Raw genomic sequence first — 72,089 nt, forward strand, 5'->3', positions numbered from 1 at the left:
ATAATGGAATTGTAATACGGCAGAATGGATCTCCTTAATGTTTGTGATGGATTAACCACTTCCTCTATGTCACTCCCTTAGTGTTTGCTCCCTTTTGGCAGGAGATTGAAAATGCTTTTACTTGACAGGAGCAAACATGTGTTTACCTGCCCACAGTAATGTAGACAGGGAGCTACCTTGTCCCTTGTGTGGGTTACCCGGGACACAGTAAGTTAGCCGGGAGATGGGGTGCATGAGCTCATTCTAGGCTCAAGGAGGGGTTGTGTGGCCCCCCTTACTTTTAATTAAAGTGATGGCTCTGGGGCTGGGGATCAAGGAGAAAGGGCCCCCTCACATTAATAAATACATTGGACTCAAGGGATGGGGCCACATGAGCCAAAAACAGCTCAAGGAGGGGTCCGGTGTGCCCCTTCTCCTTAATGAATACTTTATGCCCTCAGTGATGTGCTCACCAGGGCTGAAAATGGCTTGGGATTTGGGGCTACCTGCCCCCCTCTTTAAATATACCTGGCCACAGGAGGGTGGGTTCCCTGGGGCACTAAATGGACTGGGATGAGGGTCCTACTAACACCCCCTCCCTGTATAAATATTATAAAATGGTGGTCACCATATACGTTTTTTTTTCTGCAATCCTGTAGAATTGCAGCCAAATATGACAATGGTCCCAGTGGGCTAGCCTGTAATTGCTACCAGCAGCATTTTCTCTTGTTGCTAGCAGCCAATCAGAGTACTTGCCCAGCTGGAGTCTGACTTTCATGAGAGCGAGTTGGCGCAAAGGGAAAAAGGTTCCCTGGGCCAATACTAATGCTCTGTTTTTAAGTTGGTGCTCCATTGAGACTCTCGCAAGTCTCTTCCTGAGCCAGCCATCCATATATACTAATATTTGTGAACTTTAATTTCTCAAAAACTACTGATCAGGTTTACACCAAGTCACAAGAAGCACAATCTGTAGCCCAAGATCTAGCTTCCTGACAAATTTGGTGTAATACTGGTCAGCAGTTTTTGAGGTACTGCTTCTTAAAGAATAATATGGAAAATGCATGGAGATTTTGCATTTTAGGACCCCCACTTGATTGAACATCCTGAAACTTTCCATGCACAAACTAGGCAGAAAATCACACTTTTGGGGGTGTTTTGTGAAGATTCATCAAATGGTGTCAAAGTTATTACTAACATAAAAAATGCATTTCCTGTAGAAGGTTGTTTCACCATGTGCAGCCCCTGCTCCTGATCCTCATTGGTGCCCAACCCCTCTGATGCACACAAGTCATTCACAGAGTGGCATGATGTGCAGGGCCTGGCACCCAAAACTTTGTAGACAAGCATAGCAGAATATAAGCTGTGTCATTTTTAGTAAGGCAGAGCTACTTGCAACATTAAAATATAAAAGTGAGCCTATTTGCTTTATTAGGGGCCATGATATCAGCATTTATAAAGCACACCTACTTGTATAGTCAAAAACTCACCAATTATTATAATCAGATGAAATATGTACTGTATGTGAAAGAGTACTACAGGGGCCATATTACACATACTGCACATATTCTCTGTTTGTGCCACAGGACACCTCTAAATAGGGCAGTGCATGCAAGTGAAATTCAAAGCAGCTGCTTCAAAGCCGCTACATGTCTCACTGTAGAGGCGGCAACCTGTCTGCATTTTAAAGAGGGGAGAGAAATCCTCTTGCAGGCTGGTGTTGGGAGTGACTGTTCCCACTTGCAAGGGGATGTCTGGGGGTCCATGGGACCCCCTTTCTCTCCTCCAGAGGGGTGCCAGTGCCAATTTGCCTCCTAAAGGCATATTTGCCTCTGTGCCCGCCTCAATAAAACAGTCAGGTGTGGCTCCTCCTCTAGAGCAGAGAAGCGTCACCCGCCCCCCAACCAGCAGCTGCAAACCTTTTAACACAAAATTATAATAAACTATGTTTATTATCATTTGGTATCAAAAGGGGTGAAGCCACGGACTGTGACAAGCACTGAGGGGGCGTGCACAGCACTCCCCCTCATTGCCCATGTATATATTTGGCTGTCCGTTTCAAGCCGGCCAAACACATATGCACAGTAGGCTCTCTCCAGTCCGGCACTGTGTTGCTGGGCTGAAGAGGGCAGGCACAGGCTCCCATTCGGCCTGGGAGCAACCTGGCTGGGCGCTGCCAGCCAATCCTAATGCTGCTCTGAGTGGCATCAGGATTGGCTGCAGGGCAGGCTGGGAGCCTGTTCCTGCAGTAGATGACAGAGGAGCAGAGCAGCACGGCGCAGAATTAAGGTATGTTATAAAAAAATATATTTTATTTTGTTCCCCTCTCCCCTGCCACAAGCCGCTCCGCTCTGTCCCTTTTCCCTCCGACAAGCCGCCACTGAATATGACACAGATGAAGAGGCAAAGTGATTGCCTCATTGACTTTGGGGCACAACCTCATGCAAATGAGGGAATGCCCTCTAAAGATTGCTCTGGTGCAAAAAGTTGGTGCACATGCCCTTTGCGCCCCAGGGCACTCTTTGAATTAAGGTCCCAGGAGTACTTCTGTGTCTCTGTAAGGAGGCCCATTATTATCCAATTTTCCTCGCTAATCAGTTTCTACAACAGTGAACCACCAAGTCTCGTCCGTCATACCACAGATGTACGAAATTCCCTTTTTCCTTCCTACTCCCACCAACAACTCCCTATCGATCGTCCTCGCATGCATGCACTTTGCCTTGCTATTGTGAAGTGCTCTGATACCCACCTGGTCTGATTCATACTTTATGAAACCATAATAAACAAATAAATGTTTTGTAACTTGAAATTCAACATTACTATATTTTGTTAAATACCTCTGGCGAAAACAAATAATACAGGATATAGTGCAATTTGGTGGCAACATCAAGGACTACAAACTATCACCAAACAAATTAAAATAGAACTCATGAAAAGGCGATCTATAGATATTAACTGATTTATATCCCAAACTATGAGGCCAGGTTTGTGCCATACTGTTGTTAGTAATAATGTACACTACTTTTATGGCAACAGGGTTTCTATCTTGTAGCATATAGCCTTTGGACAATTGACCAACAAGTAAGTTGGTTTCTGATGACAATTGCTAAAAGCCTGGTAATACAAAATTGTAGACTGTAGAAAGTGTTTCAGTATAATCAAAATGGAAGTATACTGTCAGATCCTATTTCTAGTCTTGAAGCTTGATCAACAAGCAAGCCTTATAACACTCTCACTGGCAAATCATATGGCAGACGTATTCCAAAAATAATTTTATATTTTTGGCAATCGAATGGGAAACATTAGGCCTGCATACCTTTTGTGTAGCTCTTGGGAAATCGATTGCTATTGTAGTAAGCAAATTATAAGCATTTTTTGTACAAACACCATAAAGGCCATATGTTCTCCAACAATTAACTGCAAACTTATGCTGTAAAAATGTATTAGAAGCATTTATTTAAAAAGATAAAACAGTATAATTTCTTGACTCCTGGGAAATATACTTTTAGGAAAATATGCGTTTAAACTATTGCCTTTTGCTCTATTAATATTTTTAAAGGCTTGTAAGATGGTTCAGCCTAGGGCTGTCCGTGAGCAAATGTTATGTTCACGTGTCCTGTTATCAATTTCCTTCTAAAAAGCTATAACAGTAATGCAGAAATTGCACAATTCTATGCGGTAAACCTGTTGAAAAATAATATGTATCTCTAATCAATTCATCTATAATGATTTTTTTCGATCACTTTATAATTTATTGGAAAAACTATAAGAACAAGTCCAACCGTTTCAATGTTGAAACTCATTTTATTGGGTTATATGTAAAGTAATATAACATAATAGAAATCTTGGACTTTCCATGGAGTTCACTTTTTAAATACTTCCACTGTCTGTTGTAGAACTAGATTTTCCAGTTGAGTTGTATAGAAAAACAGTACACTCTGGGCTAACTAATGCTTCGTATAGAGAGTAGAGTTCTGAAGCAGGGAGAACCAATTACTGTTTTGTGCTTCTGAGCTCTGCTGTCTACACCCCATGTACTAAATCAAAGATTGTTTTAGTTAAAATGTGTTGAAGACGTTAGAAAAAGAGCACAGACACCTTCGCTGCAGCGCAGAAAACAGGACCATAATACGACCCTTATACTTTATTGGTTCAGGTGCTCACTCTATGGGAGAAATCATGAACCCCTGCTGGATACAAGCCTCAGTTCCTTATATGGTCTTGTGCCAATAACATATCTTCAGGACTTCGGAGAATATACAAATTGTCTTCTCCGTGTTGCACAATGGGGAAAACACAATGCAGAGCCAATATCTACTGAGATTTGAGCTAGCACTATAATTAAGCTATCCTGTGCAATGCACAGATTTGCAGAATGATGCACAGGTGAGTATGCAGTATCTAACATAGGATTTGTACTGAAAGCATACCCTTCCAGCACATAATTATTCCTGGGCACATTTTCAGAAGGATTACACACACTGGATGAGTGTTGCACACTGTAGCATACATTCAGTGCATGTTTTTTTAAGATATGAAAACCTTTTCCTATATTAATGCCTTGCTTTTATTTTTTTAAAACAAAGCCTTTGCTGGCTACCCGTGTGTCAAAGCCTACTAGTGTTTGTGGTGATCCATTCATGTAATACCCCAGTAATGACCTCTTGACACAAAGGGGCTGATTTCGATTTTAGAGGTCTGACTGCAAGACTGCTGCAGTGGCGGCCGCCAAAGACCGCCATTTTGGCGGTCATACAGACTGCCGTATTACGAGTTACCCAACCAAGCCCCCCAAAAGACAGCCAAAATCCTGACTCTGGACAGGAAAGAGGCGGTCCAATCCTCAGGACCACTGGCCTGACAACCAACCACCAAATCTATTACAACTCAAAAATCACCATGGCAGTCTTGTTATGGCGGTCTTTTAATGGCAGTGAGAACCGCAGTGCTTGGCGTTCCCCACAGTAATACAAATCACCACATTGGATAGATTTTCAAACTACACAGCTGACACACATACACACACTAGACACACCCGCCAAGCACACTATAAAACACATCCCTTCACACACCACAATTCTTTGCCTTCACAACGCAGAACACAACAACTGTGGTGCAAGCAAAAGGATAGGCACCTCTCCACCGCACATAAGCCACACGTCCCACACCTGCACTGCACCCACCTAAACACATATTTGCACACTATCACATGCTCCAGTGCACGCCATCCACTCATCACACAGCATGTCACCACAAAAACACCCACGATTCACCGATGAGGAGTTAAGGGTCATGCTGGATGAAATCATCAGAGTAGAGCCACGTATACATGGAGCCAAAGTCCAGCAGACCACTATGGAAATGTGGCAAAGAATAGTCGTCATAGTGAATTTTGTAGGCATCTAGATGCTCACAAGGGACGACATCAGGAAGAGGTGGAATGACCTCAAGGATAAGGTCCGTTCCATGTTGTCCACGCACCAGCTTACAGTACACAAGATGGCGGTGGTCCCCCATCTCCTCAGCCACAGTTCACATCATGGAAGAAGGTCTTGACCATTCTGCATCCTGAAGGCTTGACAGGAATACCTGGGGAAGTCAAGTAGGGTAAGTCACAACTACAAAATGTGTCCACCAAATTTATTGTGATGCATGTCCAGTGCTCACCTTTACCCACCTACAATGTCACTCCACTTAAAAACTCAGTGTCTACCTGGCCATAGACCCCTGTCTGACCGCCAATATTTTATTAAGACCCACCTGGGGGGATAACATACCAGTAAACTGGGTGTACCTCAGGGATTGACAACACCACAACTTCCAGCAGGCACAGTGCTATTCTTATCAATACCAGAACACAGGATCCTTCAAAAAAATTCACACATTTAACAACTCCACATTGGAGCGTACCAAACAGAGGGGCATTTAAATGGATATTGAGTGGGTAGGACAGGCTACGACAGCAATGCTTAGGCCAGAAGGCACTCGGAATGTCACTCCACTCATCCGAAACTGTGTACTTACCTACTATGACCCTTCTACCTCTACCCAGCTACTGAACTGTACTCACCTGAGGAGATCCCATCTGTTTAATGTGTGGGGAGGGCAGGTAAAGATAGCAATGCTAAGACCAGAAGGCACTGGGATTGTTACTCCACTCAGTCACAACTGTGTACTCACCTACTATGACCCTTCTCCCTCTACTCAGCTACTGAACTGTACTCACTTGAGGGGATCCCATCTGTATACTGTGAGGGGGGGACAGGCAAAGAAGGTAATACTAAGGCCAGAAGGTACTGGAAATTACACTTCATTCAGCCACAACTGTGTACTCACCTACTATGACCCTTCTTCCTCTAGTCAGCTACTGAATTGTACTCACATGAGGGGATCCCATCTGTATACTGTGTGGAGAGGACAGGCAAAGACAGCAATCCTAAGGCCAGAAGGCACTGTCTACCCAAAGTAAAATACCTGCCCAATGTGCATCTGTACATTCTCCGATATTCACCCACAATAACAATTAACACACCTGAGAAGATGATTTATGTATGCTGTTTATAGTAGTTGGTGTAACATAAATTGAAAGCCCAGGAGGGCCAGTAGCTGAAATTCCATACACCAGGCCATTTTCCACTATGACATTGTGTTGCTGTCTGTCAATTCACTAATGACGTTTACCTGTCTGGGAGGGACCAACTTACAGATCATGGTACACTCTGTGTTGTGGCAAATCAAGTAGATATATCTTGATAGGTAGGCCAAGATAAAAACAGTGTGGACAATAAGGACAGCCCAACCTGCGTGCAAAATCACTGACAAACAAAGGTACCAAGATGCCTCACCGAAATGCATGTCATAGTATACAAATACTCAATGCACTGACCACTTGTTGACAAGTAACATGTTCAACTACATGGTCATAGGTCTGCAAGCATGACAGTCTACTTGGCCACAAGATGAACTAACCCACATCATGCCCAGCCACTGAGTTCACTGCACTGCTAGAATAATTGGAGTCCATGGGCAGTTATCCAAGTAATAAAATACTCACACAACCTGTAGCAAGGTGACTTGAAATAGAATTTATCATCACCTCAAATGTCAGGTCCATACAGTTGATAGTAGGTGTTCCTCTCACATAAAGGGAGAAATGCAAAGTTAATGTGTATTTGTCATGTAAAAAATGTGACTGTAAACTGTTGAAGGTACATGTCACAATACAACCTGCAACATACTGTCTATTACTTCAACAGGTCTATCTGCAAATGGGAACATGGAGATCTCACCAGAGACTGGTGCTCCTCCCATGGAAGAAGCCCTCAGTGAAGATACAACTCCGGAACAAGTGGATGTGGAGGATGGTGCTGGCCCATCTGGGGAACCTGGTAAGACAACATCTGTCAGCCTCACCCTGACTACAAAGACTCCTCCCAACCCTGTTGCATCAACATCTCAGGCACCCATTTGCCTCCAAGCCTGTGTCCCAAGGACAGAGTCCACCATTGCGTGCCCCCCAGTCCAGGTACGTTAGTCTCATTTGGAAACCTTGGACAATAATGGACCTGGACCCAGTGGTAGGGTGCAAACTGTGCCAAGGAAGCAGGCACATGGGGGTAGGGTTTGTGGGAGGGATGGTGTGGGCCAGTGGCATGAGGCTGCTGGGGAAGGGTCCAGTCAGGACACCATCACCCAAGTCTTGGGAGCATACCAATAGTCCCAAGGCATGATGGGCCAGTTACTTGTCAAACTCAGGGAGATCAAGCAGCTGCAAAAGGATTACCACCATCAATCCTTACAACAGTGGGAGACCCACAATGCCACCTTGGCCTCCCTAACAGGGGTGCTGAGGAACATCAACATCACCCTGAGCAGGGATAGGGGACAGCAACATACCCCTTCCACTGCCCCCCTAAAATCAACCCATTCTTCAAATGGGCCCTAACATCAGCCTCTTCAAAAAATGGGGCAGCCAGTGGAAGGGAGGCCCTGCCAGGGGGAGAACCCACCTTGACACCCCTGACTCTGTAGCTGAAGAGTCCCCCCACCCAAGCATCCAGGAGGTGCAGGTGCCAAGACCTCAACCATTGCCAGGAAGTTACATTTTCTAATGGAACTCCTTTGTGTGCCACAGAATTACTTTGTTGACTGTTCTACATACACTTTCCAATTTCCAGGATAGTAGAACACTGGACTTTGGACTTCAGACATTGTGGGAGCTACTCTAATGTCTACTTCCACCATGACTGATCCTTTCACTGTTTGTGTTTGTTATTTCCCATTACTTTGCACCTTTTACTCCAGAACACCTGTAAATAAACACAATGAGCACTCTATCTGTGTCCAATAGGGATCATTTTCTGAAGGCTTTGGGATGTGCAATGTGAGAAGCATGTGATAATAATGAGGTACATGTGAGAATGTCAATGTAAGAAGGGACAGATCACAGGCTTGGTCAGTGTAACTACCAACACAAAAACACAAGTAGCCTGTCACCCAAAAACTATATATTTGCAATGTACCGCGTATAGGCTGCAAATATGTCTGGACTATATTAGCCAATAATGACTGAACATAGATTCACTTATAGATATCCCATAGTACTGTCCGCCTGACCATAGGAAAATGGGCTATGTCAGACCCTGTACCATGTGCAAGGCAAACAGATAGGTAGATATTGTCCCCAGCTTAACTATTACCAAAACCATGGCTATCCAAATTGACATACCCCATGACACAGACAGAGGACAGTACAATGGTCCCTTGTCTGAGGCCCATCCTACTACAATGGTTAGCCATCTACTGCTATGTCACACACCTATGTCAGATTAATGACACAGCCATTGTGGCCTGCAGTGCTGGAAACACATCAACAGCTACATACAGGGCATATAGTAACATTGTCAACACAATGTGAAGGGAAAATGCAAGGATTAGCCACAATGACATGTCACAAGGGCACATGACCACACATATGAGACCATTGGATAAACATACCAGGCCAAATAGGTCCATTTACAAGCTCTGGAAACTCCCCTCCCACTGTCCAGGCAGCTTGGGCATGGGATCCACACAAACCAAAGTTGTAATAAACTGTACCTGGATCAATTTCATGGCCCATTCACAATATCAGACTAGCCACTCCCATCTGCCAATGACACAACTCAGAAATGTCCACTTGAGGATGGCATGGGATGAGACCTGGAAGGAAAAAGTCAGATACAAGGAGTTTGGCAGGCAAAGGCATTCATTAAACACAAAAGTCAGTTAAAGCAACTGACAGTGCAATATGACTGCACATATCAAAGGAGATGCTCAAGAGATGGTCATCTTCAAGGCTGATGTAGCCAGCAAACCTTTGCTCTATGATGTATTGCATAAAATATCCCGTCTCACGGTAAGACACATACCTGTCAGAACATATCATGACCTGTACAGTACCCATGCAGTCTGATTAATAACAGAACATCAGGTACTTACACTCAGGTGTAGTAATGATTGATGAGTTCTTCCTGCATGTCTCCACCTTCATCCTCATCCCTGTCATCCTCACTTGGCATTTACGGATTTTCACTCCATGGTACTGCCAGCTCTCCCTCATCAGGAATGTATGGGATGTTCCTCCTCAGGGCAAGTTGTGGAGCATGCAGCAGGCCACAATGATCTTTCAAACTTTTGCGGGTGAGTAGAGTAGGGCTCCACCTGTTTTGTCAGTGCTACGGAATCTCACCTTCAGAAGCCCAAAAGCCCGCTCCATGACATAGTGTGTTTTGCCATGTGGCTTGTTGAAGCCGACTTCTCCTGGCGTAGTTGGGTTTCTCACTGGTGTCAATATCCAGGGATGATTTGGGTATGCAGAATCCTCTGTAAGGCAAGGTAGCATGTGTGCAATCATCTATACAGAGCAAAGCGTCACTAACAGCAGACATGATACATACATACACACATGACATATGTGATTTACCAACCAGCCAGGTCCTCTCTGGGTACAGTTGTGTCATCAGCTGTGGAATAGCCCTGTTCTGCATGATGAAGGCATTATGGACTGAACCTGGGTACCGAGCACAGACTTGGGAAATGTAGAGGTCCTCCAAAGCCACTATTTGGACTTTCATAGAATGGAAGCTTTTCCTGTTCTGAAAGACCTGTTCAGTGCCAAGTAGTGAACCAAGGCTACATGGTACCATCAATCGCTCCAACAACATGTGGGATGTGTGCCAAACCATGGAATTTTGCTTTCACATGTGCAAATTCCTCATGTTGAGGAAACCAGATGTAGCTGTCCAGGTGTTTTAACAGTGCTGAAAGGACATCTGGTACACAGGAGGTTGTCTGATCCGTCTCCTCCCAGAGTTACTATGTGGGTCATAAAACAAGACATTCACTCAATATGTCCCTTGCATTTGACATTTAGCATGTGTGATACGTGACATCACATGTTATGTGTGTCACTGTAAACGTTATGTGCAAACACACCAGAGCTGAGTCTTCCACTTCCTGGCATGTTAATGCCCTCATGATGAACATATATGCAGCAATCATCTTTATGGACAGGAAGCTCATGGTCAGATGACTACCTGAACTGCCTGTGATTGAATGCACAACCTCCTAGGTCACACGTATGGGAGAGGGTGGTGACTGTACCTTCAAGCATGTTGTCACTTCAGCATGGCTACATATCAATATGGTTGGCACTAGGATTGAGTTACATAATCTCACTAGGACTGTACTCAGTATCCCCCAGAACATCAGTTATTTTATTAGTGATGCATCAAAATATATTCTGTAATTGCTTCAACTCAGTCAAAAATGGCAGATGCCTGGCACACTCCACTGATCATTAGGAATCGCCCACGACCGCCGGCGAAAATCATCATGGCAGTAGGCAGATATTACTGCGGCGGACACTGCCATAGGATAACATTGCTGCCCGTGACGCTCTTGGGCCAATGGCAGTACCTGCAGGCGGTGACGGTTGTCTATGTGGTGGGCATCATTGGCATTTTCTGCAGAATCCCTCACTTGACTCCTGACACTGCAGCCAGCAAGACCTCACGACCTGAGCTGCTGTGTACCACCTCTGGGAGCAATCATGCCATTTCCAACAGGTGATAGGGCCCCTGTCTTCTTTCTAGAAGAGCTGGAAAAGCTTGTGGTTTAGGTTCTACCCCTGTACGGATAGTTCTATGGTGCACAAGAGAAGCACACTTACCATCTACCTCTACCTATTTCAGCTTTGTTAGCCTGTGTTTAAGGCCAGTTAGTCAGCTGGTGTCTGCAAAGACTTATTTTGTGCTGTAAGTCTGTATGTATGGTTGATTGATTGGGCAGGTGTCCATGTCAGGTAAAAGGTTTGAAGTTGAGAGAAAATGTGGTGAGTTTGAAACGAGGGATCCCTGAGCCAAGTTGCGTTGGATGCACATGGATAGATGAGTTGCCATGACAGCCATCCCCATTGAAATTATTCCAGAAAAGGTCTTTAATGTGTAGTCACATGTGGTTACATGGAAGTAGGTGGGTTGATGGCATGTCATGTGTTTGGGTTGACTCCCATTTGTGTTTATACACTGCTTACACATAGGTCTGGGGCCACATTTGGCCTTGTTGGAAAGTTGTACTGAAGCCAGGTATTGACTCACTATGCCCCTTAGATCTGGACATAGGCACAATTTATAACTTGGCTTTGGACTACATAAGTAACTCTTTTGCACATGATTAGCAGGGCATGGTATGATGTGTAGGTCTGTCTGTCCAGCCTGCAGAGAACAGAGCCTGTTTATGTCTGACCACTGGATAACTTGACATCTGTCCTGGTATCGGGTCACCTTTTTCACTGCAATTGTGACCCTCTGCTCACTCCTATATTCCTGTGACAACATGTGAAAAACTTCATGTGTCCCCAAATGGTGTGCTCATCCTTCAGGATTTGGGACCTAGTACTATACTATGATGTACCCTCAGTAGGCTTGACGAGCAGTGAGCACATATGTTAGTGTGAGGTGTCCAGCTAAATGTTGCAAAAACACTGCTGAATGTGACTTTGCACACAGGAGCCACCCCAGTCAAATGTTACAGTCCAAAGGTGAGTAGGATGTCTGCCACTATTCTCTGTCATGTGTCTGGGGATATGTGTAGGTTCAGATCTGCAACCCAGTTTTCTCTATTGTATGTTGCGTGCTTATGCCTCACCGCAGTCTATGATGCCTTGGTGTCCGTCATACATGTGACATGACTTACATGGCAAATGTAATGGCAGCTGTAGCAAGGGACTTCCCCTCTTAATAGATCCAGTGGAAACATGGTCTCCGCTGGACTGTTTGTGCCTCCAGACGACTGCTGAGGTCTGCCCTGCCTGGCGGTACCAGGTGACCACTGGCAACTTCTGTATGCACCACCCCCAAACTCATAATTTGGTCGTGGGCTCTGCCAGCCTGTTGGCAGTCGGACCCGCAAACTCGTAATGAGGCTCAAAGTGACATTAAGGAAGTCGGAGACCTTTTTTTACTGAAACAATTTCACTATTTTACCACAAAATACCTTTTGTTCTGGAACATAAATATCAATACATCACTATGGCCCTCATTACAACCCTGGCGGTCGTGGTAAAGCTGCGGTAAAACCACCAACAGGCCGGCGGTAAAAGAAATGGAATTATGACTGTGGCGGAAACCGCCAACATAGCCAGCCACTTTAACACTCTGACCGCCACGGCGGTACAAACAAACAGCATGGCGGTCATCGCCAACAGACAGGCGGAAGACAATGTACCGCCCACACTATTATGACAGGCCAATCCGCCACCTTTTCTTGGGCAGATTCAATGCGAACAAAAACACGGCGGAAACAGGACTTGGAAGGGAAAACACTCACCTCTACACACCCCACGAGGAACCAGGACGCCATGCAGCCTGAACTCCAAATCCTCCCTGCGATTGTCTTCCTGGTCCTCTATCAGGAGCACGACCAACGGCGGCGATGACCACGGTGAGTACAGCACCTACGACACAGGGGAGGGGGGAGGGAATAGAGAGTGACAAACACACGCCACACGCAACACCCCCACCCTCACCTACAACAACACACACACCAAGACATGCTGAAACATTACATTTAGATCCCCCAACCCCCCCCGGAAGAACGCAAGGACAAAAGGAAATAATTGTAACCATTGTAATCAATAAACATTCATTAGTCAAAAATTTATATACACTATAAACAAATATGTACACCAAGAATTAAAGTCCAGGTACCGCACCTATATAGTCCGTGGACCACTGGGCCCAAAATGCATGGGCGAGGCCCACACAAGATACCCGATCGAAACGGAGAGAACACTGCAGGGACATCAGATCGAAGTAAAACAGGCACCTCAGTGGGAAGGGAAGGGGGGGGCACCTCAGCCGGATGAGTGCACAACGCCAGCTCCACAAGGGGGCTCCATGCCAATTGATGTAACCTGGGGACTGCAAAGCCACAGTCTCTCAAGTCTCTCTAGTGGGTGGGTTGCCCACTGCTTTATCCTGGGGAGTGCAAAGCCACAGTCTCTCAAGTCTCTCCAGTGGGTTGTTTGCCCACTGCTTTATCCTGGGGAGTGCAAATCCACAGTCTCTCAAGTGGATAACAGTCTCCACTGGTTCTGGAGGGGGCTTTGTTCCCAGAGTGCTTCATCCTGCCAAGGACTCAGGTAGTGGATGCCTTTCTCCACTGGTTCTGGAGGGGGCTTTGTGCCCAGAGTGCTTCATCCTGCCAAGGACTCAGGTAGTGGATGCCTTTCTCCACTGGTTCTGGAGGGGGCTTCGTGCCCAGAGTGCTTCATCCTGCCAAGGACTGAGATAGTGGATGTGATACTCCACTGACGGTGGAACAACATGGAAGCTGCCCAGGCCCCTGGAACTGACCACCAGCCACGTACGGATGACCACTGGGGATGGCAGCCATGTCTGCGGTGGTGCCACTGGCTCAGGTTGTCGCGGGGCTGCTGGCGGGGCTGGCGGCAGTGTCATTAGCGGCCGTGCTTGCGGCCGTCATTGTGGCGGCGGTGCTTGCGGCAGTCATTGTGGCGGCGGTGTTTGTGGTGGGTATTGTGGTGGCGGTGCTGGTGGCGGCCTTACTGACTGCTGTGCTGGTGGCTGGCTCATTGACTGCCGTGCTGATGGCTGACTCACTGACTGCCGTGATGGTAGCTCGCTCACTGACCGCGGTGCTGGCGGCGGTGTCTGTAATGGCGGTGCTGGTTGCAGGCTCACTGACCGCGGTGCTGGCGGCGGTGTCTGTAATGGGGGGTCCTGGCGGCGGTGTCAGTAGCAGCGGTGCTGGTGGCGGGTTACTGACTGCGGTGCTGCTGAAGGGCTCTGTATCTGGGCTGCTGGTGGCGGTGTCCCTGGCGGCGGTGTATGTGGCGGTGCCAGTGGCAGTCTTGTCTACCGTGCAGTTTGGCAGCGACGTTGACTTGCCTTTCTGCTTCAGGCCCTTCCCCACCTTGGATGCTGGCGCAGCTGTCTTGCCACTCCCCACACTTGTCTTGGCTGAGCCCTTGGTGGCAGGTTTTGTGGCCTTCTCCCTCCGGGATGTGGGCAACTTCTTCTGTTTCGGAGGTGAGGGAATGTCCTTGGTCTCGCTCCTTGGGACACTGGCAGCCCTGTTGCTTGGCACACTCCAAAAACCGGGTATTGCTGGCACCACTGTGCCCGGTGATGTGGTGGCTGAGGTGCTGGGTTGGGACCTGGAAAGGCGGGCCCTAGGGGACGGAGAGGGGGAGGTGTAGGGAAGAGGTCAACATTTAAGAGGAAAAGTTTTTTTGACACACTGGGATGGGTAGATGGAGGGGGTTTGGGAGTGGAGGAAGAGGTAGTGGTTGTAGGAGGTGTTTGTTTGCTGACTTTGGGTGAAGGTGCATGAGCTGGAGGCTGTCGTGAGGTGGATGGCTGTTGGGTGGGTGTGAGACTGCGTTTTTGTACTTTGGGAGGAGGGCTCACAGACACACTGGGAGAGGACACTGGAGATGTGTGAATGGTAGTGGGGGTGGTGAGTGCATGTGAGTGGTGTGTGGTGATGGGCGTGCTGTTGAGGGAGGTAGTGGCTGAAGATGTAGTGCATGCAGGTGTGAGTGGAGATGTGACATGGAGGGAGGAGGGAGACGTGGAGGAGGGGGACACAGTGGACGCAGAGGATGTTGGTATGTGTGCATGGGCATGGTGCTTGTGTGAGTGCTTGTGGGATGTGTGGTGCTTATGTTTGCCAGAGCCACCCTTGTGTGTTGAGGTGTGTGCATGCTGGTCTGATGGTGTGCTTGGGATAGGCTGAGGTACTGGGGATTTGGTCTGGGTGGAGGAAGTTGGAGGGGGGAGGCTGGACACTAGGACAATGGCTGCCATCAGTGCTGACCCCAGAGCCTGACATGCTTGCTGTTGGGCTGCCTGGCCAGAATGAATGCCCTCCAGCTTTGCATTTGTCTGTTGCAACTGCCTCTCTACACCCTGGATGGCATTCAGAATGGTAGACTGCCCAACAGTGAGGGATCTCAGGAGGTCAATAGCCTCCTCACTGAGGGCAGCAGGGCTGACTGGGGCAGGGCCTGAGGTGCCTGGGGAGAAGGAGATGCCCACCCTTCTGGGTGAGCGGCCAGGGGACACACGCTGAGGGGCTGCTGGGAGGGCGGTGCTGGTAGGGGGGGTGGTGGCTGTACCTGTAGATGCGGTGGGCACAGAGGGGCCCACCACTGCAAGGGAGCTCCCATCAGATGAAGAGTCGGTGTTGTTGGTCTCAGCTCCTGTCCCCGCCGTGGAGCTCCCCTCACCCTCCGTCCCACTGGTGAATTCAGACTCCTTTGCCTGGCCTTACAGGGCCATGTGGGATGCAGCTCCTTCCTGTTCCGGTGCACAGCTCCTCCGCCTGATGATGCTAATGCACACAAGAACAGGGAGACCACAAAAAGGGGGGGGGAAGAAATAAGAAAGACATGTTCAGTGCATACAATACCGCTACCGTGGGCGGACACTACAGACACAGCAGCCCTCTGCACTACGCCATGCACTTGGAGTTCCCTAATTAATCACTGGGACATGGGGTACATGGCCTATGCCTGATTGCTGCACACATGGAAGTCACAGGATCCTGACTAGGTGTAGATGGCTCTTACCACTGGTGGGGATGGGGTGCCACTTAGCCTGTCTCACTAAGGGTCCTTGCCTACAAAGCTCACCCTAGCCCAGGGGAACCCTCTGCCCACCACCCCCACCCAGACACCTCCAATGCGCGCAGAGTCAGCTGAATGTGAGTGTACGCACCCCATTGTGGCTGCTGTGATGCCCTCAAGTGCCCATCCAACTCTGGATACGCCACCGCCAGGATCCGGAACATAAGGGGGGACTCCGCCGTCTTCTTGCTCCAGCGGCCAAGGTCCTCCCATCTTTTTATGGCAGTGGGTACTCTGTCTGTGGTGGACCCCCAGGGTCCGGACGTCCTTGGCGATGGCACGCCAAATATCCTTCTTCTGGTGGGCACTGACCTAGAGGAATAGTACACGGGAAAATGTAACACTTTTACCGTCCGGACCGTCAAAGTCATTGTCCCACGTTCCCACCCTTGCCCTGACGCACATACACTCACTGTCCGATCATGCAGCCTCATCTCCCCCCGTATCTTCCATCCACACCACTCCAAACAGGCATTGCCCATACAGCATGCTCACAGTGTACTCACCTGTTTGTCTGGAGGACCGTGGAGTAGTGTGTACTGGGGGAGGACCCCATCCACTAATTTATCCAACTCCTCCGATGTGAAGGCAGGGGCCCTTACCCCAGACACATGAGCCATTGTCGCTTCCAGAATGAGGTCACAGCAGCACTTGCAGTGTAGGTTCTCTCCTGTCGAAGATCAGGTATCAAGTGAGTGAACAGAGAGAAAGTGGCAGTCACGTCCGCGGCAGTGCGTACCGTCACCACAGGCGTACATCTTCATTGGCTCCTGGGACCCATAGGGCCCAATGTTAACCAGTGCAGGATTGCTCCGGGTCTTCGACCGCCTACCGCGACGGTGTACAACGCCAGCGCAGTTACCTCATATCCCCTTGTCCCACGTTACAGGTCAGGCAGCCACCATTTCACACACATGGCATTATTTTTTAATGCGTCACACATATATAGGCCTTGCATATACACAGAGACAGGCACATAGCGTATTGACAAATGTGTGCACTACTATTGTTTTTTTCCTACCCCAGTGTTGGCTGACTCTGTGCTCGCTGTTCTCATCCATATTGCACGTCCGCTGGGGCAGGTGAGGAGATGGCGGCATCCTCCGGTGTACAAACCGCTGGTGGACCTGTCGACAATGGAAGAGCGACATGTAATAGTCACCTACAGACTAGATCGTGCCACAATCCAGGAACTGTGTGCCCAGTTGGAGCCAGACCTGATGTCAGCTATCCACATCTCACAGGAATCCCCCCTCTAGTGCAGGTTCTGTCAGTACTCCATTTCCTGGCAAGTGGGTCTTTTCAAACAACAATGGCCATTGCTTCAGGGATGTCCCAGCCTATGTTTTCCAACGTGTTGTCCAGAGTGTTGTCTGCCCTGCTGAAACACATGCGCAGCTACATCGTGTTCCCACAAGTGGAGGATTTGCCTACAGTGAAAGGTGACTTCTATGCCCTGGGACATATCCCCAACATCATAGGTGCCATTGATGGTACACCTGTGGCCTTGGTACTTCCCTGCAGGAGTGAACAGGTGTACAGAAACCGGAAGAGCTACCATTCTATGAATGTGCAGACGGTGTGCTTGGCTGACCAATACATCTCCCATGTGAACGCCAAGTTTCCTGGCTCAGTGCATGACGCTTACATTCTGCAGAATAGCAGCATCCCTTATGTGATGGGGCAACTCCAGAGGCACCGGTGATCCGAATAGCTGTGGCTCTACACAGAGGATTTCCTCCACCATGACCCTGAGCTACGCCTCAGAAAACCTGGGGTGTCTTTGCGGTGCCATGGGGTGGTGTGGGTGATGTGTGAGGTGGTGTGTGTTGTGATGTGTGGGGTGATGTTTAGGGGTGTGTGGTGTTTTGTGCATGGATGTGTATGAGTGATGGTGTTGTGTGCCTCTGTATGCTGGTGTGGTCTTTGCTTTTCTGTGTCTCTGCTTCTTCCAAAGTTTTCGTTGTAAGGGTTTGTGGGTAATGTGGGTTTGTGTTTTATATTGTATTGGGTGTGTGGGAGTGGTGTGTGTATGTGTATCAGGTGTGTGTATTTGGAATTGTCCAATGTGGTTTTGTTTTGTAAATGTGTGTGTATTTTGAGCGCGGCGGTGTGTACCGCCAATGGAATACCGCGGTTGAAAGACCGCCACGTGGATTCGTGGGTCGTGATAGTGTGGGCGTATTCCTGTTGGCGTGACGGTGGAGGTTTTGTTATTGCCAGTTTATCACTGACCTTTGGTGTGGCGGACGTGTGTGGGTGTCTAGATTTTGGCAGATTCCGAGCTGTAGGTTGTAATAGCTGTGGCAGAATTCCGCGGTGGTGTGTTGGCGGTCTTCTGCACGGTGGTAAGCGGGATTTACCGCCAATGTTGACCTCCTGAGATCCATCTCTGTAGGGTAGTCAACCACTGTGAATGCCATACAGGGGCTGGCATCCCAGATGCAGCAATGCAGTGCATTCCTGGAGAGCATCCACGGTGAATTGGTGGCCCAACAGAGATCAATCCAGGCTCTGGCCTCCTCTCTGATGGCAGTCATTGTCCAAGTTCCTACCGTCCCCCTCCAACTACCACTTCCCAGTCTCAGTCTCCTCAACCCCAACCCATCCCATGTACACATACAGACGAGCATGCACACAAGACATCACACAAGAGTAGCACAGTCAAACACAGGCCCCACACTTCAGCCCACAAGCACTCACACTAACACCAGACAGTGGCACACATGACCACATCCACTGCGTCCCTTGTGTCCTCTCCCAACCTGTCTGTCCCCCCTCCTAAAGGACACAAACGCAAGCACTCAGACACCCAACAGCCATCAACCTCACACATGCAAACTGCATATGCACCTGCACCCACATCCAGCAGACATTCATCTCCAACAACCACTCACTCAACCTCCACTCCCATCCCTCCTCCCTCTTCCCACCCCACATCCCTAAGAAGCTATTCCTTGCCCAAGTTAATCTCTTCCCTCCCCCTCCTGCCCGTCCTGTCCTTAAGAACAGGGTCCCAACGACCCAGCTCAGCACCTCAGCCAAACATTCCATGCGGACAGGGAGGCACCTCATAGTTGTGGAGGCAAGACTGTGATGGATCCCACTCCACAAGCCAGGAAGGGTAAGGATCCCACAGACCCTGCCATGAAGGGGTAGAATCCCTCGGATCCTGAAATGAAGGGGAAGGAGGTTGCACCTTCTGCTATGAAGGGTAAGATGCCCTTGACTCCTGCCATGAAGGGGAAGAAGCCCTTGACTCCAGCAGAGGCTGCCAGGGTGAAACCACAACCACCACCAGTGGTCACAGAGCCCTCACCTCCAGCTGAGGCTGCCCAGGAGGCACCTTCACCTGCTAACATATTGCAGCCCTCACCTCCAGCAGAGGCTGGGAGGGTGACACCACCACCACCACCAGTGGTCAGGGAGCCCACACCTCCAGTTGAGGCAGTGCTGCCCACTCCTCCTTGCACCTTCACCTGCTGAGAATTTGCAGCCCTCACCTCCAGCAGAGGCTGCTCAGGAGGCACCTTCACCTGCTGACACAGGGCAGCCCTCACCTTTAGCAGAGGGCATGTAGGCCACCCTCCTGGGACTGCTGTACAAGAAGCCCCCTTCAGAACCAGTGGGCAAGTCACCCACCTGAGAGACTGTGACCTTGCTCTCCCCAGCACAGAAAAATGGGCATGGAGCCCCCTCCAGAACCAGTGAGCAAGTCACCCACATGAGAGACTGTGACCTTGCAGTTCCCAGCACAGAGAAATTGGCATCAACCCCCCTCCAGAACTAGTAGGCACTCCCCAGCACAGAGAAATGGTAGGCAGGTTCTCAACTTTGGCTGAGGTACCGCCCCCCATCCCCCTGAGGTTCCTGCCCACTTGCAAAATGATGCCCCTGCAGAGTTCTGTGTGGATGATATCAGGAGACAAGTTGGGCCTTGGACTGTGCCCTGTGGTCACGTGGACCTTTGTACTTTGGACTGGCATTGGCCCTTTGTGGACATTTTTACATCTCTTTTTTATCCAATTGGTACATTTGGTGGCTCTTCCCATTCAATACATTCTCATTACTGCCTTCTTGTTGTCATTGCATTCTTATGATGTGTATTGTGTACCATTGTTTTTCGTCTGCAGCTGGTTGTGTGTGTATGGTGTGTGTGTCTGGTGTATGTCGTGTGTGTGTGTGTCACTTTTCCTCCCTCTCTCACTTGTGTGCTAGGTGGCTGTACTTACTGTCGTCGTCTTCGTCAGCGTTGGTGTCCCAGGTGGAGCATGGCATAGAAGAGCATCGGGAAGACTTGCAATTCCAGTTCCATGCCGGCGTTGGTCTTCTCTGTTGTCTGTAGGTGAGTCTTTCAACCTCTGTGTTCTGTTTCCGTCTGGCTTTTGATGATGTTGGTTCTGCCCCAGGAATCGTGGTGGTGTACTGTGTTGTGATATGGTGGGTGGTACTTTGTCTCCCGCCTGGCTGTTGATGGCGACCGTTGGCAACGCACAACGTTGTGAGTCAATAAATAGATTTACAGTAACTGCGTAGTGCCTTATCCTTTGTGGGAACCCTGGAGGAAAGTGATAATAATAAACGTGGTGGCGTGCGTTGTACTTGGCACCCCCGGCGTTTTGGTGCAGATGAGTACGCTGCATCGAGTGCATATAAACCTATATATATATATATATATATATATATATATATATATATATATATATATATATATATATATTTATATATATATATTACGTACTTGCAGTAACCAGTAGGTAGTTATTGTTGGTACCTCGTTTCCATAAGAAAAGCAAATGTAAATATCTAGGGATGCAGATCCACACACGGGGGGATCCGCAGATCTGGGGAAAAGCAAAGCACTGATTGGCTGGCTGCAACCTGAGAGAAAGTTGTTTTTGCCATTTTGTTTAGTGGCTTGGAGCGGGGGGGAATAAAGAGATAAGAGGTCAGTATAGAGGTATCCTGACACCACAGGACAGATGAAGGGGTCCCTGAGGGACCATCATGTACACAAAATTTCCCAAAGGTATTTTTAGGCCAATCCACAGATCCACCATGGGGAGCAGGGAGACCCCCAGTTTGCATCTGCAGATCCAGAGGCCAATAAAATAAAACTAAGCACACTCATTTAACTAACCCCATAGGGGTTGGCAGCACACATGGGTTTGCCACAGTACCTGTGGTTAACCCCCTGCTGTGCATGGCCAGAGGCTGTGCGTGGTATGGAGTTGGCAGCACATGGGGAGATTTGGGAGAAGGCCCTGTGGCCAACCCCTGGAACGCACAGCTGAAGGATGTGCATAGTGTGGGACTTGAGGCATGCGAGGGATTGGCTGCAGTGCCTTGCCACAGGCCAGTCTCTAGGGCCAACATCCCAGGCCCTGCAGACAAGTTCCAGCTGCGCATGATGAAAGGTCTTGCATGGCACGGGGCTTGCTGCATGCAGGAGGTTGGCCACAGGGCTTGGCCACAGGCCAGGTCCTGTGGCCAACCCACCTTTGCATAAAAAAAAACATAGAAATTTACAGAAAAAAACAAAGGTCACAGGGATGTTATAATTAGGAATTAGCATTTAAAAAACCTTACAATTTAACTGAAAAAGCCAAAGGTTACATGGATGTTATAATTAGGTTCTGAATTACATGCACAAAACCATCGAAATTCACCTGTTTTAGTTAAAGTTATTTCAAGTAGCCATAACTCATGCCCGAAGTAGTGGTGGTGAAGAATTCCGCTCTGCTGACAGAGTTCACAGTGTTTTCCCCACTCCATGCAGAGTTTTGAAAAGCTCTGCGAAGCGACATGGAGAGAAGTTTTTTCACTCATGCAGCTCACCAACGTTAAGTTAGTGAGCGTGAGCGAGAAAAATCGAAAGGTTGGCGAGCAAGATTTCTTAACACAGGCAGTCACAGCAGGTCGCTACCACTCGCATTGAGAAAGCTGCCAATTGCATTCAGGAAGCCACCGCTCAAGTAGAAAATCTACTAGAGAAGCAAAAAGAATTTAGCACCCTCTGGCAATCCGTGAGATGCCATTTGCTATGATTTTACAGCATGGGAGAAACTCCTGGCACTGAAAATCAGCGTGAACAGTGCAAATTACCCAAACTCTGCCACTCGTGGAATTCCACGAAGCAGGCTGAGTTTGTTGGAACTTCACAGAGTTCCACGTAGCAGAACTTCATGAACTCCACCCAGGCCTAGCACTTAGATAACTATAACTCAAGCCAGCGCTATGCACAGCTATTTTATTCTACATATTAAAACATTCATGACATATTCTCTGGTATCAATGATATTATCACTGCAACATTTGAAATAAAACTATTGATGAGAAGGTGGTAGTATCCATAGGATTAAAGCCTGAAATTAAAATATTTCTAGCCACCCCCTTAACACTATGCAAGAAGAGGAGATGTGTGAGTGGGCACATGTGGGGGCAGGAAATTAACAGATATATTACAAAAATCACGATAAAGAAAAGAGTCCCAAATAAACCACATCATTTTAATACAGAGAGCTCATGTGTAAATAGAGCACACAGTAAGAAAGAAGGCAAAAATGAGAGATAAGGCACCAACAAGCAAAGAGGGCGCAGACGTTTTGAAACATCACAAGAGAAAATGCAGTTGAAGAAAAGGACTTAGAGCAGACTACACGAACTTGTGGTGATAAAGAGCATATAGTGATAATTATTGTACAAAGCCTCAGCAAAGGTTGTAGAGAGGGTACGGAGTAATGGTCACAGGTCACATATTGTAAAATCCAGATCTGAAGCGTCACGCAAAAGAAGCTCTCGTTCTTTCTCTTAAGAGCTCATCCTGAAACTAGAGTATCTCATTTATAATGTCAAATATCACTGTACTCGCCACTACAGTGTGCTGGCTCTGCTTGCTGGGGAGTTGAATTATATAGCCACTAATGCCATCAGGAAAAATGTCAGTAATAAAATAATTACCTTGAATAACTATTTTATTTTGTATGCTCAGCTATGTTCGAAGGTTAATTTAAGAACAATCTTCTTAATAGAAACATGTGGATGTTTGTAAGGTACTCCAAGACATATATTGGCTAGTAACTTAGCCAAAAAATATATCAATATTTACCATTATACTAATCAGACTTTTATAAGTTACAGTGCATGTATAATTCTAAAAAATGGTTACCAAATATTTTCGTAGGTAACCAGTCATTCTACTATGTGGTTTTAGTCCAGTAAAATTGACTATTTTGCTCCATTTACCAAATACTTAATGCAATATTAATAATCCCAAATATTAGGTGATATTTGCTCTATGTTTCATCACTTTCCACTTGAATTTGCATTCATCTTAAGCTGCATACATCAAGTTTTAGGGACATTTTAGTAGACTATGTTGCAGTAGAGCCAAACAGTTCTTCACTAGAAAACAAAGATGTAACTCTTGCTACCACTGAATTTATGACTATTGACAGTCTTCTTAAAAACCGCTGGACCTTCTGTCACTGCGACACATTGATCCAGATGATCTGAGGCATATGGGGAACTCGTAGGTCTTCACTCAGATCAGGTGTCAGACTCTGCGAACGTCCATCAAAATGGTCATAAGATTTAGCCCTGAAGCCCATAATGCCTACTGCATTTCAATTATTGCAATTATTGCACACCAATTCAGTTTATTGATTGCAACTTCACTGTAATAGCTTCTCAGATGAGGGTTGTTAACATCCTTTATTTTAGGGCCCCAGTTAAAATGATGACTCATTTGAAAAATGATATTTTGTCTTGTTTAGATAAACAAGGATCTCCCCATCACAAGTCTGTTAGATGTTCCTTCCATCGACTTAAATATTTTACATTACTTCCTACATGTAAATCCAGCCCTGCAGTCTCTATGCAACTGAGATAACATATCTGGAATGCTGCTTTGTATTTACTGAGGATAAGTCTGTTCTTTGCTTGTGGTAATCTTGCACCAGGTGCAGTTGGTATTTCTCCATCAGAACACATTCAGGACATTGAACATAAATGTTTGCATTGGACTATATGTGTTTCTTTGTCTTTCTTTCTGCTTATATGTTTCTTAAGTAAACATGTTAGCAAGCAGGTTTTTGATCGGAGCCATCTGGGAAATGCATCTCTCAGGAACAGCTGCTTTTGCTTCCCCTATAGATCAGCTATCAGTCAATCAATCTGGATTTGTATAGCATGGCTAGTCACCCATGAGGATATCCAGGTGCTGAGAGTACTGCTGCAGGGAGCTCAGTTGAACTTCCACATCTTGAGTCATTTTCTGAATTGCAGCAGAGATGGTGATGTCTGTAGGTGAAGTGGAGGTCGTTCCAGGACTTTGCAGTGAGGTGGAAGAATGAGTGCCCTCTACTGTTGCTACTGCAGATGAAGGTGGCGTGGGTGAGGCAATGGACAGAGGAGCACAGGTGTCTGGTGAGACAGTGGAAGTTCAGCCATTGGTTAATGTATGCTGGTTCCTGGTTGTGGAGGGCTTGGAAGGTGTGGATCAACATCTTGAACTGGCATTTTTCCTGAATGGGGAGCCTGCCAAACTTTTTGAGGTGGTTTATGATGAGGGTCCATTTAGGGAGGTCTAGGATGAGTCTGGCCACTGAGTTCTGTATTGTTTGCAGTCTCTTGAGGAGGTGCAAGGTGATCCCTATGTAGAATGCATTGCTGCAGTCCGGTTGGCTGGTGACCAGGACTTCTGCAATCGTGCATCTGGTATCTATGGGGAGCCACTTGAAAATGTTGTCAAGCATGCAAAGGGTAGGGAATCAGGCAGATGAGACTGCAGTGATCTGTCTTTTTATGGTGAGCTTAGAGTCCAGGATGATGCCAAGGTTGCAGCCATCATCAGTCAGAGTGGGTGAGGGTCCTATTCGGGGGGGGGCACCAGGCATCATTCGATGTGGAGTTATTGTCCAGACGATCAGCACTTCTGCCTTGTCTGTGTTGATTTCTAGGCAGCTGTCTCTCAGGCAGTTGGCAATGTTCATCATGCACTTGTGGAAGCTGGTCAACGTGGCGGGGGGATCTTCTGACAGTGAGAAGATGGGCTGGGTGTTGCTGGCATTGGATATTATTTTCAATTCATATGATCTGACGACTTTGGCCTAGGGAGGCGTGTAGGTGTTGATCATGGTAGGGCTGATGGAAGAACCTTGAGGGATGTTGCAGATGCTGTTCTTGGGTTCTAGGGTGAAGAGTAGAAGGCAGATTGTCTGGGTTCTACCTGTGAGGAAAGAGGAGATCCACTTGAGGGTATCTCCGTGGATTCAAATGTGACACCTTTTGATCAAGGTATGGTGTCTGTGTCGAATGCTGGTGAGCGGTCGAGGAGGGTATGCCTCAATCCAGTACCATAGCCTCAGTAAAGGGTTCATGGAACCACCTGGGTCCTATTGCCTGCTAGATGACTAACTGGGAATGTATTACTTAATCAACTAGAAAGTTTAAATTCAATCCTTTGAACGCTATGTATTTGTATTTATTTTTCATTCTCTCTGCTTTCAGATGTTTTATTATGAGCAGAATACCCACCAGAGCCATTTGAGAATTTCATCTTCAAGCAGTTTATGCTCTTTCCCCTTGAAAGTGTGTTTGGATTTAAAATAGTAATTCCGAACCTCTTAAGTGCCTGTCTATGCCCTAATGTAAGTAGCATTGTATTTGAATGGGTCCCGTCCTATTTAGCTCCCAGTTTTTTTGTTTTTGGACTACACATCTTTGGCCCTCTCACAGTGTTGGTTAAAATGGGTCCGGAGTGTTAGAAATCACTGACCAACTTTTGAGACCAGGTCTGCTGCTGCTTAGCTAGGGTAAAAAGCTATTTGTGCAATAACATGTGCACACATGAGTGGTCTGAGTAAACAGGACTACAGTATCACTCAACGTAAGCCCGGGTATCCTGTCACAGAAGGGATCTGTTAACATAAAAGTCAACGCACTGGGATACTTAAAAGCCTAAATTGTGTTTAATGCACAAATAGCGAAAGGCACAGGACATAATGAGTCGACAATTGTCAATTCAGCTGACCAACTCTCACTCAAAAAGTCAGTTGGAGCTTGTAATGTTTAAACGTATGCAATTTCAAACAGTTTTTATGCACCTTTCTCTCAATACAAATCTATGGAGCATAAAAATGTGACATAAACTGTTTCTTCAACGAAAAAATCTAATAAGCAGGCACCAGGATCTTGTCCTAGAAAGATTGTGAGGACGATATTGAACAGAAATGAAGATAAATAACCATACTGCTGAATCAACTATTTTCATAAACTCACTTCTGTTTGCCTGGATTAAAAGTGAGGAGATGCAGGAAACGTGCAGATATACTACCTAAAAACAAGATGGCTTCTATGCCAATGGGAATCATAAAACTTGCATTTAAGGCTGATGAACATTTCAGGTTAATATAAAAGTGACACTTACATTTGATTACATAATATATCAGGAAACATTATGGTAGTCATATGCAAGGAAGTATTAATATTTACGGCAACAGGGATACAGTTCTGTTTTCTCAGTCCTCCCATTTTTGCCGAGAGGCAAAACTCTTCACAACAATTAAATTCTGCTTTTACACCGTCATTATCAATGCTCTTATCAACCTCAAAGGTAGCAAGGGGAAAAAGTATTAGCTGGGCCTTTATTTGCGAAAGTGCATAGGGTAATACGCATTATTAATTTTATTATACATATAAAACAACCAATAATGGCAACAATTATGTCAAATATTTGTATTCCCCAGTACCCAATAACTCTATCCAGCCATGTCCCAGTGCTAATTTGATTGACACCGAGTCCATTCTGAAGCTTGTGCAGCTTCTTATCTCATTCAGAACTTACAACACAGCAGCACAAACCTCTCCTCTTGTTGCAAAAATGTAAGCTAGTACCATCCTATAATGAAACAGTACAGCATGTGGCAGCTGTAAAGAAACTGATTGTGTGAGGAGCTAGCAGGGAAGGCACAGATTGTGGGGCTCCCTTGTATCCCACCTAAGCTTATACTTGCACAAGATCACATTAAATGTAAAAAAAACAATATTATGTATGCAAGGACTCGTCAAAAAAGTAGTTGAGGGGCAAGGAGGCAAAGAAATGTAGGCACCTGTTTCACCTGTTGTGCCCCCAAATCAGGAAGGGGCACCAACAATGAATTAAATACATGTAGTAGGCTACTAGGTGTGCAGTTGTTCCTACTACTTAAAAAAAGAATCATGGCACCCTAGGCCACCTATGGAAAAGCTTTATATTGTTTTCAAGCTCTCCTGTAGCTAGAACTGTCAGCATTATGGCATTAGGGTATAGGAGCCTGTAGGAAAGTGCCTCTTCATCCTCCCAGCCTCACACCTTCTGCTTGGTTTCTGGTGCAATTTCAATTGAAAGTGCTCTGGGTCCCTGTTAAACAGGTCCCCTGTGCCAGATCTCTTTCCCTAAAACTGAAGTCATTTTTCCCAATTGGCAAACCTTTATTTGCCACTGTAAGTCCCTAGTAAATGGTACCCCTGTTACCTAGGGCATGGGGTACTTACGGAAGGCCCCTGAGGAGAGACCCTCTCAGCTAAGTGCACACAGTGCTGCCTTCGCAGGCTGCATGTCTTGGTACAGACATAAAATGAAAACACAACATGGCACACAGCTTGTGTGCCCTGTCCCCTGCACACGGCATGCAATATATGTAAGTCACCTCTCTGGCAGGCCTTCCAGCCCTAAAGGCAGGGTGCTTTATAGTACATGTGAGGGCATACCTGCATGAGCGGATATGTCCCTGCTATGTCTAAGTCGATTCTCAGACATAGTAAGTGAACAGTGCAGACATTTTAAGTACATATGCTGGACACTGGTCATTACAAGTTCCCCAGTTACATGATGGCTTTACTGACAATAGGGATGTTTGGTATAAACATCTTGTATTGATAAACCCTTACTGAATCCAGTGATTATTAATACATGAACTCAGAGAGGACCTTAAAGGTGCCCCCTTGAAACCAACCAACTCCCAGAGTGGGCACTGACTGGTTGGAACCAGTGCAGCTACTTTAGACAGAGCTCCGGCCCTCTGAGGTGAGTGCCAATACTCTTGATGGCTTAGAACAAATGCCTGTTCTGGGCAGAGGTATGACCTCCTCTTCCAGGCAGGATGGACGTTCCCGGGCGGGGAGCTTCAAAGGCCTTGCCACCTTTGAAATGTAGCCCAGGCATCTCCAAATGGTGGAGGAGCCTGGCCCTCAGTTCCTGACCCCACTTTTGGCAGCAGGACTGATGGAATAATTAGGTAAATTAGGAGGCATGCCCAATTTATGCCAGTCCCACCCTTAGGGTGGACAAGCTAAAGTGAACCTTACCTTTTAAGTTCCTCCATCTTGCATGGAAGGAATTAGGCCAATAGGGTAAGGGCTATGCCAGTACCTAAGGATGTGGTCATAGGAAGGAAGTAGTCACCCTAAAGTTGAGTAGACCATTGGCAACCACCTGGCACTCCCTGTAACACCCCTAAAATCAGTATTTAGGTGGCACGCCTGAACCCTACAATTGGACTCCTGTCAAACTATAAAGAGTTTGACAAAGCAGAAGTCTCCCAGCAGAGAAGACTGAAGACACCAACTGACTTGGCCTCAGCTCTACTGTTCTATCTGCAGCCTTCAAAGAAATCTGCGCCCAGAAGAAGACTGTCCTGCAGCCCAGTGACCTACAAAGCTTTTGGAGGACTGCCTGCCTTCAATAAATAACAAGAACTCCAGTGGACAGCAGACCTCTCCAAAAGAAACATCCCCAAAGAAGAAAGAAGTCTGTCTAAGGAACTGCGAAACCGTCGCCTGGAATCACCTCTGCACCTGGCACCCACGGCCCAAGTCCAAGTGGCCCACCAGTCCAGTGAAGGTTGCACAAAGCTCATGACCCAGAGTCAATCATGGGCTGATCCGTGCTGAACTACAGAGCAATGCCTGAAGCCTAAATCTGAGGGCTCCCCTAGACCACAATGTGCCCAGTAAGCTGTTTCTGAGGCCAAAAGACACCCCTGCACCCAGAGCCCCTGGGCCATGCGGAGCAAGACCGTTGGTGTGACTATGCATCCTTGTATCTTAACTTACCTGGGCAGCTGTGGGTTGACCTCTACCGGCCCCCTGGCAAGAGCCTGCAGCCTGTGTCTGAAAGTGAACTCTTGCGTTGACTAACATTGGGAGCCCGACTCTGTGACTCTTTGCACTCTGCACCCAGACGTCCTGTACTGCTGTGGGTATATGTTTTGTGCTACCTTGTGGCCCTCCCAGTGCTTGCCTCAACCACCAGAGACCAACTACTGAGACCGCCTGTACTTACCTAGGAGCAGCACGTCTTCAGTCCCCCCCCCCAGTCTCCATTGACTAACATTGGGCTCCAACTCCAGCTTTGACCTTGCACCCAGCCACGCAGCACCGCTGTGCGTGCACACTTGGTACCAACCTGAACCTTGCCTGGTGCTAGCCTGAAACCCTGAAGACTGGGGTAGTAAATTGTGTACTTACCTGAGGAACTGCATTCTTGTTTTCCTTCCATAGGCTGGCATTGAAGACCCTGAAAATTGCAGTGTCAATTTTTTAAACAGCAAAGTATTTTAATTTAAAAACTGCTTACTGTATAATGAAGTTCTTTGGTTCAAAACATATATAAAAGCAACTGTTATTTTTCTAAATTGATCTCAGGTTTATTGTTTGAATGTGTGTCTCATGTGTTGCCTCTGTGAGTACAACAAATGCTTAACACAACTCCTTGATAAGCTTCACTACACACCCACACTACCGCAACAGAACACTAGATTTAGCTTTTTCTACCTCTACAAATCTTTGAGGACCCACTGGACTATCTGCACAGTGTACTTTATTTTAGTGCACTATACGGAGAGCCAACTTCCTACAGAGCCTTTTACAGTTTGGCTGTTGGACAGCTTCACAGCACATGCCAAATTTGAAATAAAGACACATGAACATCATCGGTGTGGGGAAACTGGGCTGAATGCGGATTTTTAAAGAATGTTGCTCCCAGGGATTGATTTTTGCCACACTTACCATGAAGTGGTCATCCAAGAAAGTGGTGGCCTGCCTGTGATTGGACAGTTGCCACCCCCTGCTTTCCAGCCCAGGATAAGGATAAATATGGCAGAGCTGTGCCCACACCTCAGATCCCTACAAGGAACAACAACAGAAGAAGAAGGACTGCCCTGCTGGACCCCTGACATGTACCTGGACACTGCACTCTTAAGGCCCGCACCAGCTGCACAATTGACCTTCACCACAAAAAGGACTTTGCCTGGCTTCAACTGGTTCAAGAAGGGGCTCCCTGTTTTCTACAGGTGACACATAGCTAACCAGAGTCCCCTGCAGCAAATCCTGAAAAAACTGACCTGCTGACCTGCTGACCTGCTGACCACTGTCCAGTGGTCATTTTGGAGTTTAAGCCAGGAACATTCAGAGAGTTGGAGTCCTAGCCCTCAAGGAGCAACTCAGAGCTTCTGGAACTTTGGGGTGAGTTGTGGACTCCAGCAGTTTGGAGAAGATTGGAGGACTTTTTTGTAAAAAGCTCCATAAAGGGACCCATCTGCTGTGGTGAGTCAAGCCAGCTTACCTCAACCTCAACCCGCCCTGACTTTCAGGTTTGTCCAGCTGAAAAGCTCCGGAGCCCCAGACTTCCAGGATTTCACCGGGGGCTCCTGGAAAGGCAATCCGATGAGATCACCTTGCAATCGGCTTACTGTGAAAGGCTGACTGCAGTCAGAAGGAAAAGGCTAAAAAAAAGTGACAAAGTCCGAATGTAAAAGTCGACCGGGACTTCCCATGCAGTGTATCCGAGGAGGGTTCCAGGGACCAAAATCAACTTCGGCCCAGACGAAGATTTCTGTCCTGAAAAAGTGACTAAGTCCAAAGGTAGAATTCTTCGCTGAGGTCTCCTGTGAAGGGTATCCAAAGAGGGCTCCAAGGGAGGTCAGATCAGAGACTTCGTCCCACTGAAAAAAATCTTCAAGAAAAAAGACAAAAGTTATGACTCTGGCGGTCCTGCACTGCTATGCCAGTGGTGGCGGCCAGAACACCGACAGCGTGGCGGTGCAGGACTGCCAGATTATGACAACAGTAGTGAACTGGCTGCATTGCAGCCAGTTCACCACCTACTGCCGCGGGGTAGGACCGCCTAGCCGAAGGTTGACCACCTTCAACCTAGTGGTCAACCTAACACCGCCTGCGGTATTTTGAGGATCCTTATCGGCAGGGATTCTGTGGCGGGGCTGCCCTGGCAGTACAGATACTGGCAACAGGAATACTCATTCCCCAACCCCCCCTCCATGTAGGTGCCCCCTACCCTCTGTCCCCATCAGAAGCCCCCCAGCCCTGTTTTGTACCCGACACCCCCATCCACATACATACATGCACACATCCACGCTCACTCATTCACACACACATGTACACATGGCCATGACACTCTCCCCAACCCCATACACGCAGTCACACAGGCACACAGACACTTGCATGCATGCACAAAAACACACACAACACCCCCTCATCCCCCACCATTCACACACACAAAACTCAACCCCCCGACTCCCCTGTCAGTCGATCACCTTACCTGGGGGTCGCGGTGGTCATCTGGGAGGGAACAGGGTCCATGGAGCTTGCTTCGCTGCCAGCTCCCTGCCAACACAACACTGCCATACCATCCTCAATGTAGTAATATGGCAGGCTGTGTTGTGGTGACATGGCAGTGGCGACGGAGCAAGCTCAACTAGACTGCTGACCGCCAGTATGGCTGCTGGCGACTTCCCCGCCAAATAGAGGCAGAGAGCAGCCAGCAGCCCTAATATGGTGGTCTGAAGATGGCCAACTCTGGCGGTCATGTGGCGGGCGTGACTTCGGCAGTCTGAGAAAAAGATCGCCGAAGTCATAATGAGGGCCAGAGTCTGAAAGTAAACTTTTGACCGAGGCCTCCCGCTTGCTGTAGCCGAGCAGGGCTCCTTTGCGGTTGACCTCAAACTTTGACTTTGTTCCTTTCTAGTGCGACCAGATTTGCACTTTTAGGCCCAGATTTATACTCTGTTAGCGCTGAATTAGCGTCATTTTTTTTACACTAATTCAGCGCAAACTCAACTCCATATTTATATTTTGGTGCTAGACTAGACTACCGCCAAAATATTGAAGTTAAAGTCATTTTTGGGATGTGTGAACCTAGCAAGCATCAATAAGATTCCAGGTAGGCGTTCCCATCCAAAAAATGACTCTAAGGCCTTAGCACCTTATTTATACTCTGGTGCAAAAATGGTGCACGGGAGGGAGGTGGGCCTGAATAATGGCTCTGCGCCTGCTTAGCCCCATTATTTAATGCCTGGGTCAGGGCAGGCGTTAGGGGACCTGTGGACCCATTTTTCATGGTCTAACACCATGGACATAGCCCATAGGTGCCCTCCGCAAGCCCCAGGAACACCCCTACCCACACCAGAGGGACACCACAGGATGGGGGACCCCATCCCAGGTAAGTATAGGTGAGTAGAGGTAAGTATTTTGAAATATTTTTTAAAGTGCCATTGAGGGCCCTGAAATGGGCCCCCTACATGGCACTGGGTGCAATGGCCATGCCCAGGGACCCTTGTCCCCTGTGCTGGCCATTTGGGTGCTAGGCATGACTCCTGTGTTTTATAAGACAGGAGTCATGTGGTATAGATGGTTTTGTGTCAAGAAATGACGCGAGGCTGCTTAGAGTCATCTTTTTTTACTCTAACCAGCCTAATGTTATTTTTTGGTGCAAAATACAATTCTCCAATACCGTCACCCCCACCCGGCTAACGTCATTTTCAATGACATTAGCCCACCCTCTGCGCTGGCTTGCACCATTCCATAATTTTGGCGCCCGGATGGTGTCCTGGAATGGCACAAGCTGGCGCTATACTTTTTGATGCAAAACTATGCAAACACAGTTTTGCGTCAAAAAGTATAAATCTGGGCCTTCATTACTATGCACTAGAAAACATTAATTCTTTAAAAACTCATATATATAGCTCACGTTATAGGATTTTAATAATTTTGGTGTCTTTTTAAAGAAAAAGATATAATCTATTGTCATAAACTGGAGTTTTTTTTAAATTGTGTTTTGTGTTTTACTTATTGACTGTTTTGTGATTTTTACATGCTTTACACACTTGTCTCCTAATTTAAGCCTTGTTGCTCATTGCTAAGCTACCATGGGTTGAGCTGGGGTCAATTTATTGAGACCTAACTGGATCCAGAGGCAGTTAGTGTCCTATTACTAAGTGTAGGTACTTACCTGCCCTTACCAATAATCCACTTTCTAACAATCAATGAATATTGAATTACTTTATTGACAATGACGCGGTTAACAGTGAATCATTATTTGTATAAATGATTGAATGTATGGTGGATTTGTAAGGTGCAACAGTTGCCATAGACTAGGGAACCATTTACAAAAACCATAGAAAAGTGACAGGAACTAACTGAACAGAATTGAAAAGCCAGGTTTTCAGAGGAGGACTGTAGGAGACTGGCCTGGCTTATGGTGGGTACCTTGTGGTACTTACACCTTGTGCCAGGTCCAGTTATTCCATATTAGTAGAATAGAGGTATTTCTAGCAGCTTAGGCTGATAGAGGTAGCTATGGCAAAGCAGCTAAGGCTGAACTAGGAGACATGCAAAGCTCCTACTATACCACTTATATCATATAGCACAATATCATAAAAAAACACAATACTCAGAGTTACTAAAAATAAAGGTACTTTATTTTAGTGACAATATGCCAAAAGTATCTCAGAGGATACCCTCACTTAGGAGGTAAGTAATATACACAAATTATATGCACATAAACCCAAAACCAGGTAAGTAACAGTAAGAAAAGTAGTGCAAACATTGTAGAATCACAATAGGATGCAATGGGTAGAAATAGGCCTATGGGCAACACAAACCATATACTCCAAAAGTGGAATACGAATCACGAATGGACCCCAGGCCTATGGTAGGTTGTAGAGAGTCGCTGGGACTGTAAGAAAACAGTAAGGGTGTCCAAAATACCCCACTCCAAGACCCTGAAAAATAGGAGTAAAGTTACCCTACTACCCCAGAAAGACAGTATAGTCGAGATAGGGGATTCTGCAAGAACCACAACTGCTACAAAAGCACTGAAGATTGATTCCTGGACCTGAGGACCTGTAAAGGAAGGGGACCAAGTCCAAGAGTCACACAAGTGTCCGGGTGGGGCAGGAGCCCACTAAACCCTGGATGAAGGTGTAAAAGGGCTGCCTTCAGGTGGAAGAAGCCAAAGATTCTGCAACAACGGAAGGTGCCAGGAACTTCTCCTTTGGTCAGAAGATGTCCCACGGCATGCTGGAGGATGCAAATGTATTTCCACGCAGAAATACTACAAACAAGCCTTGCTAGCTGCAAGAGTCGCAGTTGAGGATTTTGGGTGCTTCTGGGGCCCAGGAAGGACCAGGATATCGCCCCTTAGAGTAGGAGGCAGAGGGGGCGCTCAGCAACTCAGAGAGCCCCCACAGAAGCAGGCAGCACCTGCAGAAGTACTAGAACAGGCACTTAGAAGACCTGAGGACAGCAGTCGACTCAGAGTCACAAAGGAGGGTCCCACAACGTTGGAGTCCAACTCAGCGAGTTTGACAATGCGGGACGGAGTGCTGGGGACCCAGGCTAGGCCATGCACAAAGGAAGTCTTCGAAAAGTGCACAGAAGCCGGAGCAGCTGCAGATCATGCAGTACACAGGTTTGCTGTCTGGCATGGGGAAGCAAGGACTTACCTCAACCAAATTTGGACAGAAGGTCCACTGGACTGTGGGAGAGACTTGGACCCTGCTCCTGTGTCCCAGGGACCACGCTCATCTGGATGAGAGGGGACCCAGAGGACCGGTGATGCAGAAGTTTGGTGCCTGCGTTAGCAAGGGGAAGATTCCGTTGACCCACGGAATATTTCTTCTTGGCTTCCAGTGCAGGGTGAAGGCAGACAGGCCTCAGAGCATGCACCACCAGGAAACAGTTGAGAAAGCCGGCAGGATGAGGCGCTACAATGTTGCTGGTAGTCTTCTTGCTACTTTGTTGCGGTTTTGCAGGCGTCCTGGAGCAGTCAGCAGTCGATCCTTGGCAGAAGTCAAAGAGGGAAGTGCAGAGTAACTCTGGTGAGCTCTTGCATTCGTTATCTGAGGAATAGCCCAGGTGAGAGACCCTAAATAGCCAAAAAAGGAGGTTTGGCTACTAAGAAAGGAGGCTTGGCTACTAAGAGAGGTAAGCACCTATCAGGAGGGGTCTCTGACGTCACCTGTTGGCACTGGCCACTCAGAGCTGTCCATTGTGCCCCAACACCTCTGAATACAAAATGGCAGAGGTCTGGGACACACTGGAGGAGCTCTGGGCATCTCCTCTGGGAAGTGCTGGTCAGGGGAGTGGTCACTCCCCTTTCCTTTGTCCAGTTTTGTGCCAGAGCAGGGATGGGGGATCCCTGAACCGGTATAGACTGGCTTATGCAGAGATGGGCACTATCTGTGCCCATCAAATCATTTCCAGAGGCTGGGGGAGGCTGCTCCTCCCCAGCCCTTCACACCTATTTCCAAAGGGAGAGGGTGTAACACCCTCTCTCAGAGGAAATCCTTTGTTCTGCCTTCCTGGGACCAGGCTGCCCAGGCCCCAGGGGGGCAGAAACCTGTCTGAGGGGTTGGCAGCAGCAGCAGCTGCAGTGGAGACCTCGGAAAGGCAGTTTGGCAGTACCCAGGTTCTGTGCTAGAGACCCGGGGATGCCTGGAATTGTCCCCCCAATACCAAAATGGTATTGGGGTGACAAATCCATGATCCTAGACATGTTACATGGCCATGTTCAGAGTTACCATGGTGACGCTACATATAGGTATTGACCTTTATGTAGTGCACACGTGTAATGGTGTCCCCGCACTCACAAAGTCCGGGGAATTTGCCCGGAACAATGTCGAGGCACCTTGGCTAGTGCCAGGGTGCCCACACACTAAGTAACTTGGTACCTAACCTTCACCAACTGAGGGTTAGACATATAGGTGACTTATAAGTTACTTATGTGCAGTGAAAATGGCTGTGAAATAACGTGGCTGTTATTTCACTCAGGCTGCAGTGGCAGTCCTGTGTAAGAATTGTCTGAGATTTCTATGGGTGCCAAAAGAAATGCTGCAGCCCATAGGGATCTCCTGGAACCCCAATACCCTGGGTACCTAGGTACCATATACAAGGGAATTATAAAGGTGTTCCAGTGTGCCAAAGAGAATTGGTAAAATTAGTCACTAGCCTGCAGTGACAATTTTAAAGCAGACAGAGAGCATAAACACTGAGGTTCTGGTTAGCAGAGCCTCAGTGATACAGTTAGGCACTACACAGGGAACACATATAGGCCACAAACTTATGAGCACTGGGGTCCTGGCTAGCAGGATCCCAGTGACACATATTAAACACACTGACAACATAGGGTTTTCACTATGAGCACTGGGCCCTGGCTAGCAGGATCCCAGTGAGACAGTAAAAACACCCTTACATATACTCACAAACAGGCCAAAAGTAGGGGTAACAAGGCTAGAAAGAGGCTACCCTCCTAGAAGGACTGATATAGTGGAGGGAAATTCAATATGTGGCTGCTAGATATGCAAAAGAGTATCCACCTATTCTGTGTAAAAGTAGCAAGGTTAGCTCTGACAAGATTATGGTGGTCATTACAACCCTGGCGGTCGGTGTTAAAGCGGCGGTAAAACCGCCAACAGGCCGGCGGTAAAAAAAATTGAATCACGACTGTGGCGGAAATCGCCAACATAGACAGCCACTTTAACACTCCGACCGCCACGGTGGTACGAAGAAACACCGCAGCGGTAACTGCCAACAGACAGGCGGAACACAATGTACCGCCCACAGTATTACAACAGGCCAATCCGCCACCTTTTCCGCGGCGGATTCACCGCAAACAAAAACACAGCGGAAACAGGAATTGGAAGGGAAAACGCTCACCTCTACACACCCCACGAGGAACCAGGACGCCATGGAACCGGAACTCCAGATTCTCCCTGCCTTTGTCTTCCTGCTCCTCTACCAGGAGCACGAACGCCGGCGGCGACGACCACGGTGAGTACTGCATCTACGACACAGGGGAGGGTAAAAAGAGTGACACGCACACGCAACACCCCCACCCACACCCCCACCCTCACCCACTACAACACACACACTAATACATATTGATACATTACAGTTACACCCCTCAACCCCCCCGGAAGAATGGAAAGACAAAAGGAAATGATTTGAACTTTTGTAATCTATTAAAATCCATGCTCACTGCTGTATCCTGGGGAGTGCAAAGCCACAGTCTCACAAGTCTCTCCAGTGGGTGGGTTGCCCACTGCTTTATCCTGGGGAGTGCAAAGCCACAGTCTCACAAGTCTTTTCAGTGGGTGGTTTGCCCACTGCTTTATCCTGGGGAGTGCAAAGCCACAGTCCCACAAGTCTCTCCAGTGGATGGGTTGCCCACTGCTTAATCCTGGGGAGTGCAAAGCCACAGTCTCACAAGTCTCTCCAGTGGGTGGGTTGCCCACTGGTTTATCCTGGGGAGTGCAAAGCCACAGTATCACAAGTCTTTTCAGTGGGTGGTTTGCCCACTGCTTTATCCTGGGGAGTGCAAAGCCACAGTCTCACAAGTCTCTCCAGTGGGTGGGTTGCCCACTGCTTTATCCTGGGGAGTGCAAAGCCACAGTCTCACAAGTCTCTCCAGTGGGTGGGTTGCCCACTGGTTTATCCTGGGGAGTGCAAAGCCACAGTCTCTACTGGTTCTGGAGGGGGCTTTGTGCCCAGAGTGCTTCATCCTGCCAAGGACAGAGGTAGTGGATGTCTTTCTCCACTGGTTCTGGAGGGGGCTTTGTGCCCAGAGTGCTTCTTCCTGCCAAGGACAGAGGTAGTGGATGTCTTTCTCCACTGGTTCTGGAGGGGGCTTTGTGCCCAGAGTGCTTCATCCTGCCAAGGACTGAAGTAGTGGATGTGATACTCCACTGGTTCTGGAGGGGGCTTTGTGCCCAGAGTGCTACAACCTGCTCGTGGCGGACTCAGTAGCGTGGGAGCTTTCTGCGCTCGTTGGCCTGCGGTGCTGGTGGCAACGGTGTCCTGTGAAGCGGTGGTGGCGGTGTCCTGTGAAGTGTTGCTGGTGGCGGCGGTGTCCTTGGCAGCGGTGCTGATGGCGGCGGTGTCCTGTGAAGCAGTGCTGGTGGTTGCGGTGTCCTTGGCAGCAGTGCTGGTGGCGGCGATGCCCTAGGCAGTGGTGCTGGTGGCAGCGGTGTCCTGTGAAGCGGTGCTGGTGGCGCCGGTGTCCTGTGAAGCAGTGCTGGTGGCGGCGGTGTCCTTGGCAGCAGTGCTGGTGGCGGTCTTGTCCACCGTGCAGGTTTGCGGCAACTTGCCTTTCTTTCTGTGCCCCTTCCCCACCTTGGATGGTGGTGCAGCTGTCTTCCCACTCCCAACTATACTCCTGGGAGAGCCTTTGGTGCCAGATGTGTTGCCTTTCTCCTGCCGGGCAGTGGCCAACTTTTTATGCTTCTGAGGTGGGGGACTGTCTGTGGTCTGGCTCCTTGGCACACTGTCTGCCCTGCTGCTTGGCGGACTCCAGAAGCCGGTTACTGCTGGCACCACTGTTCCCGGTGATGTGGTGGCAGAGGTGCTGGGTTGGGACCTGGAAACGCGGGCCCTAAGGAACTGAAAGGGTGGGGAAGGTGAGGGGAAGAGGTCGAGGTTGGACAGGGAAAGTTTTTTGGACACACTGGGACAGGTAGATGGAGGGGGTTTGGGAGTGGAGGAAGAGGTAGTGGTTGTAGGAGGTGTACGTTTGCTGACTTTGGGTAAAGGTGCATGGGCTGGAGGCTTTCGTGAGGTCGATGGCTGTTGGGTGGGTATGTGGCTGCATTTGTGTACCTTGGGAGGTGGGCTCACAGACAGACTGGGAGAGGACACAGGTGATGTGTGAATGGTAGTGGGGGTGGTGAGTGCATGTGAGCGGGGTGTGGTGATGGGTGTGCTGGTGATGGACGTAGTGGCTGAAGATGTAGTGCATGCAGGTGTGAGTGGAGACGAGACAGGGAGGGAGAAGGGAGACGAGGAGGATGGGGACACAGTGGAGGCAGTGGATGTTGGTATGTGTGCATGTGTATGATGCTTGTGTGAGTGCCTGTGGGATGTGTGGTGCTTATGTTTGCCAGAGCTTCCCTTGTGTGTTGAGGTGTGTGCATGCTGGTCTGATGGTGTGCTTGGGATAGGCTGAGGTACAGGGGATTGGGTCTGGGTGGAGGAAGTTGGAGGGGGGAGGCTGGACACAGGGACAATGGCTGCCATCAGTGCTGAGGCCTGAGTCTGAAAAGCTCGCTGTTGGGCTGCCTGACCAGAATGACTGCTATCCAGGTATGCATTGGTCTATTGCAACTACCTCTCTACACCCTGGATGGCATTCAAAATGGTAGACTGCCCAACAGTGAGGGATCTGAGGAGGTCATTGGCCTCCTCACTGAGGGCAGCAGGGCTGACAGGGGCAGGGGCTGAGGTGCCTGGGGCGAAGGAGATGCCCACCCTCCTGGGTGAGCGGCCACGGGGCACACGCTGAGGGGCTGCTGGGAAGGCGGTGCTGGTAGTGGGGGTGGCGGCTGTACCTGCAGATGGGGGGGGGCAAAGAGGGTCCCGCCACCGCAAGGGAGCTCTCATCAGAGGAGGAGTCCGTGTCGCTGGCCTCAGCTCCCGTCCCCGCCGTGGAGCTCCCCTCGCCCTCAGTCCCACTGGTGGCTTCAGACTCCGCTGTGTCTCCCTCCAGGCCATGTGGATGCAGCTCCCTCCTGCTCCGGTGACACAGCTCCTCCGCCTGATGATGCTAATGCACACAAGAACAGGGAGACCACAAAAAGGGGGGGGAAGACAGGAGAAAGACATGTTCAGTGCATGCCATACCGCTACCGTCGGCGGACACTACAGACAAAGAAGCCCCCTGCACTACGCCGTGCACTTTGAGTACCCTAATTAATCACAGGTCATGGGTTACAAGGCCTATGCCCTATTGCTGCACACATGGAAGTCACAGGAGCCTGACTAGGTGTAGTTGCCTCTGACACAGGTGTGGGGGGGTGCCACATGGCCTGCCTTACGAAGGGACCTTGCCTACTAAACACGCCCTGGCCTAGGGGAACCCACAGCCCACCTCCCCCACCCAGACAACTCCAAAGCGCACTGAATCAGCTGAATGAGAGTGTACTCACCCCCTTGTGGCTGCTGTGATGTCCTCAAGCGCCCATCCAACTTCGGATACACCACCGCCAGGATCCAGAACATCAGGGGGGTCATGGTGCGACGGGCACCCCTCCCACATTGGGAGGCCATCCCGAGCTGGGCCTCCGCGGTCTTCTTGCTCCAGCGGCGAATGTCCTCCCATCTTTTCGGGCAGTGGGTGCTCCGTCTGTGGTGGACCCCAAGGGTCAGGACTTCCTTGGCGATGGAATGCCAAATATCCTTCTTCTGGTGGGTGCTGACCTACAGGAATAGTGCAGGGGAAAAGGAGAAGATATAACCGTCTGCACCGTCACAGTCATTGGCCCACATCCCTACTCTTGCCATGACGCCCATCCACTCACCGTCGTTTCATGCACGCCCCATTCCCCCCCCCTATCTTCCCTCCACACCACTCCACACAGGCATTGCCCATACAGCATGCTCACAGTGTACTTAGCTGTTTGTCTGGAGGACCGTAGAGTAGCGTGTACTGGGGTAGGACCCCATCCACTAGTTTCTCCAACTCCTCCGTGCTGAAGGCAGGGGCCCTTTCCCCAGACACATGAGCCATTGTCTCTTCCAGACTGAGGTCACAGCAGCACTTGCAGTGTAGGTCCTCTCCTGTCGAAGATCAGGTATCAAGTGAGTGAACAGAGAGAAAATGGCAGTCACGTCCCCGGCGGTGTGTACCGTCACCGCTGGCGTACATTGTCATTGGCTCCCGGGGCCCATAGGGTCCAATGTTAACCAAAGCAGGATTGTGCCGTGGTCTTCGACTGCCTACTGCGACGGTGTACAACGCCAGCGCAGTTACCTCATATCCCCTTGTCCCACATAACAGGTCAGGCAGCCGCCATTTCAGGGGGCCATATGGCATTAATTTTAAATGCGTCACACATATCTAGGCCTTGCATACACACTAAGACAGGCACATAGCGGATTTAAAAATTTGTGAAAGAAAGTTGTGTTTTCGTACCTCTGTGTTAGCTCACTCTCTGCTCGCTGTTCTCCTCCATAGAGCACGTCTGCTGGGGCAGGCGAGGAGATGGCGGCATCCTCTGGTGTACAGACCGCTGGTGGACCTGTAGACAATGGAAAAGCGACATGTAATTGTCACCTACAGACTACACCGTGCCACAATCCAGGAACTTTGTGCCCAGTTGGAGCCAGACCTGATGTCAGCTATCCGCCATCCCACAGAAATCCCTCCTCTAGTGCAGGTCCTGTCAGTACTCCATTTCCTGGCAAGTTGGTCTTTTCAGACGACAGTGGCCATAGCATCAGGGATGTCCCAGCCAATGTTCTCTAACGTGTTGTCCAGAGTGTTGTCTGCCCTGCTGAAACACATGCGCAGCTACATCATTTTCCCTCAGGTAGAGGATTTGCCTACAGTGAAAGGTGACTTCTATGCCCTGGGACATATCCCCAACATCATTGGTGCCATTGATGGGACACATGTGGCCTTGGTCCCCCCCCACAGGAGTGAACAGGTGTACAGAAACCGGAAGAGTTACCATTCGATGAATGTGCAGATGGTGTGTTTGGCCGACCAGTACATCTCCCATGTGAATGCCAAGTTTCCTGGCACAGTGCATGACGCTTACATTATGAGGAATAGCAGCATCCCTTATGTGACGGAGCAACTCCAGAGGCACCGTGTGTGGCTATTAGGTAGGACATGGACCCTATACAGTGTGACTAGGTGTCTGGGGATCTCCCTAAGAGTTAGTGTGTGTCTAACAGTTGTCCCTCGACATTTGCAGGTGACTCTGATTACCCCAACCTGTCATGGCTACTGACCCTAGTGAGGAATCCCAGGACAAGGGCTGAGGAACGCTACAATGAGGCCCATGGGCGAACTAGGAGAATTATAGAGAGGACCTTCGGCCTCCTGAAGGCCAGGTTCAGGTGCCTCCATCTGATTCCCTATTCCACTCACCAAAGAAGGTGTGCCAGATCATCGTGGCCTGCTGTATGCTTCACAACTGGGCTTTGCGACGACAGGTGCCTTTTCTGCAGGAGGATGGTCAAGATGGAGGTCTTGTGTCAGCTGTGGAGCCTGTGGACAGTGAAGACGAGGAAGCAGAAGAAGAGGATATCGACAACAGAAACACAGTGATTCATCAATACTTCCAGTGACACACAGGTAAGAAGACATCACTGCCTGCTACATCTGATACCCTTGTTCTGCCTCTCATCTGTCTGTCACTTTCACCCAGTGTAGGGACCCTGAGTTGTCACTTTCCCTTTCAATTTCACAAATGTGGGTCCCACTGTGTGACATCTGCTTTGTTTCCTCATGGACTAGAGCTGTGTGACATAGGTATGTTGACAATACAATGGATATAGCAGTTTTCCACAGTTATTGCAAATGCACATTTTCGAAAGCACAGACTGATTCCAGATAGTTTTGTGATTTAAGGGTGTTTATTTAAGTGCTAAATAGTGGAGGGGGTTTTAAAGGGTCAGGGGTGATGGTGGAGGAATGTCCGTGGCAGAGTCCAGTCTATTAGTCTCACATGTGCATTGTCCAAAGGGGCATAGGAAGTGGAGCTGGGGCAGTTTAAAGATGGACAGGGTGACAAAGAGGGACAGAAGGATGACAATCAGGGTGGTCTAATTTTTTGGCATGGGTCTTGGCATTGTTCTCTGTCTTTGTCCTGGATCTCAGGGACCGCTTGCGGGGTGGTTCTCCATCTGCAGGGGGTGGGGTGCTGGTGTCGTGGTCCTGCCTCCTGTCCACTAGCGCTGGCGGAGGTGGTGGGCAGTTCATCATTGAGGCTAGTGTCAGGGGCCCCTTGTTGTGCCACAGTGTCCCTCCTGGTGTTGATGAGTTCCTTCAGCAGCTCTACAGTGGTGCCCAGGGTGGTATTGATGGATTTGAGTTCCTCCCTGAACCCCAAATACTGTTCCTCCTGCAGCCGCTGGGTTTTCTGAAACTTGGCCAGTACCGTTGCCATCGTCTCTTGGGAATGGTGGTAGGCTCCCATGATGTTGGAGAGGGCCTCGTGGAGAGTGGGTTCCCTGGGCCTGTCCTCCCCCTGTCGCACAGCAACCCTCCCAGTTCCCCTGTGTTCCTGTGCCTCTGTCCCCTGAACGTGTGCCCACTGCCACTGCCCCCAGGTCTCTCGTGTTGTTGGGGTGGTGGGTTAATCTGGGTTCCCTGTAGTGGTGGACACACTGCTGCTTGACGTGTCCTGCGGACAGAGGTATGGGCCCGCTGGGTGGGTGCTGTGCTGGTGTTTCCAGAGGGGGAGGCTCTGTTGTGGCTTGTGCCAGTGTGAGGGGAACCGACTGTCCCGAGGTCCCTGATGGGCCGGGCTGGTCATCTAGTTCCAGTTGGAAAGAGCTGCTATCATCACTGTGGGCCTCTTCTGTGGGTTGAGTGGACATGTCTGGAACCTCCTGTCTGGTGACGTTGGGTAGGGGTCCTGCAGGGGTGTAAAGGCATGATTATTGCATCTGTGTGTGCCATGGTGTGCAATGGGTGGGTGACCCTGTACCCCAGTGCTTGCATTCTTGTGTAGGACCTTGTGTGCTAAATGTTTAGGGGTGTGTGTGGGTATGTGCAGTGGCCATGCATTGGTGATGGGTGTCCATGCTTTGTTGTTGCATGCAGGGCTTGGTGTTGGGATGTGTGGTTTGTGATAGTGGGGCATGTGTGAGGAGTTGGAGTGATGGGGGTGAGGGCGAGGGTGGGGGCATGTGATAGCATGCAGGTGGGGGGGGGATGAAGTATTTAAAGATTTGCCTTACCAGAGTCCATTCCTCCAGCTACTTCTGCAAGGCTCTCAGGATGCGGTATAGCCAAGACCTGCTCCTCCCATGTTGTTAGTTGTGGGGGAGGAGGTGGGGGTCCGCCGCCCGTCCTCTGAACTGCAATCTGGTGTTTTTGAGACCACGGAACGCACCTTCCCCCTCTTCCTGATGTCATCCCGTGTTCTTGGGTGCTGCCCCACTGCGTTGACCCTGTCCACGATTCTGCGCCTTAGCTCCATCTTCCTAGCTATGGTGGTGTGCTGCACTTCTGATCCGAATAGCTGTGGCTCTACCCGGATGATTTCCTCCACCATGACCCTGAGCTCCTCTTTAGAAAACCTGGGGTGTCTTTGCGGTGCCATGGGGTCGTGTGAGCAATGTGTGGGGTGGTGTGTGAATGCCTAAGTAAAATTGGAATGAGTCTAGCTGCAGGATTTTGAATAATCTGTAGGCATAATCTATGATGTTTTGAAAGCCTTAGGCCGAGAGCCTTCCTGTTGTCAAGTTTTGCAATGATCAGGGTAGAGAAAGATGGGAGAAGGCCTAAATGTTCCCAATATATTTCAATTCAGAGATGCAGGTCAGTTAAACAGCTTCAATTAGGGACTTGAAGGAAAGATCTTGATTGACTTTTATCCTAAATTTCATGCCATCCTAACTATAGCAAGTGGTTGACCCAGTTCAAACAGCCTTTAGACTGAGGGCAAGATAGAATTTTATTTCTAAGGATTTCTGTTTTCTTTAAATTTACTTTCAGGCAGCTTTTTCACATTCATGCTACCACTGATGAAAAAAAAGATTATAATTTTTCCTGAGTGGAGGTAATTTTGTGAGCAATGCATGCAAATAGCTGTGTGTCATCAATGTCAGATAAGATGGTGTGAGATTGAACAAGTTGAGCTGAGGAGGTCATGCACATGTAAAACAACATGGTGCTCAAGGAAGAACAATATCCTATTCCATAATTGAGGTGGTAAACTGAAGATTTGTACTGAGAGCAAGATCCTGTTTGGGTACTCCCCAAAATAAAGAAGGGAAGCCAATTAATGGCATGGTGGCAGATTTTGACTAACAGGTCACTCAGAAAAGATGGGATTAGAGATATATCAAAAGCTGCATAGAGCTCAAATAAAATGAGGATGATAAAGCCCCCTCCTCAAGAATGGAATACAAATGCACTGTTCCTTCCAATAAAGCAGATTCTGTGCTGTAGAAAGGCCTAAATCCTGATTGGGAATCATCAAGTAGTTAATTAGATTGGAGGAAGCTGGAAAGTTGAGTTTTAACCTATTCTATGTCCCTAGAAACAAGCGGCAGCAGCGTAGTAGGCCTAAAGATGGACAATATAGTGGGATCAGCAGGAGGTTTATTTAGGAAGGGTACTATGCCTATTTGGTTCCACGATGACAGGAAAGAGGGTGAACTGATGAGTAATAAAGAATTGGCAAATTAAGGGACTGAGATCTATGGATAGTTTTAGACTAAGGAGAGGTCAAGGGTCATCCGGAGATCTGGACTGGCAAAAGGTCTCTTCCACAGAAGTAGGAGAAAAATAACTGAGAGGGACTTCTGTTTGTGCTAACTGAATTTGTAAAACAGGATAACATAACACAAGCAGGCCTGTTGAGTGAATTTGATATAGATATCTGTGAATTTGTTATAGATGAACAAGGCAAGGTTCTTGCATAACTCTTGACAGGGAGATATTACTTGCTCACAGGCTGAGGGTTATAGAAAGGATTTTACTATGGTAAGAATATCTTGAGTGGAGTTTGACTGGTTACAAAATGAACATCAGAATAAACTGGTAATATCCTAAGTGATTTTAATGGTGTTGCATTGGTTTATTATAACATATGTTTGCTTTTAGCTTTTCGGTGACACCCTGACAAAGTCAGTAAGTCTAATATTTATATATTGTGTCTAGAATATGTGGGGGGGGGGTCAGTTTTAGGTTCTGGGCTTGTTAAGGGGGTGAACTGTTAGGAGAGTATCACTATATGTATTGCCACCTGACAACTGGTACATATTTGTAAATTAATGCATAATATGTGTGTGCAACATTTTATAAGTAAAACACTGACTAGAAAATAATTTATTGGATGGTGTTTGCTGCAATCCTGTGGATTGTGGTACTAGCTAATGTTACTTTTCATGAGTAGGCCTTGGACTGCTTGCTTCCCTACTCTAAAAGAGTCAAGTGCGACACCAAGATACATGTATCAGAGTAGAGAAAAGACTGCTGACTTTTTTACTGTGAAGGGCTTGCATCCTTTCCAACTAATACATATGCACTTTTCCAAATTAAGTGGTTGGAATAGTACATCTACCCCTCTAATTACAGCTTTGCTCAATAAAAATGAGATTGGAGTTAGAATAGTAAATCTGACCTCCCCAATCATATGTCCTTCTCCCAATAAAAGTGGAATTGGAGACAGATTATTAAATGTAACATTTTCAGCTCTATGCACATATTCACCTATGATAGTGGTATTACAGTAGAATAGCAAATATGACATCCTCAGTTATACTCTCTTTTGTTAATGTAAGTTGGGTTGTAATTAGAATAGTAAATCGGATCCCCCAAACATTGCTGTCTTTCCAATGAAAGATTAATTGATGTAAGATACTAAGGGACATATTTACTAAGGTTTTACATTGTGGTTGTGCCACTCTTATGGGGCAGACCCAACACAAAATGCTTTTTTGGCAATTATTAAACCACTCAAAGCCAGTTTGTGTGGCTTTGCGTAGGTTAGTGAATAAAAAGTAATGCAAGGCAGTGCATAGTGCTGCCTTGCATTTTCTGCATCATTAAGGCATTCCACGGGTGAAGCATGGGTGTTCCCATTCATATACAATGGATATTGATGCATTCCAAGTTTACATATACCAGTGAACTAGGAATGCATCAAACAGCTTTGCCTCCCTGAAGCAGGCAAGTGGAACAATCTTCATTTCACCTATTTTCTTCCTCTTTCCATGCGTTCTGCATTCCGTAGCACACATAGAAAGAGGAATATGCTTTTAAAGACTGTTTTTGTGCAGGAAGGTAGGCTTTTTTGCACAAAAACAATTCGACCTGCAACATAAACACCCTTGCACCATGGTGCTGGGTGCCAGCAGAAATGAGCCATATCCTAATAGATTTTACACATTTCTGCTTTCACACAACGAGCACAACAACTTATCTTGCTGCCCTGCGTGCATTAACAGTAAGTAAACCTGCCCCAAAATGTGATATCCACACATATTAAACCATTTACTTATTGAATTCTACAGTAGACCTTATTATTATTTTATTGAGTACTTGAAATGCTGAAAAAATCAATTTCATATTTTTAACAATTTGAAAATCAATATTATATAATAAACATATCTGTAAAGTTAGTAATGTTAACTGTAGACATACCAATCATTTCATAACAAACATTTTTGATTTACGGAGATGTTTTCTATTAAATCATATTTTAACTATACATTTCTGTAACACCAAAATCAAATATTTTGTTAACTTTGTTTTATACATTTTACAAAATGTAATATATTAATAATTTCAGGAAACTTATTTGGAAACATTGGGGCTGATTATGAGTTTGGTGTCCTATGCCCGCCAGGTTGGCGGTTGCGGTCCGACTGCAAACAGGCTGGTGGAGCAGACTGCCATATTATGAGTTTGGTGGTGGTGCAAGCAGAAGACCACCAGAGGTCCGCTGACACCGCCAGCCAGCCCAGACCACCATAGCCTGTCAGAGACACAAACAGGCTGGCAGAGACCACATTTCCATAGGACCCTTTATGAGGAAACACACCGCCAATGTGACCGCCGGGGTCCAACCACCACGCATCAGGAGGTGAAAATGAACAGTAAAAAAGGGAAACACTCTATTCCCGGAAACCACACACATCCGGGCCACCATGGATCCACACCTGGATGTTATCCCACTGCTCCTGCTTGCAGAAAGACAAGGGAAATCCACACCCACAAGGACGGCAACAATCGTGAGTAAATACACACCCACCTGCGTCAACTGTGAGGTGATAAAAATTGTAATATAACAAACCGTAATATAGGAAGGGGAATGTGAGGGGCTGCATGCACATGTCACAGCACATTGACACACACTCACATGCAGCATCAAGGAATCCCACACATACACAATACACATACATCATCCCGCACGCACACACACACATTATACATCAATACCATACATATATGCACGGCAACACAACACAGGCCTATGGTCACACAACCCCACACAACATAGAAACTCACAACAACAACACAACTACTGCACACATACAAATACAATTCACACACACAACACTGGCCACAGACTGGACCACATACAACAAACATATACATTCATGTGTCATCATTTACACATAAAACACCTCCATCAAACCACACAGCAATTGACACACACACACAGCACATGGGACCAACTAGGCCATGCAAAATGCACACACACACAAACATCACACACACACACAAAGCAACTCACCACAACAAGCCCGGTACAAGAGCAATGACAGCAGCAAGACCACACATGGAAGGGGCCAATACTAGAACACATGTCATTTATAACAAGGCCCACACGAACTGGCCACATAAACAACTCAGAGACAAGCATTACCAAGCGCAAAGGTATGCACAGACATAAATATGGGTCAAGGAGAAGTACAAAACACAGGCAGCCCTGAGGGACACACACTGAACAGTCACATGCATACAAAGGCAAAGCAGCAAAGCACAACTCAACACACTCCATGTCTGCACTGATAAAACTCCACAACACACACCATACAGTAGCCACATCATGGTACAAGGCATACACCATACATGCCCACATTGCACATTCCCACATCAAACACATACCTCTACCAACACAACACAATACCATGACAACAACATTTATGAGACACAGACCCTTCCCTTGGGCGACCACAGCACTGCACACAAACCCACATACAGCAAACCACCAAACATGGATCTGCAAGCATCACACAAACACAAGTACTTATACTCAAGCAATGTCAGCTAAGAAACAACATACACCTAGGGAATCAAATGCAGGGCAAGGATGTAACCAACAAACCAAGAACTGGTTGGCTTTAATGTCATTGATAAGACAAATGTCATAGTCAAAGGCCATTGACCCGTCCACAATAGTGCTATAAGCACCAAAAGCACCAAAGGCACAAAAAGGTGCCCCAACTTGACTCCTGACTGCCATGTAGCAGGTAAGGGCATCAGAGGGGCAACTAGCCACCTCAGGGGACATTGGGGGGGTTTGGGGGAGGAGATTTGGGCTTGGGAGGAGTGAGTTTAGATTTGGATTTGGGAGGGGGGAACCTTTTTGGGAGGGGTGGATTTCGTCTTGGTGGGGGGAGGGGCATGGGTGCTGGCAGGGGGTATGGGAGGCCTTAGAGGTGGAAGGGATAGTCTTTGGGAGGGTGACTGTTCTTTTGGGGGTGTCAAGGTGGGGAGTAGGGACAAGGTCAATAAGAAAAAGGTATCCTTGGTATATGTATCACATTGCCAACAGCATTGTGCAGGAGGAGGGAGACAGAGCCTGCTATCATTGCATGACATACGCCTAATGTCAGCAGAATGAAAAACAACATCAGTACACACAAATCAGACATGGTAAACAAAGCATCCTTCAGTGGGGTTAACCCAGATTCGCTACAACAGTAAGATGAACATGGTTGGAACACAATCCATGATGGTAAGCCACTCTCAGTGGACACATCCCAAACTATACACAGGTGTATTAGCACCAGAATAACATCCCCAATGATGTCAAACTTCAAACATAACATGATCAAAAAGCCTTCCCTCATGTGTTAGATCATTCACAGCTATATCAGGGACATATTACAAAATAAAATGAGTGAGGTGTGATCAGTGAAGGCAATATACACATGATGTTGACACATGACTGCCTGGTCCATTGCTGTGATTGGGCATCCAGTGCCTATTTACCATTCCTACTAATTGTGTCAGAAGGACATCATTGTCAGAAGTCTCATGCATGAGGATATAACCATGGCTGTCACATGCTTATCTCATAAAATATACAATACTGTGTCACAGTGGAAAAGTAGTTCAAGCACACAGGCATTTGACGTGCATAAGAGCCATAGTTGTGTAACATTACACATGGCTATGTACATATCTCACTTACCAAGGGAAATAACCCTGCAACAGCTGACGAGAGTTCCACTCTGCAAAACATGTAACATGTATGATGGACACGAATGCATCACATAAAGCTGTGACACATCAGTGAAAAACATTCAATTGAGATGCCTTGCCCACTTCTGCATCTCATACATAATAGTAGACTGTGTGCTAGAACCTCCCTACTTTCCCACTATAACATTAGGGATGATCTACCTGTTTGTGTGAAGTTAAACCCACCTTGGGAGTTACAGCTGATCATACTAAGACCAATATACGATCTCAAGTATAGTATAGGACTGAGGGGAATTCATGGTATATACCAGGTCCAGAGCCCAAATGGATGTGCACACATGTTGGCAATACATGACCCAAGTACACCAATGTGGGCACAGAACAACAGAGACACATGACACTTCCTACATACTCAGATGTAGCATTCAGTCCCTCAATCATTCACCTGGCAAGTGGTTAAACATGAGTTAGGACTGCACTTACCCCCTTGTGGCTGTTGTGCTGCCTTCAAATGCCCATCCAATTCAGGGTAGGCCACCAATATGGGCAATTAGGGGGGTCATGGTCCAATGGGCACCCGTCCCTGTTGGGAGGACAGCCTCAGGTGGACCTCTGCGATTTTCCGGGCCCAGGGTCTCAGGTCCTCCCACCTCTTCTGACAGTGGGCACTCCACCGGCTGTGGACACCCAGGGTCTGCACCTTCTTGTTGGTGGTATGTCAAATCTCCTTCTTCTGATAGGTATTGCCCTGCAGTGATGCAGAAGACAAGAAAGAAAATCATGTTCACAAGTCCCACACAAGAACTGCCAGTGTCTTATTCAACTAATGGCAACAATTCAATGAGAACCTGTCCAGAACATCCTGTCCATTTCTGGCACATAGTAGTAATTGGATAGAGGGGAAATCACTGTACACACTCACCATAAGGGTGCACATCACACACCTTAGCTACACAAGTCTATTATTTCCATGGCGGGTCAGCGAACACTCATTGAACACTTTACATGTTGCCTCTGGACTCCAAATTTGTCACCTCATGTAGTTAAATGAACAGTAACTCTACTATGTATGCACACTGATAGCACCTACAGTGTTTAAATGACACAATCTAACTTTTAATCGATACGCCCGGGCAGGACTAATTCATGTTGGAGGCGAGCAACTGACACAGATCTGCACACAGTGCTCTTACCTGCTTTTTTGGTGCACCATAGAGCTGTCCATACAGGGGAAAGACCTCCTCTACAAGCTTGTCCAGCTCTTCTTGTGAAAAGGCAGGGGTCCTTTCATCTCTAGGATGTGCCATCATTCTTCCCAGAGGCACTACACAGCAGCTCAGGTCATGGAGGTGTTGCTGGCAGCAGTGTCAAGAGTCAAGTGAGAAATTCAGGAGATGGTGGTCACGTCCACCATGTATGCGACCATCACCACTAGCAGACACTGTCATTGGCCCAGAACTGCCATAGGCAGCAATGTTACTGAATAGTTATGTCTGCCACTGTAGCAGCCTCCTACTGCCATGACGACGTACAACGGTGTTCGCAGTCGTTTTCCATTGTCCAGTGGAGCAGGTCATACAGTCACCATTTTAATGCCTTTTCTATGGTAGGAAAATGACATTTTTGATGCGTCACAATGTTCTAAAACAGTACTACATCCTACACATTTGTGTGGGCCTTGACTACGAATATGTGTAATTAAGGAAAGGTGGGTCATGTTCTTATGTTTACATGCTCACCTTGAAGAAATCGAGGGGGGTACTGTCACCACCCTTTCGGCCATGGGCAGACATGCATTTTGGGCAATTGACCACAGCCAATGTCTGATGTAGATTTCACAAACTGTTGCTGTGGTATGATGTCAGGATAAATCTATTTATTTGAACAATTTGAAGAAATGTCAGTATGGTGCCACTGATTCCATTGGTATGTTATGTGTGACATGTTTTCACTGTTTCAATTGGCATTTCAATGTTTTTATGTGACATGTATCGTCACATAAAAATGACACAGTGATTGATGGAAATGCCTGCTTATTTCCTTTCACATAGTTTTCTAGGAATAAGAAGAGTCAGACAGCCTCCTGTGTACCGTCCACTGGCAGATTTGAAGATGAATCATCATGTGATACATACTTACTACCTCGATAGGCAAACAATCAATGTTCTCTGTCAGTTGGAGCCAGACCTTATGCCTGCCATCAGTAATCCAAATAGTATACCAACCATTGTGCAAGTCTTGTCTGTGCTGCATTTCCTAACTACAGGTTCTTTTCAAAACACAGTGGCACTAACTGCTGGGATGTCCCAGCCTATGTTCAGTCTTGTCCTGAAGGATGTACTATCTGCATTGTTAAAACACTTCGACAGCTACATCAGTTTTCCTAAACATGAGGATTTTGCCCATGTGAAGGCAGAGTTCTCTGGTTTTGCAAAAATCCAACATGTTGTGGGATCCATACATGGTACCCGGGTAGCCTTGGTTCCTCCACATGGCAATGAACAGGCCTATCAGAACAGGAAATGCTTCCATTCCATAAATGTCCAGGTAGTCTTTTTGGCAGATTTCTACATCTCCCATGTATGTGCCCGGTACTCCGGGTCAGTCCATGATGCCTTCATTATGCGGAACACTGTTCCCCAGCTGATGACATGACTGTACCCAGTGATGGCCTGGCTGGTTGGTGAGTAACATTTGTCATGGGTGTTAGTATGCAATGTCAGCTGCTCCATGTGAAAATGCCCTGAACTTATGTTTCTACCCATGTTGCATTCCCTTACAGGGAACTCTGCATACCCAAACAGTCCCTGGTTGTTGACACCAGTGTGGAACCCAGCCACTACAGGGGAAGTCTGCTTCAATGAGGCTCATGGAAGGACAAGGCGTGCCGTGGAGAGGGCTTTTGGGCTCCTGAAGGCAAGATATCACTGCATTGGTAAGTCTGGCAGAGCCCTCCTCTACTCACCGCTAAAGTGTGTCAAATCATTATGGCCTGCTGCATGCTCCACAACCTTGTCTGGAGGCAACAGATACCATACATACCAGATGAGGGGGAACTAGCTGTGCCACTGGATGAGATTGCAGAAATGCCAAGTGAGGATTACAGTGATGTGGATGGAGGTGGAGACATGCAGGCTGATCTCATCAATCAGTACTTCACCTGAGGGTAAGTATGTAATGATCTGTGATTTCACTGATTCTTAGAGGTACTATGGTGTTCATGGTTGTATGTAAAGGGTCTCTGTGTGATCATCTGACAGATCATTTGATGCTATGCAGTATGCAGCAGAAGTTTTCTAGGTTCTACTGACTTGCACATGTGACTTTTGCGAGGAACACCTTAGTTTGGAGCATTGCAAAGCACAGTCTGAATTAACTTACAAATTCTTATGGAAGCCTGTGGGTCATGTAAGCCTTCACCTGGCTAGCATTCTTGTGTTACACTTTTATCCTTACAGGTCACTTCACTATGCCATTCTCATGTGGTCATATCTGAGTTGTGTCCTTAGAAGATGGATGGAGCTGGTCTTCCATGGGAAGTGGACATGGATTAATGCAAGTACTGTGTTAAAACTAATTGGGATTTATGAATCCCATGTCCAGGCTGCCAGGACAGTGGGAAGACAGAGACCTGCTCTGTGCAATGGACTTGTTTGCCATGGTAAGTGGTTACAATAGTGTCCTTTTTGTGAAAGGTGCAAACCATTCCCTCTGCCTTCACATTGTGTTGACAATTATCCTGTGTGACTGGTATGTTGCTGTCATTTTGGTCCCTCATTGCAGGCCACAGTGCCTGTGGCACAAAACTGACATAGGTGTGTCATATGCATACAGACGTCCAGCCATTGTAAGTGGAGTTATCTCTAACTAGGGACAGCAGTACTGTTCTCTTTATAATGGGATATGTAGTTTTGCTAGGCATGGTGTAGGTATGTGATAAGGGTGAAGCTGATGACAATTTTAGCCATTCTGTTGGCCTATTCTGTTGGACATAGCCTGACATGTCCATGACTTCAGTGACCAGTGGGACAGTACTTACAGATACCGTAGCAAAGGTATATATTTTTTCGACAGACTTGGCTATGACAGACCTTTAGCTGCCTTCAGTGGGGTTAACCCAGATTCGCTACATCAGTAAGCTGAACATGGTTGGAACACAGTCCATGATGGGAAGCCACACTAAGTGGACACATCCCAAACTATACACAGGTGTATTAGAACCTGCAAAATGTGATGAAAATGTTTTTTGAAAAATTTCGACTTAAGTATTTGTTTTGTTAGGGATACTCAGCGTGGCATTACCTTACATTACATTGCTGCCGTGCCGACCCAAGACGCACCCACGGACCCTTCACCTGCCAATCCTGCAAGTTCTCCTGCATCCAGACCGGCACCGCGCCCCCCAAACCAAGCACCAGCAGCAACCACCTGAAGTGCATCCTGCTCAACACCCGCTCCATCCACAGACACGCCGTGGAACTCTGGAACCTGCTCGACACCACATCTCCAGACGTCGCCTTCCTCACAGAAACCTGGATGAACGCCTCCTCAGCGCCCGACATCGCCATCGCCATCCCGGACGGATACAAGATCACCCGGAGGGACCGCGTCAACCAGACAGGAGGAGTGTGAGAAAACAGGGCTGATTGCAGAGGCCCCATAACTTTTTGCCCCCATTTTCCACTTTTTGCTGGTGTTTTCCTCACTTTAAAGGTGCCCTGGGTACTGCTAACCAGTCCCAGGGCCTGTGCTCTGTGTAAAATGGATATGCAAATTAGGCTAATTATAATTGGCTAAGTTAACCTACCTATAAGTCCCTAGTATATGGTAGGGCATGTAGGTTTAGGGACCACAGCATAGGTGGTGCACATCTAGGTGCATTGCTGAGGTGCCCAGTGTCATTTTAAAAGCAAGCCTGCCTTGCTGGCTGCTTTTAAATTAAAGTTATATGCAAATTCGACTTTGGAATTAAAGGTACTTCCAAAGTCTTAAACTACCTTATTTTTACATATAAGTGACCCCTAAGGTGTGCCCTATGTGCCCCTAGGGCTGGGTGCCATGTAACTATAAGCAGGGACTTTATAAAAATAGATTTAGAAGCCCTGGTGAGGTAAAAACAGCCAAATTCGTTTTTCCCTCATTGAAGTAAATGGCCTTCATAGGCTAGAATGGGCAGACTTTATTTTAAATTTTAAAGTCTCCTTAAATGTTACATACCAAGAATTTGGTATCAAATTGATTGTTGTAATAAATCCCACAACTTCCAGTTGTGGGATTTAATATAACTTGTCCAGGTAAAAAGTTTAGACTTTACCTAAAAAGTTGCCAATTTCAGCTCTGCATTGTTTTTGCTGCTGTGCTCTGATTGGCCAGCCTGCAGCAGCTTCTGCCAGGCTGCCTTGATGAGGTGTGAAGTGGCCAGACTTCACACAAAGGAATGTGCTTGGGGGAGAGAATCTCCCCTCAGCAGATGGTGAGGCAGGAAGGGGGAGGGCTGCCAAACTGGTCTTCAAAGGCAGAGAAGGACATTTGCAGCACCCAGCAACACCCCCTCATCCTGCAACCCCAGACAGCTAGGTGCCCCCTTGATTAGATTAGGAGAGGGCAGGAGAGGGGTGTGTTTATGATTTTTAGCCACACCAGTTGGTGGGCTCAGCCAGATGTAACCTCCAAAAATCAGATTCATCCATGTTGGATTTTTAGAGACTGTTGCCTTCTGGGATGGATTTTTGCCACACTTCCCAGGAAGTGGTCATCACAGGGGGACGACCCTGTCCCTGATTGGAGAACCAGGGCCCCCCTGCTTTTCACCCAGGAGCAAGGATAAAACTGGCAGACCTGCACCCACACCTCAGATCCCCTCCAGAATTCAACAAGAAAGGAACTAAAGAAGAAGAAGGACTGCCCTGCTGGACCCCTGGCCTGCACCTGGACCCTGCACTCAGAAGGACTGCACCAGCTGCACACTTGGGCTTCACCACAAGAAGGACTTTGCCTGGCTTCAACTGGTTCAAGGAGGGACTCCCTGTTTGCTACAGGTGAAAAATTGCTAAACCAGAGTCCCCTGCACCAACTCCTGAAGAAAGCGACCAGCTGACCACTGTCCAGTGGCCAAAAAGGAGTTTGCGCCAGGTGCATTCTGGGAGTTGAAGTCCGCACCCCCCAAGGACCATCACAGAACTTCTGGACCCTTGGGGTGAGCTGTGGACCCCAAAAGAACCTTAAAAGAACATCTGGGTGAAGCCCCAGAAGTTTGGAAAAGATTTGAGAATTTTTGGAAAAAAGCTCCAGAGAGGGACCGACCCACCGCGGAAATTCTAGCCGGCTTGCCTCAACCGCGACCCGGCCTGACTTCGTGGTTCGTCCCGGTAAAGAAAAACATCCAAAAAAAGAGACTAAGGCCCTCATTCTGACCCTGGCGGTCGGCGGAGAGACGGCGGTCGGACCGCGAACAGACCGGCGGTATTAAAAATGGCATTCTGACCGCGGCGGTCCCCGCCGCGACCGACCGCTACTTCTCCACTCCGACCGCCGCGGCGGTCATGACCGCGGGGCTGGAGTTTGCGCACTCCGGCCCGGCGGTCGACCCAAGACCGCCAAGGGTATTATGACCCTGCCTACCGCCGCGGTTTCTTGCGGGCGGGAACCGCCGTGCGAACCATGGCGGTAAGCACTATCGGGGCCAGGGAATTCCTTCCCTGGCACTGATAGGGGTCTCCCCCACCCCCCACTACCCACCCGAGTCCTCCCCCCACACCCTCCACCCCCCTGCAACCCCCCAGAGGTGGTACGAACCCCCTCCCCACCCCCACCCCGACATGCACATACATGTACCCCGACATGCACACACCCCCAACATGCACATATACACACCCCCTACACACACATACACAACGGGGACACATACCCGCACACATACATGCCGACATGCGCACCTGCCGAACAGCACACATTACCCATAGACACAGCAGCACCCCCCGCCCGCATACACGCACTCACACACCCCCTCTACACACTCACACGCACACCCCCATGCACGCCCACATCACACAACACCCCCCCACCCCCTCCCCTCACGGACGATCAACTTACCTTGTGCGTTGGTCCTCCGGGAGGCGACGGGAGCCATAGGGACGTGACCGCCAACAGAAGACCGCCAACAGAAGACCGCCACACGGACATGTGGGTCGTAATTCTGTGGGCGGTGTTCTGCTGGCGTGGCGGTGGAGGTTGACCAGTCTCCACTTTCCCGCCGACCGCCAGTGTGGCTGCTGGCGGTTTTCCGGCGGAACGCTCCCAGCGGTCAGAATGCGCACAGCGGCACACCGCCGCGGTCGGCGGTCTTCACCGCGGCGGTAACTCAGCGGTCTTGCGAAAAGACCGCCAAGGTCAGAATGAGGGCCTAAGTCCGAACGTAAAAAGTTGACCGGGACCTCCCAGCCATCGTATCCGAGAAGGGCTCCATGGACGTCGGATCAAGATCCAGGTTTACCCCGGTCGAAGGATTTTCATCTCGAAAAAACGACTAAGTCCGAAGGTAAAAGTCTCCACCGAGGAAACCCACATCGCGTATCCGGACAAGGGCTCCAGGAGGTCGGATTCAACTGGCAGGTTCGTCCCGGTGAAGAAAAACTTCAAAATAAAGACTAAGGGCCTGATTCTAACTTTGGAGGACGGTGTTAAACCGTCCCAAAAGTGGCGGATATACCACCTACCGTATTACGAGTCCATTATATCCTATGGAACTCGTAATACGGTAGGTGGTATATCCGCCACTTTTGGGACGGTTTAACACCGTCCTCCAAAGTTAGAATCAGGCCCTAAGTCAGAAGGTAACTTTTTAACCGAGGCCTCCCGCGACCTGTAGCCGAGCAGGGCTCCATCGCGGTCGGCCTGAAAGTTTGACTTTGCCCCGGTCGAGGTGCAACCAGATGACCCGATTGGCGCTTTTTGTTTCTAAGCGCTAGAAAAGTAATAATTCTTTAAAAATTCATATCTCCGGTTCCCCTGAACCGATTTTAATCGTTTTTGTGTCATTTTAAAGATAAAAATATAAACTATTTTTATAAATTGGTTTTGGATTTTTAAACTGTTTCTTGTGTTTTATTTAATTACTGTTTTGTGATATTTGAATGCTTTACACTTTGGCCCTCATTCTGACCCTGGCGGTCTTTGACCGCCAGGGCGGAGGACCGCGGGAGCACCGCCGACAAGCCGGCGGTGCTCCAATGGGGATTCCGACCGCGGCGGTAAAGCCGCGGTCGGACCGGCACCACTGGCGGGGTCCCGCCAGTGTACCGCGGCCCCATTGAATCCTCCGCGGCGGCGCAGCTTGCTGCACCGCCGCGGGGATTCTGACCCCCCCTACCGCCATCCAGATCCCGGCGGTCGGACCGCCGAGATCCGGATGGCGGTAGGGGGGGTCACGGGGCCCCTGGGGGCCCCTGCAGTGCCCATGCCACTGGCATGGGCATTGCAGGGGCCCCCGTAAGAGGGCCCCTACATGTATTTCACTGTCTGCTGCGCAGACAGTGAAATACACGACGGGTGCAACTGCACCCGTCGCACAGCTTCCACTCCGCCGGCTCGATTCCGAGCCGGCTTCATCGTGGAAGCCTCTTTCCCGCTGGGCTGGCTGGCGGTCTGAAGGAGACCGCCCGCCAGCCCGGCGGGAAAGTCAGAATTACCGCCGCGGTCTTTCGACCGCGGAACGGTAACCTGACGGCGGGACTTTGGCGGGCGGCCTCCGCCGCCCGCCAAGGTCAGAATGAGGGCCTTTGTCTCCTAAGTTAAGCCTTGACGCTCGTTGCCAAGCTACCAAGGGTTGAGCTGGGATTAATTTACTGAGACCTAACTGTACCTATGTGGAGGTTAGTGGCTTGTTGCTAGGTGTAGGTACCTACCTGCCCTACCAATAACCCATTTTCCAACATAATTGGAAGCAGCGACGGGATCCTGTACTTGTGTTCAATATCACGTTACAGTTTTGAGTAAAACAAATTAAAAATCCTTTAAATTGTCCTAGTGCAAATTTTTTTTTTTTTTTATTTGGATTAATAATTATTATTGAATTTTTGTAATTTTTCTAAATTCTTGTTTCCAATTTTTGCAAAAAGTTTTTGTTGACACAAAACTAGGGAACCATGGAGCTTGATCTGGCTAGCCTACCCACACTGACAGTAGTCCAGCTTAGGGGGTTGTGTATTGAAAGAGGGTTGCCTGCAACCACTGATCTCAGGAAGCAAATCCTGATCACATCCCTGACAGCATGGGCTGAGGCCCAAGAGGTAGAGTCAGAAGAAGCTCCAGAGGAGGGAGAAAAAGGGGAAGATGCTAACTCTAACCACTCAGGGGAGGGAAGGCATCTGAGCCTAAGTGAGGAAGAGGAAGAACGGTCCTCAGTAGATACAGTCACTAGGGGCAGACCCAAAGCTAGTGGTAGGAAGGGGGTCCCTTCAGGAGGAGAGAACCCATCCATCAGAGAAAGAGAGCTGGAGGCCCAGCTAGCATACATAGCTTTGGAAGCAGAGAAGCTGGCCCTAGAAAAGAAAATGTGGGCATACAAAGAGACAAGAGATGGAAGAAGCGATAAAGAAGCTGAGGTGTCCATGGGTGGGGGAGTTTGCCCCAGGTTACCCAAGGGGGTAGTTCCTGCTTATGTAGAGGGGGATGACATAGATAAGTGGCTGGGGGCCTTTGAGAGGGCACTCCAAATGAGAAGGGTTAGGCCTCAATACTGGAGTTCCCTTTTGTGGGAGTTGGTCCCCAACTCAGGGAGGGATAGGCTTCTGACCTTAAGGGGGGAGGAGGCAGATTCATACCCTAGTATGAAGAGGTGCTTAGCCAAGAAGTTTGGTCTGACCCCAGAGCAATATAGAATGAAGTTCAGGGACACCCAGAAGGTCAGTACCCAGTCTTGGGTTGACTTTGTGGACATTTCACTAAAGGCACTAGAGGGCTGGATTATTGGTAACAAAGTAGATACTTATGAGGGGTTATACAATCTGATCATGAGAGAGCACATCTTGACCAATTGTACCCAAGAAAGGTTACGCCAGCATCTAGTGGACTCTAAGCAGACCAACCCTAGAGAGCTAGGGAAGGCAGCTGATGAGTGGTTGAGAACCAGGGTGGTTGTCAAGTCCCAGGGGGGAGACTCCAAGAAGGGGGGGACAGGTCCCCAAAAACCTAAGGAGGGAGGTGGTAAGCCCACCACAGAGACTCCCTCTGTACCCCAGAACCCTAAGAAGGAGGAGAGTAAATCCCACTCCCACTCTGACATGCAGAGACAGGGAGACCCAGGGTTAAAAAAGCTCTTGGACAGTAGGTCTTGCTTTGACTGTCAGCAGACAGGTCACTTCAGAGGAGATGCAGCCTGTCCAAAGAAGGTGGTTAGCACTGGGCTGTCCAGTGTAGCCACAGAGGAGGATTCCTCAGATGATGAAGTCCTCCTAGCATTGTGCTGGGAGACAGGACCAGATGGTAAGCTGGTGATCCCTGAGGGTGGGAGTAGGCACTTCCACCACATTCAAGTGAATGGGATCCCTACCACTGGCCTGAGAGACACCTGTGCCAGTCACACTATAGTGAGTGACCGGTTAGTGACCCCAGACATGTATGTCCCAGGAAAGACAAAGAAAGTCAGGATAGCCACAGGGGAGGTCACCTCCAAACCTGTAGCCATAGTGCCCCTAGAGAGGGAGGGTATCCTTGACTGGATTAGGGTGGTAGTCAGTGCTGACCTTCCTCTAGATTGTATCCTGGGCAATGACCTCCCAGAGGTGAGTCTGGTCACAGATGGGGTGGTCGCCCAAGGCGCCCCCCAACCCAAAGTCCTGGGGAGTCAGTCCCTACAGTTAGGAGACAGGGGTCCCCAAGAAAAGGAAAGAAGAAAAGGAAGGGTAGACCACTTTTAAAGAGAGTTCCAGGGAGCCAAGGGACTTCTGCCCCAGTAAGGGGGGAGCCCAGAGATGGCACTGGTGAGGCCTCACCTGACCCCAAGGAAGTCCTGAGTAGTCAGGCAGCTGTCCAGATGCAAGGTGTTGCCCCTGCACTGACAGAAGGGAGAGTGGAAGGAGGGTGTCTGCCACAGGAGGTGGTAGCCCCCCACTCTAGACAGCAAGAGGGGTGCCAGGACCCCAAAGATGCCCCTAAAGCAGCTCAGCCACCTGTCAGTGGAGAGCTTAGGGTGTGGTTCTGGGTACTGACAGCTGTCAGTAGCCTCTGCTGGGTGCTAGCCTTCCAGGCAGCACTGTACTTGGCCTGGGAGGCAGACCCCAGGGCCAATAGCAAAGTAGGCCCCCTGACCCTATTGGTCATGGTGGGGTTGCTCGAGTGTTGGGTGACCTCTTTGGGTAAGCTAGGTGTTGCCCTAGCAAAGTTTGGAGTAGGGGAGGTGGGCACCTCACTACCCAAGTTGGCAGAGAGAAAGGAAGAAGACCCCCCTAGAGGGAAGTTTCAGTTTGAGTTGGGTCCTTTTACTGTTGGGATGGCTTCACTACCCAGAGGGAGTGACCCTGACAGGGGGATGTAAGGCAGAGTAGGCCCTGCAAAGGAACAGACAGTTTTCTTCACTGTCTTCCTCGCCTAACAAGCCAGGAAGACTCTCCCAGGGTTGGGCTGAGTCTCCTGGGCGTGTGGGCTGGGGGGGGGGGGTTGTGTGAGAAAACAGGGCTGATTGCAGAGGCCCCATAACTTTTTGCCCCCATTTTCCACTTTTTGCTGGTGTTTTCCTCACTTTAAAGGTGCCCTGGGTACTGCTAACCAGTCCCAGGGCCTGTGCTCTGTGTAAAATGGATATGCAAATTAGGCTAATTATAATTGGCTAAGTTAACCTACCTATAAGTCCCTAGTAAATGGTAGGGCATGTAGGTTTAGGGACCACAGCATAGGTGGTGCACACCTAGGTGCATTGCTGAGGTGCCCAGTGTCATTTTAAAAGCAAGCCTGCCTTGCTGGCTGCTTTTAAATTAAAGTTATATGCAAATTCGACTTTGGAATTAAAGGTACTTCCAAAGTCTTAAACTACCTTATTTTTACATATAAATCACCCCTACGGTGTGCCCTATGTGCCCCTAGGGCTGGGTGCCATGTAACTATAAGCAGGGACTTTATAAAAATAGATTTATAAGCCCTGGTGAGGTAAAAACAGCCAAATTCGTTTTTCCCTCATTGAAGTAAATGGCCTTCATAGGCTAGAAAGGGCAGACTTTATTTTAAATTTTAAAGTCTCCTTAAATGTTACATACCAAGAATTTGGTATCAAATTGATTGTTGTAATAAATCCCACAACTTCCAGTTGTGGGATTTAATATAACTTGTCCAGGTAAAAAGTTTAGACTTTACCTAAAAAGTTGCCAATTTCAGCTTCTGCCAGGCTGCCTTGATGAGGTGTGAAGTGGCCAGACTTCACACAAAGGAATGTGCTTGGGGGAGAGAATCTCCCCTCAGCAGATGGTGAGGCAGGAAGGGGGAGGGCTGCCAAACTGGTCTTCAAAGGCAGAGAAGGACATTTGCAGCACCCAGCAACACCCCCACATCCTGCAACCCCAGACAGCTAGGTGCCCCCTTGATTAGATTAGGAGAGGGCAGGAGAGGGGTGTGTTTATGATTTTTAGCCACACCAGTGGGTGGGCTCAGCCAGATGTAACCTCCAAAAATCAGATTCATCCATGTTGGATTTTTAGAGAATGTTGCCTTCTGGGATGGATTTTTGCCACACTTCCCAGGAAGTGGTCATCACAGGGGGACGACCCTGTCCCTGATTGGAGAACCAGGGCCCCCCTGCTTTTCACCCAGGAGCAAGATAAAACTGGCAGACCTGCACCCACACCTCAGATCCCCTCCAGAATTCAACAAGAAAGGAACTAAAGAAGAAGAAAGACTGCCCTGCTGGACCCCTGGCCTGCACCTGGACCCTGCACTCAGAAGGACTGCACCAGCTGCACACTTGGGCTTCACCACAAGAAGGACTTTGCCTGGCTTCAACTGGTTCAAGGAGGGACTCCCTGTTTGCTACAGGTGAAAAATTGCTAAACCAGAGTCCCCTGCACCAACTCCTGAAGAAAGCGACCAGCTGACCACTGTCCAGTGGCCAAAAAGGAGTTTGCGCCAGGTGCATTCTGGGAGTTGAAGTCCGCACCCCCCAAGGACCATCACAGAACTTCTGGACCCTTGGGGTGAGCTGTGGACCCCAAAAGAACCTTAAATGAACATCTGGGTGAAGCCCCAGAAGTTTGGAAAAGATTTGAGAATTTTTGGAAAAAAGCTCCAGAGAGGGACCGACCCGCCGTGGAAATTCTAGCCGGCTTGCCTCAACCGCGACCCGGCCTGACTTCGTGGTTCGTCCCGGTAAAGAAAAACATCCAAAAAAAGAGACTAAGTCCGAACGTAAAAAGTTGACCGGGACCTCCCAGCCATCGTATCCGAGAAGGGCTCCATGGACGTCGGATCAAGATCCAGGTTTACCCCGGTCGAAGGATTTTCATCTCGAAAAAACGACTAAGTCCGAAGGTAAAAGTCTCCACCGAGGAAACCCCCATTGCGTATCCGGACAAGGGCTCCAGGAGGTCGGATTCAACTGGCAGGTTCGTCCCGGTGAAGAAAAACTTCAAAATAAAGACTAAGTCAGAAGGTAACTTTTTAACCGAGGCCTCCCGCGACCTGTAGCCGAGCAGGGCTCCATCGCGGTCGGCCTGAAAGTTTGACTTTGCCCCGGTCGAGGTGCAACCAGATGACCCGATTGGCGCTTTTTGTTTCTAAGCGCTAGAAAAGTAATAATTCTTTAAAAATTCATATCTCCGGTTCCCCTGAACCGATTTTAATCAATTCAATTCATAAGCTTTATTCGGCACATATAAATGACCATAAAAGCATAAACAAAGAAGAGAAGAAAAGAAAAAAAGACAACAATACATATTTAAAAAGACATTGCAATTAAAACTTACAGTTATTAATTATAGTTGATGGCTCATTGGGTAATACATATGGTCATTCATAAATATATAGAATGAATAATAAAATACATTAAAAACTCATACTTTTCCTGGAATTGATGCACTGATTTAAAAAGGTGGCGGTATAAAAACAAATATCTGCCGATTGCAGATTAAAAACTAAAGCCATGGCATGTTTAACTGTACGTGTTCCGTATTTAACAAACAGAGGTTTCAAAAGTACTATACGAAAACATGTATACAGTTTACAGAACAGCAGAAAGTGCACAGTGCTCTGTGTAGATACATTATCGCACCTACATGGCCCAATCGGGTGTTTCTTAATGTTTGGATGGGCTACTAAACAATGTGCCATCCCAAATCTTAGTCTAGTTAGCACAAATTTATGTGAATTCCTAGTCACCATAGTTAGGTAAAACGGAAAACCCTCCATTAGGTTGTATCTATTATAAAAAATGACGGAGGACAATGATCCGGCTATAATTGCTCGTTTCCTTTCTGCATAAGTTAGAAATATACTTTTCATTTCTGATTTGGAGATCGTGGTTGCTGCACTAGGATTATTTAAAATATTTAAATTAAAAATGTCTGAAAAACAGACAACAACATATTTAACCCAGGGAATATCTCGATATTTATCCAAACGTAGGCAATCCTCAACAATAGTTCTGTTAAATAGCTTCTCATCGCCAAGCCAAAAAGACCGCCAAATCATCAATGGTTTAAGTGATATCAAATCAGTTAAATAATTAATGGCTAATTCGCGATGGCTTAATTCAGTTGAGGCAGAGATGGGCAAAAACAGAAGCTTTATAAAAAAAAATATTTTCCTCCAACTGCAAGTTGTAGGTACAGCTATATCCCCATACTCCTGCCCCATACAGAGCAATAGTCACACACCTAGCTTGGTAAATCTTGAGCATATCCCTGGTTCGACGATCCCCAACTTTTGCAGCAAATCTATAAATACCATAAGCATTTTTTGCCATTTTATTCCGGATGTTATTAAATTCATTGTTCCATTTCCTGTCGTTAGAGAAAGTAATACCTAGGTAACAAAATTTATCCACCTGTTGCACCTTTTCGCCGTCTATAAAAAAGGCGTTTAACGTTTTGGCTTTAGCTCCGCAGGTTATGGTATACGTTTTTCCCTTATTAATTACTAGTTTTCTATCTTTAATAAAAGAGGAAAAACTATCCATTAGTCGTTGTAATCCGACAGGTGTTCGAGAAAGTAAAACAGCATCGTCGGCATATAATAACACCGGCACCGGAACACCATTGATCTGAGGAGCATCAGCATTAACCTTTTTTAAAATATCATCAATTCCATTAATAAATAAAATAAATAAAAGAGGTGCCAAAACACAACCCTGTCTAATTCCACGTGTAACACAGATTTTTGGAGTACATTCTCCTCTGGTTCCAAAACGTACGTTGGTTTTCAATTTCTCGTATAACTTAGCGAGGAAAAAGATTATGCCTTCTGAGGCTCCCAAATTTAACAAAGTTGGCCATAAAATGGAATGATCTACCATATCGAATGCGCTGCTCAGGTCAGCAAAACAAAGATACAGGGAACCGGGTTTTGCTTCAGTATACTTCCCGATCAGTAGATCAAGATTGATGCACTGGTCGAGCGTACCTCGTCCCTTCCTAAAACCATACTGGCTGTCAGCCAGTATGCTATCCTGCTCAGCCCATTCCTCTAATCTTGCTAACATCACTCTACTCATAACCTTGACTGAAGAGTCAAGGAGAGAGATCGGGCGGTAATTCTTAGCATCAGATCTACTTCCCTTTTTATGAATTGGCACAATGATTGATTCACCCCAAGTTACAGGGGCCTCGGCACACACGGCAACGTTAAAAACAGTGGTTAAAAGGGGGCCCCAGACATCTGGCGCAGCTTTATAAACGTCTATAGGTACCCCGTCCGGGCCCTGAGCTTTCCCTCCTTTGCTAGCCCATATACCATATTTGACCTCACTAACGGATATATCCAAAGGCAGAGTAGGCCACTTATTGGGAATAGGATCATTGTCTTTATCAGAATCAAAAATGCTGGAGAAATGTGCAATCCACCCCTCACTAGAAACATTAGAAGTCAACTGTGGTATTTTTTCATCCCTTAAAAAAGGCGAGTTGACCGTGGCCCAAAATAATGTACAATTTGATATTTCAGCAGCTTGGTTGAGGGAATCCCAAGCCTGTTGCTGCAGTTCGCCCTTCCTTTGTTTGAGCGCACATTTATATTCCATTCTTAATTTATTTACCAGTTTTTTGTCCCTGGGCCTCGCTGCTGAAGCCTGCTTGAGGCCAGTTAGTGCGGAGGTGCAAAGGTGATTAAACCATCTCGGTCCGTTCCTACTTTGCCTACTATTGCGACTAATAAACTTGGCATCAATAGCTTTATTAATTTGATTAAAACAATATAAAACCCTCTCAGAGTCAGAACTATTTTCTAAAATAGAAGCAATGTCCAGCAGGCTCTCATTAATTATGGAGCTAGATAAATCATCGGCTCTTTCACCAATCCATCTTAACCTTACACCGTTAGTCCTATGTGGTTCTATATTAGAAATAATAATTCCCACATCCACCGAACTACCGGCCCAAAGGGTAGTGTCCAAAATAATACGGTTGTGGTCACTTAGGGTAGTTACTTCAATTCTTGGTGGATCACAGTAAGAACTAATATTAGAAGATGTGATCACATGGTCAATAACCGAACTGGTGTGCCAATTTTAAAAGTGGGAATGGGTAAACCTTTAACATCTTTACAGCACTCCACTATTTCCAGGTCATAACAGCCCATGAACTTATGCAGTGCTTCCCCATAACTATTATGTCCAAAATGCGGAACATCCCAGCCGGCACTGTTAGTAACCCCACAAACCCTTTGTGTAGACAAATCGCACAAAGTAGTATTGAAGTCCCCTACCCAGATGAAGTCAAATACAACATACTGTTCCTGACATAGATTTTCGACAGCGCCGGCTAAGTCTGTTACTACTTTGACCCGGGTAGCATCAAAAATGTTATTATAATAGTTAATCAATAAAACATTATGGTCTTTGTCATCCGCAAGCCAGAGGATCTGCACAAGGTCCCCTACAGGTATATACTTTTTAACCACAATGGGACGACGGATCGTTACAAGTATAAGGAGACCGCCTTTCGCTCTACCTATACCACCTCCCAACGCCGGTAAATTGTAAGAAACGAATCCCTCATAGTTAACATCATCTTTACACCATGTTTCTTGAAGACATAAAATATCGTGGGCATTAACAAACGTTAACCATCCTGGATCCCTCTCCTTCGATTTCAGCCCTGCCACATTCCAACAAACAATAGTAATAGTATCCTTACCCCTAACACAATTACTATCAGGCACCATACCATTGTTTCGTCCCCAATTCGCATTCTGGTTTAAATTGCTTATGTCCCCACAATCGGGCGGTGCCCTTATATCCACCGCCAATTCAATTGCTATGTTGTTGGGCATCTCTTGGGCCATGGTATTGTCTATACCAATATCCACACAGGGCATAATAATCACCTGGGGTAAGAACTGCCCTCCCTCATTAAGTCAATCATTTACATCCAGAGATCTTAGGGGTTGAAACCGGTTTTGCATTGAGATATCAGGGTATAGCCTGTGTGTAGCAGGGCGTAATCTACTTCCTCTACTCCCATAAGGGGCATTATTATGATGGCTGTAAAAGAAAGCAAGCGAGCGGGCACACACATTATTATCAGTAAATGGTAATGAGGCAGCTCTTAATAATACAGTGGCAGCATGTTGAGGGTGTTTAAAATTTATAATGACACAGTCACCACTAAAACTTTTCTTAGAGCTCCCTATCCAATTTACCCTTCTGGTAGTCAAAACTTGATCTGAGAATTCAGTTGGAAATCCACAATGCCTGTGCATCCAGGAAACGGTTTTATTTTTTAAAGACTTGTGAGTTTCCTGATGATTCCCCTTTGCAACAGGGGGAACATTAGCTAAAACTACCACATATGGTGCGCAGTCAGGAGGGAGATTAATGGCGCGCCTTTGCCTTACCTCAGTCCAATCCTCTTTTCTATCATGTATTAAAACAACCTGGCTATCATTACAGGCTAAGGACTGTGCTGTCGGGTAGTTCTGTACAACACTCCTACTAATATCTAAAGCTGTAACATCACCGGGAGGAGCAGCCTTAGTATCATGATTACTTATTGTTATTGGGACTGACACACTATCTGCTTCCACCAGTGTTTTTTTGAGGAGATGGCCTAATCTATTAACCTCCGCGGTTAGCTGATCAATTTTTACCATAAGAGGTTTGACAATACCCTTAATCTTTAAGTCAATAATGCTTACTAGATTTTTTATTTTTTCTGCATCTAGTTTAACGTCGTCGATATTTGCCGTATTATCCTCATCCTTATCTGGATTCTTGAGGGGGCTAACTAATCTTTTTTTTGCGGGCCGAGCAGCCCCACGCTTAGTCTGGATCTTTCTACATGCTCTAACCACTCTAGGTAGTGGGGTAGGTGGATGTTGCACTATGGGATCAGTAGAAACCTCTGGATCGGCTAAGGTAGAGGTATTCTGCATAATCATTTCCCTATCAGGAACACCAGAATTAGCGCAGACACTGCTACTGTCATCCAGAGCCAATGGAACAGGTGAAAGTTGCACACTGGATAATGGGGGGGTGGCTGCTAAGCCCTAGGGATTGTCTCCTCTCGCAATTAATTTTACTAACAATCTTCACTAAATAACTATCCAATGTCTGGGGTATAGACGGGACTTTTTACTTTGACATGCTTAACAGTCACAAGTTGAGTCACCGTGGAGACGGCAGCACTGCCGCCCTTCCTGGGGGACAGAGCAGCTGAGAGGGAAACGTGGCTCAGCTCCCACACATGCGCCGTCTAATCAAATACATATATGTATGTATAGTTTGGCCCAACCACTTTTCGTGAGCAGGCAAGCACAGGGCGGGAAATGAATGGAAAGTTCCAACCCCTGCGCCACGTACCACCTACCAAAAGGTCGAATTTTCGTTTGGAAAATATATGGGGATTAGTGGGAGATTCAAGTAGGAACACAACGGGGCGAGCAAAGGCGGATTTGTATAGGTAGTTGACCACTAACTAGGTAGAGGCCTAGAGCTTTGGGGGAAAGCTACCCCAACACAGTGTAGATAGGCTTGAGTTTGTCCTTCGGGCAGTCAAATGCAGAGTGATTATCTGGGACCACAGTTTAAAATAAGTGTCAGAGGGGTGGCCCTGCCCTGCCTCTTCCTGGCAATGACGGGCAAGGACAAGCCCGCCCTTGGCCCGGGCTTCGCCCGGGCGCCGCCCGCGCGCGTCCCGCGGAGCGGGAGCGCACACGCAGTTTTAAAGGGCTCCTGCCCTGATCAAAAGGCAGCTCACAGCTGCTGCCCGTCACCTCCTCCGGCTCCGGCAAGTTTCGGCGTTTCCTGCGGAGCGGGAGCGCACACGCAGTTTTAAAGGGCTCCTGCCCTGATCAAAAGGCAGCTCACAGCTGCTGCCCGTCACCTCCTCCGGCTCCGGCAAGTTTCGGCGTTTCCCGCAGAGCGGGAGCGCACACGCAGTTTTAAAGGGCTCCTGCCCTGATCAAAAGGCAGCTCACAGCTGCTGCCCGTCACCTCCTCCGGCTCCGGCAAGTTTCGGCGTTTCCCGCGGAGCGGGAGCGCACACGCAGTTTTAAAGGGCTCCTGCCTTGATCAAAAGGCAGCTCACAGCTGCTGCCCGTCACCTCCTCCGGCTCCGACAAGTTTCGGCGTTTCCCCGATTTTAATAGTTTTTGTGTCATTTTAAAGATAAAAATATAAACTATTTTTATAAATTGGTTTTGGATTTTTAAACTGTTTCTTGTGTTTTATTTAATTACTGTTTTGTGATATTTGAATGCTTTACACTTTGTCTCCTAAGTTAAGCCTTGACGCTCGTTGCCAAGCTACCAAGGGTTGAGCTGGGATTAATTTACTGCGACCTAACTGTACCTATGTGGAGGTTAGTGGCTTGTTGCTAGGTGTAGGTACCTACCTGCCCTACCAATAACCCATTTTCCAACAGAGGCATCACCATCGTCCACAAGAACACCATCCGCATCACGACCAACTCCGACGACACCCTCACAGCTGCCGAACATCTCCACTTCCAGATTCACACCGACCCCAAGACCACACTCAGAGGCACCCTCATCTACAGACCCCCAGGACCCCGCACACAATTCAGCGAAGACATCGCAGACTTCATCAGCCCTCACGCCCTCTCCTCCGCTGACTACATCCTCCTAGGGGACCTCAACTTCCACCTGGAGAACAACAACGACAACAACACCACCACCCTGCTGGACAACCTCGCCAACCTCGGACTCAAGCAACTGGTGAACACCCCCACCCACTACGCCGGACACACGCTTGACCCAATCTTCTCCTCCAGCAAGTACATCTCCTTCAGCCACTCCACCGGACTCCACTGGACAGACCACAGCTGCGTCCACTTCAGCTTCAGAAGAACCACGACTCACCACCACCCACAACAGGCTCCCCGCAGAAGCTGGAACAAGATCACCACCGACCAGCTCTCCACATCACTGAGCCAGAACCCTCCCGCCAGCTCAGCGGACCCCAACCAAGCAGCCAACAACCTCACACAGTGGATCACCAACTGCGCTGACAACCTCGCACCTCTGAAAACCCATCCAATCAGGCCCAACAGCAAGAAAGCCTCCTGGTTCAACAACGACCTCAAGAACTCCAAGAAGAACTGCCGCACCCTCGAAAAAGCCTGGCGAAAAAACCCGACTACAGACAACATGACCGCCCTCAAGCACGCCTCCCGCAAACACCACCAGCTGATCCACACCACCAAGAAGACAGCATTCAAAGAACGACTAGACAACAACGCACACAACAGCAAGGAACTCTTCAGCATCGTCAAAGAGCTCTCCAACCCCAGCGCCGGAAACAACAACATCACCCCCTCACAAGACCTCTGCGACTCACTCGCCTCGTTCTTTCACCGCAAGATCGCCGACATACACAACAGCTTCGGCGCACAGACCACGCACCCAACCACCACACCGACGCCCCCCAACACCACCCTCAGCGCCTGGACCCCGGTCAGCACCGAAGACACCATCCATACGATGAACACCATCCATTCCGGATCACCAACCGACCCATGCCCCCACCACGTCTTCAACAAGGCCGACTCCGTCATCGCACCCCATCTCCGGGACATCATCAATTGCTCCTTCAACACCGCTACCTTCCCGGAGAGCTGGAAGCATGCCGAACTCAGCGCCCTCCTGAAGAAACCATCAGCAGACCCTACCGACCTCAAGAACTACTGCCCCATCTCGCTCCTCCCGTTTCCTGCCAAAGTCATCGAGAAGACCGTCAACAGACAGCTAGCCGCCTTCCTCGAGACTAATAGATCCCTCGACCACTCGCAGTCCGGCTTCCGAGCCAACCACACCACCGAGACCGCCCTCATCGCAGCCACTGACGACATCCGAACCCTGCTCGACAACGGGGAAACAGCGGCCCTCATCCTCCTGGACCTGTCCGCAGCGTTCGACACTGTCTGCCACCGCACCCTCGTGCAGCGCCTCAGCAACATCGGAATCCAAGAGAAGGCACTAGAGTGGATCATCTCGTTCCTCGCCGGAAGAACCCAGAGAGTCCGCCTCCCCCCG

The sequence above is a fragment of the Pleurodeles waltl genome, chromosome 10 (assembly GCF_031143425.1).
Source record: "Pleurodeles waltl isolate 20211129_DDA chromosome 10, aPleWal1.hap1.20221129, whole genome shotgun sequence".
Lineage (NCBI taxonomy): Eukaryota > Metazoa > Chordata > Amphibia > Caudata > Salamandridae > Pleurodeles > Pleurodeles waltl.